This window comes from Cryptomeria japonica, chromosome 6 (genome assembly GCF_030272615.1).
Source record: "Cryptomeria japonica chromosome 6, Sugi_1.0, whole genome shotgun sequence".
Lineage (NCBI taxonomy): Eukaryota > Viridiplantae > Streptophyta > Pinopsida > Cupressales > Cupressaceae > Cryptomeria > Cryptomeria japonica.
In genome coordinates, this window is record NC_081410.1 from 46,826,739 (window position 1) to 46,898,827 (window position 72,089).

General features: G+C 36.1%; 1 protein-coding gene across 3 annotated transcripts; it reads left to right on the forward strand.

Annotated features, from left to right (window-relative positions):
* Window positions 1-9,587: 9,587 nt before the first annotated feature.
* Window positions 9,588-26,171, forward strand: LOC131079394 (SUPPRESSOR OF ABI3-5). Of its 3 annotated transcripts, XM_058017311.2 has the most exons (16): window positions 9,588-9,805; window positions 15,535-15,660; window positions 15,877-15,917; window positions 16,465-17,239; window positions 17,352-17,423; window positions 17,641-17,733; window positions 17,815-17,894; window positions 18,371-18,533; window positions 19,222-19,309; window positions 19,412-19,503; window positions 19,609-19,677; window positions 19,790-19,972; window positions 23,395-23,617; window positions 23,729-24,682; window positions 24,921-25,108; window positions 25,700-26,171. In XM_058017311.2, the coding sequence occupies exons 2-16, from the start codon at window positions 15,613-15,615 to the stop codon at window positions 25,880-25,882; spliced, it is 3,252 nt and encodes a 1,083-aa protein (XP_057873294.1). In that variant the 5' UTR covers window positions 9,588-9,805; window positions 15,535-15,612; the 3' UTR covers window positions 25,883-26,171. The 3 variants fall into 3 exon arrangements, with proteins under 3 accessions (XP_057873294.1, XP_057873297.1, XP_057873295.1); XM_058017312.1 differs by lacking the exon at window positions 9,588-9,805 and having other exon boundaries at window positions 14,803-15,660; XM_058017314.2 differs by lacking the exons at window positions 15,535-15,660; window positions 15,877-15,917.
* The last annotated feature ends 45,918 nt before the right edge of the window (window positions 26,172-72,089 follow it).

Consider the following 72,089-nt stretch of genomic DNA (forward strand, 5'->3'; position numbering starts at 1 on the left):
ATGTGATTGATGGTTGAATCACAGTTATAAGATGCTCTGGTATAGTTGGTTTGGTCATCTGTGGCTTTAGCTTTTCCCTTGTCATGTTTTGGGAATGGTTCCTTAAACATCTCATGTTCTTGATTAGATGAGTGTCCCTCAATCTCAATGTCACCTCTATCAATGAGATCTTGTATGATGTTCTTCAGTCGATGACAATTTCCTGTCTTATGACCTTTGCTCTTATGAAATTCACAATACTCATCATCATTCCACCAATTTGGTTTAACCTTTGGTTCATATGGAGGAAAATCTGGAACTGTGATTACCTTGTTTGCCACTAGCTTTTTGAAAACTGACTCAAGTGGTTCTCCCAAGGGAGTGTACTTCCTTCATGATCTGGAAGTTGTTTGAGTATTCACTTGATTGCTTGTAGAACTTGATCCTGAAAAAATGAATTTGGGTCGCACTGTGTTGGCGTCAACAACACCATCATTGACTATGTTCTTGTTTTTGTTCCAAAATCTCAGCTTGTCTTTTCCCTTAAAGTCATCTTTGTTTTCCTTGAATATCTTAATGACTCCTTGTTCAATTAGGACATTCTTTGTTGCTAAGCCTTTTTCAATGACGTCCTTGAAGGTGGACAAACAAGCTTTCCTTAAGTCATAACCAATCTCTTTGTTAACATTTTGGGTGAACATTTCTACCATTTGTTTTTGTGGAATTTCACAAGAGCATCTGCTGGCTAGATTCCTCCATCTTTGTAAAAATGATGCAAAAGACTCTCCCTCTTTTTGCTTGGTGTTGCACAAAGTATTGACTGATATGTCTGTCTCTATGTTGTAGGAGAAATGTTGAATAAATGTCTCTTCTAGATCACCCCATGACTTAATACCAGGTGGGAGTTGGGAGAACCATTCCATAGCTTGATCACCTAGGCTCTGTGGGAATAATCTCATCAAATATGTCTCTTCTGAAGCTACCTCAATGCAAGCTGTGAAAAATTGTCTTATGTGTGCCTTAGGATCCCCTTTTCCTCTATACTTATCAAATTTAGGCGTCACAAAGTGTGTAAGGAAAGGAGGCTTTGGAATGCTCTTGTCAAATGGATGAGGACATATGTCTCTCATTGTGTATGTTGGCTTTGGTGTATTTATGTCCTCCATTTTCTTTTGTAAGTCCCTGATTTGTTGCTCCAAATTGCTCTTAGGTGACGATCGACTTCTTGGACCATACCCCATGCTTGACGCACCAATTGGAGGCGGAGCATGTTGCATATTTGGATGATATTGATCATACACATGTTCATATGGAGGAGGTCTATATTGATGTTGCATATATGGACCACTTGGTATAGATTCATGTTGAGGAACAAAATATCTATTTTGTCCATGTATACCATACTCTACAGGCATGTCATGTTCTAATGTGTTGCCCCCAAATTTGACACGGGGTTTCCTTGTGTCCAAATTTTGAGCATGCCTTTAAATATCCAATTGCTTTGGTGGTTGATCCTTAACATCGATATGTGATTGAGCATATTTCTCTGCATAAGACTTCCATAATGGTCTGCGAAGGTGAGTATCATATGCTTGACCATGTGTATGTGGGACCTCTGGTTTTTGAAACAAAGATGATGGTGATTCAGGCACCATATGTGGTCCTCTATTGCCTCCACTATTAGGTCTCCTTTGATCCATGTTGGAGTGAGGTTGTTGCAAAGGTCGATTTTCCATTATTTGAGACATGTCAAAATCATGAGGTATCTTGGCTCCACTGTGTGCCATCATTTGTAAGAAGTATTGTCTATCCCTCCTCATTATTTCCTCAACCAATCGATTGAAATGGGGATTCATAATGGATTCTTCCACATCTGCTGAATGTATGGAAAAGTTGTCCATATTGTCATTATGTGTAGCATTGTTGTTTGTAGTGTCCATGTTCTCAACATTTGGAATGTTTCTATAGGCATCCATGCAAGGTAATGTAGTATGATCAGAATTGAAAAAGATATCATTGTCATACTCATAAGAACTCATGTTTGCGGACTCTTGAGCCTCTTTAGTTTGTCTCCTAGATTTTTGAAGGCGGGTTTCAACCATGAACTAGGTATTGACCGAGATGTGTGAGACTAGATGAAAATGGAAAAAGTATGGAAGACCAAGAGTTGGATGGAATGTAAATGAATATGAGGTGTACTTGCAATGTCCAAAGTGTAAGACCAAGTATGTATGTAGTAGAGTAGGTGTGACTTCCAAAGAGATAATAGTTTCTCTTGATGAGGTAAGTTGACCTTGACTCTAAGTAAGACCAAATGAGACCCAAAGGTAAGAAACCTTGATGAGGGACCATTTAGCAAAATGTTGTTGTATGTAGTGTGTTGACAAAGTATGATGAGGACAAGCAAGTGACCTTTTGACTCAAGTTTAGACAAATATAAATTTAAAGCGAGATGTGAAGCAATGATGGACTTTGTGAGACCCAAAGACAGGTTGAATGCTAAATGAAACTTGGAGAAATGACCTAGGAAGCTCAAGAATTCCGAAACTGACTGTGTTTGTTTGCTGGACTGTAACAATTTTTCAATTCTGAACATAGACGCTCCTGTATACTTCACAAACGCGGTTTCCTAACACATACGTGGCTCTATTCAACACATATGCGCTTCTGAGATTTTTTGCAAAGTGTAATGTTGATTCTGTAAACACAGACGCGTTTCTGCCCTTCACAGACGCGATTATACAATACATACGTTATTATGTCAGACACAGACGCGTTTCTGCAAAATTTGTGCAATCTTTTCCAATCTGTGAAGTCATTTTGTTGTAACCAAATCTAACTGTTTGACTGTTTTTCGTGACAAGAGGACACAATGTTATTGAAGACCTAATGTTTGCAAGTGTCTAGACTCCAAAATGTCTCCAATTAAAAGTGTGTTGTTTGATGTAAAAATGTTTTGCATACACTTGAAGACACAAAAGACACAATGTTTTGCTGTTTGGTTTTGAATGTTTTTGATGTTTACAATAAGTCAAGCACAATTCTTATGGCTGGCCAAGACAATAGTTGTTGATCCCACATGGGGTTTTACCCCCAAGGCTACGCTATTCAGAGTGGATACTTAGATGCTTGACCTCACTGGCTCCACCCTCGGCACTCACTTCTCGGGTTAGCTAAGCATCAGTCCCCACGAAAACTCCCTGTGGCAAACTTTGTATCTCTACTAAGAACCGTATGTGTGTGGGCCGCTACCAGAGGTCCGACCTCCTGCCCCAACAACTAGAAGGATTTTGGGCTTCTAAAACAAAAAGGTGCTAGTAAGGGCATCCGCTTGTGTGGCCATACATGTGGCACTTTCAGCTCTGTAAATACAGAAGGCTCCCAGCTGGTAGGGGTTACGCCCTACAACTGATCAAATAAATTTGATCAAACGGGTTTATGGGGAGACATAGTGTCGGTATGAACTAATCAGCACACGTTATCCATAGTTTTCACCATGAATACAGTTGTTTATAGTGGTTCGGAAGAGGTGGGTTTTCCTTGCTACCGCTTGGGTCGTTCTCTTCTCACTAGTAGTCCTAATGACCACATGGGAAGACAGGCCCTCTAAAGATTAAACAAAAAGAACCTATTGCTCAAGACACAAAAGACAATGATTCAATTTTAGTGCACCAATTGAAGTGTTTGCTAGTCTATGAAAATAAGGCACACAATAAAAATCCAAAAACCCTTGCCAATGACCTGTAACAAAGATTTATTAGTAGTTTGGATTGTTTCAAATGATCACCCCTTCCTGCAAGCACACAAGTTAGGTAAATTTTAGATCCAAAAGACTTTGTGAAATAGGGGCCTTCAACCAAACGATTTTGCTTTCAAGACAAGCTGCACCAATTTCGTTAGCTAGATCTGAAAATGTTAGTGCAAAATAAACCAGATCTGAAACCCTAAATGCAAAAACCCAAAACTAAATCAATAACTCAAAATTTGAAATCAGTGAACACAGACGCGATTACCCTTGACACAGACGCGACTTCGTGATGCAGATGTGGTTCTATGAGACACAGACGCGATTACCCTTGACACAGACGTGACTTCGTGATGCAGATGTGGTTCTATGAGACACAGACGCGACTCCAGAATGCAAACGCGACCTTTGGACACAGACGCGGCTAAAAACACCGTAGACGTGACTTAATAACACAAACACGATTCCCGGAACTTGCAAAATAAAATACTGCCAATAACACAAACGCGATTCCAGATGTCGCAGACGCACTAGAAAATCAAAAACGCGATCCGAAAGTGCACAGACGCGGGAGTATCAAAATGCTGTCGAAAACGTCAGATCTGCAACTTCAAAACACAAGATCTGCAACAAAAATGTTAAATACAAAAGGGACAAGAGTCCCACCGGGCGTGCCAAAATGTATATGGTGAAAATGGATAACAATAATAACGACATTGAAAGGCTAAATGAATTCAACCACAAAACCCTAGCCTAACAACAACAAAGATCCACCATAACATATGAAGATTACCTAAGACAATGCAAATCAAACGAAATCACAAAGATTATACCATCACATGTCCAATAGGGTTTTGATCTCCATTCTTCCTATCTCCATTGATCTTGCTTGATATATTTGCTTTCAGATTTTATGTGCACAAGAGCTCAACAAAGAACGGAATGTGGTTGCAAGTAGGATCGTAGTGTAGTCAAGTCATTAAGATGATTGATTAGGGTTTGATAATGAAGGAGGCATCTCCTTATATAGAAGACACAATAAGAAATAGAGGGATAAGATTGAGAGGTGTAAAAGGAGGTCGACTGTGATTAGAGGGTAGGTAAAAGAAATAATAAAATAATGAAAGGGGTAGGTAGTGTAGGAATTAAGAGATGAATGACATGTGTCATAGGTGAAAAGGTTAATGAATTAATTAAATAAATAAAGATTTATTTAATTAATAGAGGAAGCGGGATAAATTAAATAAATAAAATATTTATTTAATTTAGGAAAAAGGATAATTTAAATAAATAAATGTATTTATTTAAATGAGAAATAAGGCTAGAAGAGGATAAATGAATTAATTAAATAAATAAGAATTTATTTAATTAATAGAAGAATTAAGCTTAGATAATTAAATTTATTTAATTAGACTGGACAATTTTGGGTGTCTACAGTATCAACAACAATAAAAGTGCTTACAATACAATCACTTCCATTCTCTTCTTTGCCTCCACCATAGCAACACTTATGTACACATGGGCAACCTCCTTATGCCTCTCATTCATCCTTCATTCCGATATAGAAAACTACATTCAACTATTTCACATTCTATTACATATAAAATCTACACCCAGAGGTTGAATTTATAAAACGGTAAGAGCTCCAAAACCACCAATAAAGGTTCCCAAAGAGGAGTCTTCATTACTCATGACCAAAAAACTTGGAATGCCTCCATGAAACTTGAAAAGAAATTGGTTTAGCTTCCAATACCTTCCCTCCAACATGGACACCTATACTTGCAATATAAACATTTTATTAAATGTAATAAATGATTGATAAACAAGAGACACATGTTGCCTCTTCCATACTCCCACTTGGATAAGCCCATAGGTCACTCTTTTTATACTTTCATAAATCATTAGATATCTTATTCTAGACACCCATAAGTGGAAAAAACAATATAAGATATTCGAGTTCACAACCCACTTTTATTGTTGCTAGTGTGACCCATCGCCCGTTATGAATGTATTACAAACAATGGAGAGAATTAAATATTACAAATTATTTTCCCAATACATCCTAGGTGCATTAGGAAACTTTCCAAAGATGTTAGAACCATGTAATAGGATTTACAAGTTAGATGTCACTTCAATTATAACACCTTATATATTCTAGAAATGAAGAGGAACACTATTGACATCTTTAGACAGTTCTTCAATGTTTGAGAGAACATGAGCTATATGAGAAGTTGTCTAAATGTACCTTATTCCAAAAGAAGGTTCTGTATTTGGGTCATATTAATTCTTCTAGAAGAATACCAGTAGATCCAGCCAAGATCAAGGCAATTCTTAAATGACCAACACCTAGAAATGTACATGAGGTATGTAGCTTTATGGGTTTAGCAGGATACTACAAAGAGTTCATGATGATATTTTCAAAGATAGAAAATCCCTTTACCTCTCTCCAAAGAAAAGGGAAAATATTTGAATGGACAAAAAAGTGTCAGGAAGCATTAAATGACCTTAAGGAGAGGTTGACATCAACTCCTATATTGAAAGTTCCAAACCTAGAGGGTCAATTTATAATGGTCATTAATGACTCGAGAGAAGGATGAGGTGGAGCACTCATGCAGGAAGGGCATGTGATTGCATATGCATCCAGAAAGTTGAAGTCATATGAGAAAAACTATGCTCCTCATGACCTTGAGCTAGCAACAATTGTGCATTCTCCGTAGATGTGGTCATACTATTTGTTAGGTAAACTCTTTGAGCTCAAATTAGACCATTGAGGTATGAAGTATATCTTCTCTTAGCCTAACCTAAGTGCTAGACAAAGAAGATGGTTAGAATTAATTTCTCGCTATGATTTTGAAATAAGCTACATAAAGGGTAAGGAAAACCATGTAGTAGATGCCTCGAGGCAAATGAGACATATATCTCATCTATAGTCTTCATTCACTTTGATTTAAGGGCTAAGGTCTTGCATCAGTTAGGAGGAGATGAGTATTACTAGTATGTAAAGGAAGCTCTCCAAGGAAATCCTCAATATCTGAGGTATGATGGGTTCTACTTCAAGCCAGATGGTCTTCTAAGGTATAAAGGCCAAATGTATGTGTCAAATTCGACAAAACTAATAAAGTTGGTAAGGAAGGAAGCACATTTCACACCATACTCAAGACACTCAAGAGTAACAAAACTCCTAGCTGACATTAAACCCTTATATTTCTGGAAGGGAATGAAATGTGATGTTGCAAGATTTGTGGCAAGTTGTTTTGAGTGTTAGAGAGTTAAGGTAGAACATCAACACCCAAAAGGACTCTTATAACCATATGACATTCTAGATTGGAAATGACAGGTAATTAGCATGGACTTTGTGCAAGGTATACCTATGTCTTAGAATAGGCATAATATTATTTGGGTAGTGGTAGATTAACTTACCAAGGTAGCAACTTTATACATGAGAAAATAGATGGAGCATCAATCATAGCCCAAAAATTTGTGCAAGAAATTTTAGGTTGCACAAAGTTCTAGAGAAAATAATTTTAGATAGAGATGCACATATGACATCAAGGTTTTGGCAAACCTTGTTCGCAACCCTAGGAATTCAGCTGAATAAAGTTTAGCATATCACCATGAGACAAATGATACATTGAAAGAGTGAATTAGGTTTTAGAGGATCTACTACGAATTTATTGCATGGACCAACAATACAAATGATAGGACTACTCACCCCTTTTGAAATTTGTCTATAATAATTCTTATTATTCAGCCATCAAGATGGCACCATTTGAAGCATTATATGGAAGAAAGTGTTGAACTCCTATAAGCTGGGATAAGCTAGAAGATATGATTAGCCTTGGTCTCAAAATGCTCTTAGAAATGGAAGAACAAGTAAAGTTGATCACATAGAGACTGCCATAAGCTAATGATAGGTAGAAGAATTATGTAGATGCTAAACAAACCTCAAGATAGTTCATAGTAGGGGAGAAAGTACTCCTGTGAGTCAAATCAAATAAAAGCTCAATCAAGTTTGGAAAGTCATCCAAACTAGCTCCCAAATACATGGGTCCTTTTGAATTGATTGAAATCATCAACCCGGTTGCCTATATGACTACTCTACCTCTGGCTCTTGTCAAACTGTATAATGTCTTTCATGTATCTTATTTAAAGAAGTATGCATTTGGATTTGATCACATACTTGATTAGAATTCACTACTGGTGTAGATCCATGAGTGGTCATAATCGAGCTTCATTGAGTGCTTGAGGTGTGCAAAATTTGCTTGTGTAATTACGAGATTACATAATGCAAGCTCTAGTGGGACTAATATGTAGAAGACAGTGCCACCTGGGAAGATTATGGTGAATTCCATTAGAGGTTTCCTCATTTATTCAATGTCTTCAATAGTTGAAAAGACTTTTTATTTTTATTTTTTCAAGTTGATACTTTAATCAACGAGGATGATGATTCTTACTGGAGAGGATAGGTTACATCCCTCTCTATAACACTAGCAATGCTTTTTACTTACATGGTATTTTGCGGTGAATTTACATATGGATTGATTTACATTAGATGGATGATTTGCATGTAATGCTTATCCTTGATGTTCAATAATGATATATGATTACTGTTGTGATTCGATGTATATGATGATGATTATATGTTATGGGTGAACTAGAATTGAATATCCAAGACGAGCATCACTGGAGAGAGGGATATAGACATGAGAACAAGCAAGCAATGCCATTCGAGTCTTTGCACACATGTGCAGGTTCAAGTTGTCTAGTGTTATCCTTGTTTCATCTTGCATCTCTCCAGTTAAGAGTTAGTTTGACCTATGTTGACCCTAGTGGTTAGACCTAGACCTTAGCATTGAATGGATTATCCCATGGCTAGATTGTTGCCTTTTTGATCAATTAAATATATATATAAGTATAATGATTGTCGATATTCTATTAAATTTTGTTACTTCATCAATACTTATATAATTAGATGTATAACCACACACAATGTATATACATGTGCGTATATGTATATATAAATATACATATATGTATATGTATATATAAATATACATATATGTATATGTATATATAAATATACATACATGTATATGTACACGTGTGTTTATACACATAATTGTATACCTATCAATGAATATTGAAGACTAAGATTTGTTAATATAAACTTATTACAATGTGGATGATGGGATTAAAACCCATGTGATTACATCACCGAACTTAAGAGTATTGAAGTTATGATTTCATAGTAATACTAAGCAGATTATAAACAACTTCACCTTTGCTTTGAAATACATATATTTGTACATGTTATGTACTGATCAAAAGGCCAATAACGACAAGTTATGTGCCAACAACTACACATGCATTAATTGAAACATCTTCTCAAAAGACATATTAGTTCTGAGAACATAAATGCTTCCAAATCCACAATGCCTAAAACACAATCAAAGATATTTTATCCTAAGCCATATTAGATGGGGGACATTGAGCAATCTTTTCTCGCTAGAGCAAGACAAGATTTCACTAGTATATCATCATTAAAAGATAAGAAGTGGGAAATGAGAGGTGAGAGGTGAGAGGTTGGTGAGCTAGCTTGACTGTAAAGATAAAATCATACACAATACCATATACAAATATATATTTTTTGGTAGCCGTAAAAAGCTTTTAGAATGTGAAACAAGTATTCTCAGCTTTTGTGGACTCACAAATCCACTTAAAAAACTTATCAACTAATTACATTTAATTATAATATTTAATTATAAATAATCCACAACTCTTAATTTTATGCTACCTAAATTATATATTTATGGAGATTTTATTTTTCTTTCAATGTCGTTATATATCACATTGGATAGAGGACACTTTAATCGAAATGGGCCAAAATATAGGGTAGAAGGGCACGGACAACCAGCGATACCCTACAATACGCTACAATAAGAAACCCACAAGTTTCGATTTTCTCATCTCTCTCAAAGACTGGTTTTGATTTGTCTCTTTTTTAAAACTACCTGCTATAAATTTTTCTGCAAACTCGGCTCAAACTTTCTCCCCGGCATCATTTTTGCGCGAGATCTTGAGGTAAAGTCACTTACCATGGTTTCGAGTGAGTTTTATTGTTTTGAATCTGTATGCAGACCGGATGATTTTTTTGTTATGTTTTATTTGATTCTAATCTTTGTTATCTGCTCCCACGGGGAAAAATCAGGCAGCTAAAACATTCCTCGTCCCATGGCGGTTTAAATTTGTAGACTTCAATTTTAGGGTTTGAGTGTTTTATCTTTTTGGGTTAATTTTTTTTAATTGCCTTCTTTGGCTTTGACTTCTACATTTCTTTGGCTTCGTAAATCCAATGCTTGGAGTATTCTTCCGACTGAAATTGGTAGTGGGATTATAACTTTATTTGAAAACTCTATAAGATGGTTTGTTGTCATGTGTTTTTGGTATCTGGGGTTTTATGATCATGCCTCAATCATTACCATGTTTCGGCGTGTTTCAGCGTGCAGTCCATGCAAGTCTTTCAATCTCCGTGTTATCACGATACTCTGATCTCTCACAACACGTGGTTTTCCCTGGTGGAGAATACTATTAATTTTTCACTGGTGAGGCTCAGCGGATACAATACACGATTCACAATGTTTATTAAAATATTGATCTGTGTGCATCATGGAGCTTATCTTCAAATTTTGATGACTGTTTGATCAACACGAGACAATTACCTAGAAGCATATAACTGCTTTGAATTATAAACACATCAAAAGCCCTTTCGCAGGCTTCATCCTATAAGACCAACTATACTGACATCAAGTCTAGTAGTAAACAACAACTGAAAACAATCCCGATCTCTAATTGATGAAGTCATTTTAAAAGAAGCAGCGTATATCCTCCGTGAATTTAATATTTTGGGCTCTGTCTAAGGAAATGATAATCAATGGTTGTCTTCATGGAAAGTTTATAGTTTGTAGATATGTTGCATAGATTCCTGAATGATTTCTTTTTGTGAGTGATTAGCTAGAATGCCATCCTGATACACCAAAAGTCCTGATACACCAAAAGTTCTATAGTTGGTGCCCCAGGAGTAGTAGCATCCTTTGTCTGTCCAATGAGATCTCTATATTGCCTTACGTCATTAACAACTTGGCTACATAGTGATTATTCGAACCTTCTAATAAAATTTGGTACTCAGGGAATACCAAATTTGAATATTGCCATTTATTGCTATTTTGCATACCCTGCATATGAAACATCTTAAACCTTTCAGTTCCTTAGCATATTACAAAGTACTATTTCTTGGGCACTGATATGCTAACCATCTTTCTTAATATAGATTAGTTCTAAAAAGTGTAGAAAAATACATTGGGCTTCTAATGTGTATCGATCAATCCGTTAATAAGAATACTTGTAGAACTAATATATATATACATCATGATCAAAAACCATTACTACCTTCTTTGTTACAGTTAACAAATACTCGTGTTTCTTTTAATTTCATTTCTATAGTGGATCCTTTGTAATAGATCTTCAATGAAATTTTACCTTCAATTTTCTATTGCCATATCCCTTGAACCTCCTGTAGGTGCAAGCAAGTGCTAGTTATTATATCTATTTACGCTTTTTATCTAGATTCCCAATCGATTCCTGCCTTGTTAAAATTTTACAGCAGGTTTTTCTGTGAAGAACAACATTGAAGCAAAACAAACATTCCGAACAAAGTAAGTGTTATGTCTATAAATGACTATTATTAGTTGAAAATTTCCAATGAAATACAGTTATCTGCTTTACATTGATTGTTTTGGGTAGGGTTTTTCTCCCGTTCTTCACAATATTAGGCAGTTTTTGCTTGGAGGATTAGAATCTGCCCACTATCACTTTTTTGTCTAATGGTACCTTGTATTCACAGCAAACACATAAGAAATAATCAGAGGCAGAAGGCCTTGGTGTACATCTGTTGCAGAGGAATCAAGTGCAAGTGTTTTCCTCTCAAATACCATTTTCTTGATTCAATGCTGTTTTTTTGACCTGTTTCGTATTGGAAAAAAGTTTAGGTTGTTAAATTTTTTCCTTAATGATTTTCCATATAGGAATGAAAACTGATATGGAGAACTTTTAAAAATTATTCTTAGGGCTTGCAAATTAGGTTTTGGCTTCGAGATTTGTAGCGAGACAATGAAATCCACTTTTTAACATTGGCAATTAGCCTGCTTTTATCATGGTGGGGCAACGACGTTACAACTGAAGGGCAGTTTTTTCTATCAAAATCACATACTCTTGCACATGGAGGTCAAATATTGGATACAATATGATTCATAATTGTCATGATTTTTGAAGGGGTTGAGGGTTTGGACCATGGAGTTTGCTATCAGGTTTTCTTTTTATTGTGAATGATCTCCTTATGATGATTGGGAAGCTAAAATGTCATGTCTTAAGTTTAAGATTATTTTTTCCTTGAAAATTATCCAAGACTCGCACTTGGCCTTGACAGTTGAGATATGGCATTGTCATGTCATTTTTTGGTGGCAGTGCATGTTGCAGGAGGATAGGGTTGAGGGTTTGAGCTACAAAGTTTGCGATTAAGGTATCCATAGTAATAGTAAATGACCTCCTTTTGACCAGGGGAGGCAAAAATGTCACATCTGAAGTGTAGGAGTATTTTTTGTAAAACCTGCACCTTGCCTTACAGTTGAGATATTGGCCATATCCAAATTGGAAGGGGTATGTTATGTATATGAGCATCATATTACTATTTACTTGATCTAAAGATGACTGGAAGTGTTGAAATATGGGCTGGCACAATTTTTTAAAAACAAATAGGTAAATGATGTCTTTCTAATGATGGTGGGCTAAGATTCTACAATGGATGGGTTTAGTTGTCTTTTCTACAAATCAACAAATTGCACCTGCCCTGACAGTTGAGATGTGCCCACATAGAATGGGATGCAATCTGTTAATTGCTCATGTGCCTGACTGTTGACATATGCTACACAAATAATTAGATGTTATCTGTTGCTAATCTGCACACCATGTTATTTAATTGATATATGCTCTGGTGGGTCTGATCTATGGATTTCGCCATTTTAATTGACCTCCTTTTAACCATCACATAACTAGAAAGCCATGACTCAAGGACATGGGCAACAATTTTGTTGAAATCTTCCGGAACTTATATCCAGTGTCAACTGTAGAAGTAGGTTACACTTTAATTAGTTATGGTATCTTACTCATCATAGATGTCTTCTTGGTCTTATGAACTACATAATTTGTTATAAGAGATACTCCTTTTAGTCTTTTATGGGATACTGTATTCTATTTAAGAGGACACTGCTATTTTTTTTGGATTTGTAAATCTTGGGGAATGTTATAGATTATTTTTTACATCGTGTAGGGTAAGCTTTGACTAAATTAGTAAGATGTGTAACTGCGTAACTGCAGATTGCTTTTGCATGTACCCTGTAATTGTTAAGAATTCAAGTGTTAAACAACAAACTCTCCACATTTCCTTTGGGCTTATTGTCTGTCTTACTGTATTGTGGGGCAGGAACCTGGGTTGTGCTTGCATGTATCTCCAACATTACTATCTAAGTCACAGGGTTCGCCGAATTTCAGCCATGGAGTTCGAACTTCAGTGAACTTCAAAATGACACTAAAAATTTGTTAAAATATTCCCTATATTCGTACAGGTAAATGGGCATATATTTTTTTTAATTTAAAAAAACGTTTTTCAAAGCCTTTTTAGGTTGAGTGACGTGAATGTGTTCATCCGCGAGTGTCTTTTCAACCGCTCCAATGATAATCAGCGTGAATGAGTATATTCACGACTGAGCAGGATGAAGTTTTAAAAATGTTTTTCAATCTCGATATGGGCAATCATGGGGAGCGAAACCTACTCCAGGTGGCCGAAACCTTCGGAAACAAAATTAGCAATATGGAGACAAGGTCGCAGATCAAAAGAACAGCACTCACTTTTATGCTTTTAGTATATAAAATTTAATATATTTATTATTTTATATGAATAGTATTTAACCTCTGTTTTAAAATATTATAATATGAATACTTTTTAAAATTTATTATAATGTATTCAAATTTAACATAATATTATTTTATTTTATGGATTTATTATTTATATTAAAAAAATCAAATTTAGATAAGACAAATTTAATGGTGAATTTTTTTTCGAATTTTTTACCCTAGCCAAACTTCATCTGAATTTTATTGCTGTTGAACACGAACACGAACACAAACACGAACTCGAACTTGAACTCGAACCTTGTGACATAGATTACTATAATACTTAATAGTATAATACACCCTCTTTGGTACATGAGCAATATACTTGCAATGAAATTGCCAATGATTTATCATTCGAGTACAACTTGATAGGCATTGGAATCACTATGTCAGAATATTTGAGATCTGTTTTAACTTTTCTAGATTTTATGTGTCATGTTTGAGGATTTGAGTGATGTACTTTCAATGAGATCTCTAATCATTTACTACTTGAGAACAATTCAATGTGTAGGCAATGAAAATACTCTGTCCAAATCGTTTTCTAAGTTTAATGTGTCATGGTTTCCTGCATTCACTGTTGGCATGCCATAGCTTTGGGAGCAGTTTTATTAAGATTTTCCTACAGCATTATACGTGTGCATTCTCATTTATTCCATGTTTGTGTTGTGGAAATAAATTTCGAGGTCATGAAGGTTGAGGCTATAAATGGATTATCAAAGGGATGATGGAATGGTGCCAAGGGTTGGTCATCTTTTCATGGTCTTTGCCCCATTCTTTATAAGTTAGATCTCATCAGTTTAAAATAAGCGACTGAATGCGTTTTTCACTATAATTTGGAAATTATCACTGTTGAGGATTGCTGGTCCAATTCTCAGGTTCTCACGGTGCTTTTCAAATTGGATACATTGATTATGAGTTTCTCTTTATTTCTCACTCGCAGTGTGCTCTATTCATCCCTTTTACCATTGGTGTGACATTAAGAACACATATTCAGGATTCCAGTTTAAATTATTTAAATGTTGTAATTACTTAGAGTTTTCTACACCGAGCAACTAAGCTGTATGTTTTTGCAGTCGTCTGCAGAAAATTCAGAATTAACTGAAAGGATAAAAGAAAGAGTGGAAGGAATGCGATTCAAATATAAGATGATTGTATTGGATTTAATTGTAGATTTTTCTGAGATTCAACTTTGGATGCATATTATAAATGTAGTTTTCCAATGTCTTGTAATTAATACCCCACCATGAAAAATACTAAGTGGTTTTCTCTTTTCCTCTTGTGGATGTTTTTATTCCATTTTTAGTGTTCACACTCTCTTCCCTCCTTGTGAAATGACAGTTCCGAAGTTAGTTTTTCAGTAATGTAACTAATAACAATTCTGGAAGTCCATTTGGTATTATATTTTTTATACAACCGTGACATGACTTAAAGAGCACATATTCTAAGTGCAGTTTATATTTATTATTTGCATATATTCTTTAGGTGTATTGCAATATTTGGATTCATTTTTCTGTTAATGGATACATTCGTAATTCCCTGCATAACTTTTCTACCATCAACAAGGGTTGAACCTAGCAAAGGTTTGTGTTGTGTAGTGATAAACATCTGTGCTAGTTTAAGGAATCAATGATCAAGATGTAATCCCTAAAATCTTAAGTTGTATTTGAGTGTAAATAGTATCATAGAAGAAGGATGAAGTTCAGGGAAGAAATCTGTCTTTGAGGATCCAGTAAGGGATGACCCAGTCAGACTCTGTATTCTTATTTACTTTGGTGTAACAGTATCTGTTTGTGCATCCGTTACAGGATAGGATTGAGACATCCTGCACCTGAAGTTGAAGATAAAGAACCTTAACAGGGGTTACGGAGAAGATATTTCCAGTAATGGATCCTGGGCGCTATCCTCTTCAGCAAGGATGGGATACTAACAGCGTATGGCCCGTACAATCAATTATGATTTTCTCCTTAGTCTTCTATGGGAGTGTTTCGAACATATTTGGGTCATGTGATTCTCCTCCATATTTACCTCCATCATAATCAAGAAGCAAGCATATCCCACGCCCAGTGAAGATATGGATATGGATTTCTCAACTGAGGGTCCAAACATGTCAATATAATTGCTGACTTCTTATTCTGTTGGATTCACAGGCATTGGAGGGATACAGTGGAGTTCGGGAGCCAGAGTTCAGGTGAGTGCCTTGGCATTAAATTTGACTTGCTTTAATAAATACTACAAATTATTTCCTGGAGCCACTGAAATGAGAAGGTTGACAATACATAAAGTTCAATTGATGATTAATGCCATAGCTTGAATACTTGGGTTTCTGATAATTCTGTAAGGGGCAATAAACTCAGATTATATTCTTGTTTCTAGCATCTGTCAATAGTTTTTTCGACTTGTTTTATCTTGATGCCAGCCCTTGTGCAACACAGTTTTTTTATGGAAATATTTTCTGTCAGAGAAATGGGGAACGTTTTTGTCAGTATGGCAGTTCTTGTGCAAAAGAGTTCCTTTTTAAGAAATGTTTTCTTTCAGATGAATGAGAAGACCTGTTTTGCAGCCAAGCAATGTATGCTGTGCTGTGAATCTTGACTGAAGTAATGGGAACTTCAATAATTTGGTTTTCTCTGAGTGCTAACAAATATCTTAGCATAAAATTTATCAGAAAAGAATAAATTAGTAGCTATTCTCATATATGGTGTAGTCAGTATCATTTTGAAGTCATGTTATGGCAGGGTCGGTGGGTCATACGGAGGAAGAAGATATCTGGATGAAGGCTTCTCACGAGAACCTATATATCCAAGAGGGGCTTTTCGTAGGGAGCTGTTAGAGAGAGACTATCCATTGGCTCCTCCACCTGTTCTTGGGACCTGGCCTCAGCCAAGGAGGAGGAGTTTAGAAGATGAGATTGCCCTCATAAGAGAAGTGCGCAGGCATGAAAAGGTTTCATACCTTGACAATTTTCGTGACATCGACAACTATCGGGATGTTGATAAGTATCATGATGTGGACAGTTTCCATGACATTGATAAATTTCGAGGAGTTGACAACTATCATGATCTTGATAATTTCCGAGACTATGGATTTGAGAGGGCTGCAAGATATGGTGGGCGTGACCGTGAAGCATTTGATGCAGATGAGTATGATTATAGACATCGCATGCTACAACCACTTAGAGAGGAGAGTCGTGAAAGAGAATATGAATTCCCCAGACATGTTGATTATGATTCTGATCATGATAGAGGGAGGAGGGAGAGTAGCTGGCGTAAGAGGGACAGAGAAAGAGATAGGAAAGCCCCAAGTAGGGACAGGGTCCAAACACCTGAGAAAAAACAGCGTGATCGTTCTCGATCATATAGCCATGATGATCGTCCAAGATCACGCTCACCAAGGAGCCGCAGCCATGCTAGAAGCCACAAGGAGGGGAGTCAAGAGGACACTCGCAATGAAACAAAAAATGAAAAGCGGAGGGACCGTGATGAGAAGCGTCACCAAGAGCGCACACCAGTGGTGGGTTGCATACTTGAGATATTTTCATCTTGTTTTTTCATTTATCCATATCATGTTTCTGTTTAATGGCCTGAATGCTCTTCCGCTATTTTTTGCATATCATTCTGTGCAGGCACCCTCAGCCACACTTGTTGTGAAGGGTTTATCACAAAAGACTACTGAAGATGATCTGTATAAGGCTCTGGTAAGTCTTTGGATTAGATTGATGCATTTAGTACCATTCTATTTGTTATTTGAATTTCGTTTGGTTTACTCATGTTATTTTTCTCTAGAAGTGTATACACTTCCTTCTACTTGACCACAAGCTGTTCCTTCAACTGATTTATTTAGTATAGTCATATCTTTATTTGATTTGTTCTTGTAAGTTGAAAACTGCGCTACCTTCAATTTGTCTTTTGTAGGCAGAGTGGGGTCCTCTACGGCACGTTCGTGTCATAAAGGAGAGGAACTCAGGCATATCACGGGGTTTTGCGTTCATTGATTTTCCTTCAATAGTAAGATTTTTCTTGACATTGGCATTTTGTTTTGAAATGATTTTATTCTTCTTTCTATTTTAATTTTTATGGCACTTCTAGGAAGCAGCTCGCACCATGCTAGAAGGGGTTGGAGATGATGGCTTGGTTGTTGATGGCCGTCGCCTTTTCTTCGAGTATAGGTTCGTGGCTTTTTTCAGTAACATTTATAATCTGCAAATGCTTTATTCATTTATTTCGATTTCCAGTGGCTAATCACTCTATGATGCATATCAACATTGTGGGCTATTAGTTAAGTCCAAATAAAGAGGTTTTGTCATTGATTTTCCCTTAAAATTGAGTGTCCTTTTTTTCCTTGGAATATGATATTTCTTGTTTGAGACAATCCATTGTACCATTTATTTGCCATTATGTGTTTTGTGTCTGGTTATGATGTCTTGTTCATGTTCTTCTTCTTTGATGTCGACTTTAGCTCGTTTCTTTTCTTTATTTTTGGTCTTATTCAGCAATTGTTTTGAAATCCTTTATTTTCAGGAATCCTTTCGAATTTTACATGTTTCACTTTTTGAACGCTAGACTTTAAATCATTATAAACAGCAAGATTTCCATCCTGTGTTAGCTATAGATATTCATAGTGCGTACCCTTTGCATATAGCAGCAGCAAGCCAACTGGAGGCTTAGGAGCACCTCAAACAGGGAATGAAAATGCAGCAAAAGGGTCGACAACTCAAGGAAGTACCAAAGGTGCTGGTGCTGCAGCTGACTGGATGTGTACTGTTTGTGGCTGTGTCAACTTTGCTCGCCGCATGTCATGTTTTCAGGTTTGCTTTTCCTCAATTTTATTAATCTTTCAGATGATAAGACACTGAGGTGTTTTTGGTTTGCATGTTGCATAGTGACTTGTATGCAATATCTATAGTACAATAATCCCCAAGTTAATGAGAATTGTTTTGCAGATTAGCATTAGGGTCTGAAGTATTTTATGGAGTTCAAATAATTTCTATATATTAAATTTGTTTAAGGATTCACAAATAAATGGACTGTGTGGCTTTTAGCTATTAGTCTTTTAAGTGTAAAGAGTTGCAGAGATACCGCATACAGGTCAATTTTTAATTTTCAAATTTGTTTGAATATAGATTTGATTATGAAATCAAGCTTCTAGTGCTGTAAAGATAAGGAGTTGCAGAAGGTACCACACATAGGTTAATTCTTAATTTAAAGATAAAGAGTTGCAGAAGGTACCACACATAGGTTATTTCTTAATTTAGAATTTGATAGATTCGCATACAAATTCAGTTATGCAACTAAACTATTAGTGCTTTAAATGTAAAATGTTGCAGAAAGTACCACATGCAAATCAATTTTAATTTTAGATTTTGTTAGAGATTTGAATACAAATAAACTTGTGCAACTAAACTACTAGAGCTTAAAATGAAAACAAGGAGTGACCCCTAAAACTTTGGTAATTACCAAAACAAAGTGGCATAGTCTCATTTATATGAATGACAGTGCAATGAAGGACGTACTGAAGATGCTCCTGCAGCCGATGTTACTGCTTCTAATCCAGCACCAAGTGGGAAGAAAGCATCAGAGTCTGGTATGATATATTATTTTCTTTTCAGAGAAGCCAGCAAGATGTATTCACAAACAATTTGTGTTGGATGTGACCATTGTTGTCTTTTTTCTCATCTTGCTACAGGGCCAACACATGTATTAGTTGTTCGTGGACTAGATGAGAATGCTAATGAAGAAATGTTGCATTATGAGTTTTCAAAACATGCTGCTATTAAGGTAAGTACGACCAATATGATTAAGTGCTATCTAATTACCTGATATGGATATATGCCTCTGGTATTGATATAAAATACTTACACATTAATAAACCATTGTGCACAGGACCTTCGTCTTGTTCGTGATAAGTTTACCCATGTTTCAAGAGGCTTTGCATTTGTACACTTTCATTCGGTAATTATATCCTCCTTTCATTTTTGTTTTAAATGTTTTCAAGCCTGTTTTTTTCCTCTGCTTTTTTATAGCTTTTTTGCTGCTTGTTCTGATATAGAGATTAATGGTTCAGGTGGAAGATGCAACAAAAGCTTTGGAGGCAACTAATGGAACAAATCTAGAAAAGAATGGCCAAGTCTTAAGAGTTGCTTATGCAAAGAGTATTCATGGTCCAGGTTCCTCAGCAGGTGCTGCTACTTCTCAGGCCAGCAGCCTTGCAGCTGCTGCAATTGAAGCAGCAACATTTGCACAACAGGTTTGTTATTGCATTTTTTTTTGCTTTTTTAAAAAACTTTTTCCATGTCTGCGGTTAAATGTCTCATATATCTGTCCAAGACTAGGAGAGTTTGTATCGGCATATCTAATGACATCTACAACTGGTGAGATGAATGAACAAACATATCTTAAAAATGCAAATAAAAAGTTCAAAAGAAATAATTGACAAATTAGAAACATTGAAAGTTAAAACATTGAACAATAAAATTAAAATATTAAAATCAGAAATTAAATATGAAAATCAGGAATTTAATATTTAATAAAATCAGCAATATTTTACCTCACAATGGATTACCAATCATCATCAAGGAGTTTGAATTAGGCTATCTACTCCATTCTGAGTTCACCATCATCAATTGTAGAGGCTCATGCACCTCATGCATTCTCTCTAAGAAAATGAAGTAACTGACTTATCTTGTCTCAGTAGGTTTGAGGAACTCCTCCTTTGAAAACATCTTGAAGGGAGTGAGGTGTGGTGGTTGCAAATGAGCATTTGAATACCTCTAGCTTTTGCCACCATTTGCTTCATCCAATCTATTTTACTTATGTGTTTCAATGCATGAATACAACATGTGCTTGAAAGCACTCTTCACCATCATATCAGCCAATTTGCATTCATTTGATTCCTCAACTTCCACTATGGTCTGTCTCAAAATGTTAGATTGGAAGTCTACATCCTTATGCTCACTTGAACAATCCACTTTCTAAGAAAATAAGAGCTAGTTGGGCATGTGATTATGATATCAATGGGTGGCCGATGTCTAATATTGGTCCACCCATCCATCACAATATGAATAGAACAATCCTTCTTGATCCAAGTTTGCCTCATCCTTTATTAGCAAATTAATCTTAGAATATTATTTGTTTGATATAAGAGGAACAGGCCACATGAAATGGGATGGCATGGGCATAAAAGAATTTGGCAATGGAAGACTAAGTTGCATCCCATGCCTGCACATTGAACATACTTGCAACCTAAGTCGCCAGGTTCGAATTCGAATTCGAAGTTCGACAGCTTTGAAATTCGAATGAAGTTCGATGAGGAAAAAATTCGAAATGTATAAAATTCGAATTAAATTCGCCATATGTAATTTTTTTAAATTTTTAATAAATATATGCAATATATCTATAATATTATATTAAATTCTTCCTAATTGAAATTAAAATTGAAAAATCAATTAATTGAGCAATTAATTTTCAATATTATTTTCCAGAAATAAAAATTATTTATAACACGTCATCTTTATACATTACTAAATTAAATTAAAATTATTAGAAATAAAAATATATTATGAATTTATAACACATCATCTTTATACATTACTAAATTAAAAATACATCTATCATAATTTTAATACATTATCTTCGGGGTGGGGGGCTCACCACAACTAAAGTATATCGAGCCTTTAATCATTATCTTTATATATTAATAAATATGTTTAACGAATATGGAGCAATATTTCATCAAATCGATGGTTTTCACCCATTCCTCCCGCCACTGAAGAGTAATCTCCTTTCCACGATTCGTTGATCCAGCGGACGTGGCGGACTGCAACTCTCGGCAACTCCCGTGGGCGCCAAGCGAACTGCAACTCCCGTGGGCGCCAAGCGGACTGGGCGACTCCCACGGGCAATGGCAACTCCTGTGAGCGTGGCGGACTGGTAGCAGTTGCTAGCGTGGGCAATGGCGACTCCCGTGGGTGTGACTGCAACTACCGTGGCGCCCTATTTATTAAAACCGCGACGAAACCCTAAAACGCAAGCGAAAAAAACTTTTTTCGGCAACCCTAAACTTTAATTCGAATTTAATCGAATTTTTTAGGGTTTTTGCAGAATGTTTCAAGTTCGGCGAATTTCGAACTTCAAGGTTGAAATTCGGCCGAACCTGGTGACTTAGCTTGCAACTGTTCTTGGCATCTCTCCACCACCATTGGTCAACAGAAGACTAAGTTGCATCACATGCCTATTCAATAAACATACTTTCAAGTGCCCTTGGCATCTCACCACCATTAATATTCCTCTTTCCTCTTGTGGCACTATCACTGTTATCACTACCAACCGTGGATGGTGTAGGCATAGAAGATTGTCCACTTGTAGAAGAATCTGCTAGCATTGTGACACTTTTAGACCACATTTCTGCTTCCATGTTTAATATATGAGCCTCTACCTTCTCATCCTCCATTATGTGTGGACAAACTTTAACTCCATGGTATATAACACCCAAGAATGAGACTGCACCCCCGAGTAGCTCCCTCTAAAATCTCTCTTGCAATTGTGACACAACCACACCCTATTCCCCCTTGAATTTTACTTTTGATATCTAGGGCTGTCACAAGTTGGAGAAGAGTATTTTTTTGTTGTTGAAAGGTCCCCCTACATAAGGGCACTCAAATGGATTTGTTGGCTGTTTACCTCCACCCTCAACACATCCACACTCTGATGAGGTTGAAACTCTTGAATTTATTTGAGTTTTTTCCACTTCATTGTCACTAGACTCACTACTATCATTCTCATTGCACATCATGTTGGTTCTGTGAGATTTAATGAAAATTTAAACTGAAAAATGAAAAAAAGGGCTTTTCTACTTTAAGCTTTTAAAAAAATTGGAAAAATAAAACAAAAGGATAAAATGATTTACTTCCTTCAAGAATTTGTTGTTCCACTACCAAATATGCCTCTGATTCAATCTCTCTTACAACTCCTTTAAATCCTGCTAAAAATCTTGCAACCTTTTTTTTTGACAAACATAAAATGACATCAAATGCATTCAAATGAGGCTGTTTTTTCCATTTAGGGTGTGACTTGGGGTGGGGATGCCCACCAAAAATGAATAAATTAATTTTTTTATTGCAATTTTTTATATGCATTGAAAACAGTGGGGATGACTGGCTGCCCCCTTTACATTTGATCCCCATCCCCACATTTTTGAGACATTTCCAGGGGTTTGTGGTTTTTCCAGGCCACCCCACGCATCACCCTGTCCCTGGAATGTTCTGGAAATGGGAATGTGTCAAAAAAGGCCCAGGGTGCATAAGGCTACCTTGTGATGAATCTTTTTGATTCAATAAATCTTTAGAATCTCAGATCATGTCATTCCATGAAATTGGCTATCTGATATGCACATGAGTCCTTTATTTTCTTATTTAAAAGTATTTTGGAGTTGGAACCACATTTTGTAGGATTACATATTATTGAGTGTAGTCTTACTCTTTCTTCTGGTGACTATTTAAGCTTTTTGGCATTCTGAATATTGATCATATAATTTATCATCATGATCCTGAAGGTACCATGGTTGTCTCGATATGGTGACAGATGAAATATTGTTTATCATCAAGTTGTAGTAGCTTTACCCATCCTTTGTGTGATTGCTACTGATTGTGATATTTTGATTTCTCTATGCAGTATGATGCTGTTGGATGGGCGCCTAAGGAGTACAACCCTGATGCCAAACAACAGAATGGAGGAAATGGGACTGAAACAAGGGTTGAAGGAAGTTCTGATGCTGGGAATTCAGCTCCTGGATCTTCTGGGGCAGGTGCAGCTCCCCAGTCTGGTTTTGTCTGGGATGAAGCATCTGGCTACTATTATGATGCAGCTTCTGGTTTTTATTATGATGGTCATAGTGGTGTGTATTTGTTTTCTTTCCTTATTAGTTTTCTGCACTAAAATAATTGGGTGCCTCTAACTAGTTTTATTTATCATGGGCATCATTTAAATTTTTATGGATAACATGCAGGGCTTTATTATGATGGTAATAATGGTACCTGGTATTCCTATGACCAAGATACACACCAGTATATCCCCTATGTAGATCAGAGTGCTGATGCTAATAAGCCAAAGGCTGCAGAAGGAGCAACTCGGAAGGCAGTCATTTCAGCTCCTGCTGCAACCATTACTGCCAATATTGAAGTGCCAGATAAAAAACCGTCTTTGCCAGATGCTGTTCAGGCTGCTGCAGCTGCTGCACAGGCTGCAACAAAAAAAGAGAAGGAAAAATTGAAGGAAATTAGGTTAGCATCAAAAGGCAGCATACTTGCTAGTAAGAAGAAGATCAGCAATGTATTGTCTATGTGGAAACAACGTAATCATGAAGGTCAGGCTGCTCGTATTGTTCTAGATGACAGTCCTTCAGCAACATCATCTGTTTCTAACGATGAGAAACATAATAATGGAAATATATCTGGTAAGAGTGTAAGCACTACAAAGTTCAGGGCTGATGTGGCAAATGGCAAGGAAAGTCTAAATCCAGTATCAACTTCTTCTGGTCTTTCGGGTCTGGGTGTAGGAAATCCATTTGGTAGTAGTAATCTTGCTCAATCTGATAGTACTGTAAAGCCAAAGCCTGTGCCTGTTAGTAATAGTGCTGGAGGAACAATAAGGGGTGTGATTAGGGAATCAGGAAGAGCCGTGATGAAAGCACCCGACTCAAGCTTTTCAGCATCTATTGGTACAGCACTTTCGGGGACTTCACTTGCTGGGCTTACTGGAGTTGCTGAGACAAGTGCAGTTTTAACTCCATTTAAGACAGATGCGTCAGCGTTAGGTTCATATGGCCCAGCATCTGGAACAAAGCGCAGATTTTCAGAAACACCTCAATCTGGTTATAGAGACAGAGCAGCTGAAAGACGCAGTCTCTATGGGTCATCAGCAGCTACGGACAGTCTATTAGATCTCGAGTTTGCAGAAAAAAGTAAGCTTGAAATTTGTTATTTAATATTTCAATATTTAACACCCTTTGTCCATGCATCGCTAGCAGCTACAAGTACTATTAGAATTTAGAACTAAGTGCAGACAATGTAAATTTTATTGTTTGTTGTCCTTTACATTGATATAATACTGACATTTTTTTAGTGGGGTGGTTCCGTTGTCAATATTATAAAGCCACTATGATAATGTTTTTATTTCTAAGAAATGCTTTCTTCCTCCAGGTCTGGGAAGCAGAGGAAGAGGTTCTGATATGCCATTTCCACCAGGTGTTGGTGGGATAAAGTCTATTGGCATAGGCTTGCCAGGAGGTGAAACTCAAAGTTATGAGATTATTACTACTGATAAAGCTATTGATGGTAGCAACGTTGGGAATCGCATGCTGCGAAACATGGGCTGGCAAGAAGGCTCGGTACTATTATTAATGCTTACCGATTACTCTAATTTGAAAATTCTAATTTCTTTTTTCTAATTTTCTTTGAATCAATTTGTATTCATCTTTCCATCTCCTTTGAAAAGTAGTTTTTAATAGCAAACAACATTTTTTAAGAGTGACGTGCATCCCGAAATGCGTAACTTTATTTTTACAAATTATAAAAACTCAAATCCTTTCGAATTTAGGTTTGTAACATCAATACCTAGGGCATGTATTTGGTTGATGAACCAAAATATTATTAATATAAATGTGATGTATGATGATGAAATTCATATCATGTGTGACAATACAAGCACAATTAATATTTCAAAGACTCGAAGAATGCATATAAGGACTAAACACATTTCTATCTGGTATCATTTCTTAAGAGAAAATGTTACAGAGAAGGAAGCTAGGTTAGAATGTGTGCCTACAAAGGATCAGCTTATAGACATATTTACCAAGGAAATGGTGAATTACTTATTAATGCTTTTTATTTTCATATAGAAATGTATGTAGTGCTTTAAAAATTACAATCAGATTGTTTCATTTCTCAATGCCATTTATGATATTACATCAATGAATCAGGGACTTGGGAAGGATGGAACTGGCATTGTGGAGCCTGTACAAGCACAAGCTACAGAAGATAGGGCTGGTCTTGGCAGTCAGATACAACGAAAGGTTGATCCTCGATTTGAGACTCATGCTGGAGACAGTTACAGAGTTGCTATACAGAAGAAAGCTCTTGCCAGATTCCATGAAATGGATTAGTTTCAAATATTTGAAGGTTTTCCCCTTTTGAGCATCAGGTTTGTTGCTATCATGGATTGCGTGTAATTCTGTGGCCAAGTAGATTTGTCTCTGCATTATTGAAGATAATTGCACTGGTCTCTTCTATTGGCCATTCTGCCAATAATTTGTACAAGCTAAATAGATGATATTTTTAACATTCAGGTTCTTATTCATCAGTTCTTGACTGTTGATGATAAAAGCTGAGCATGGACACTGACATGTAACTATGATTTATAAAATCAAGAATTTAAGATTCATTCAATTCTAATATCCTGTAATTATCCACATGCTCTGGTAGGAGATGCTTGATTGGGCTCAAAGTTCTTGATATTGATAAATTACACATTTTGTATTCCTTAACTAACTGTTGGATGGCCCAGATTGCTCTAGAATTTTTTGAATTTTGCTCATTAATACAATTGCAGATATCAAGTAACCAATCTGTTCTGCAAGGGGCATTGCACGGGCAATCTGAATCTCAGAATTTGTAATCGCAACATGAATCCATGGCCTAGAAAGAGAATGCATATATTTCCTTCCATGGTAAAGTTTCCTCTGAAACGGCAATTGAATTTTGTTTGTCAATGCAGTGGAGATTGTAATTTTCCACTCTGGTGGTACAGTTTATTCCACAGGGCAATGCGTATGTAATTTGAATTCTAAAATTTGTATACCATAATACGAATGTATGTTCTAGAAAGAGCTATATATATTTTTAATTCTGTTGGATTGGAATTATAAAACACAATGGATTTGTTCAGAATTTTGTCATATATCTAGTAGTGTAGCTATTAAATTTTTTTCATGTGTTATTTTTTGGAGTGTTGAAATAGGATTTTGAAGTGCAACACATCCATCGATTACTTTACAAAAGAATATGTAACACAAATCATCTCAATGTAGTGTACCTAATAAAAATTTCAGTGTTTTAAGTTTTGGCTGTTTGAAATAGGATTTTGAAGTGCATTGAGCACAATTTCTAAATAATAGGCAACAAACATTTCAATGTCCTGGGAAACACATCCATCAATTACTTCACAAAAAGAACATGCAACAGAAATCATTTCAATAGTAGTGGTCTGAAAAAGCATCAGTGTTCCTTACTGTTTATCGATTTCCACCTCTCCGAAGGTATGGAATTGATACTGTTTTACAACTGCGGCATGCTGTTTTGAGCATTGTGGGTGGGTTATAAGGTAGAGAAAGTGGGGAAGCCGATTGGATTTGCTTACTGTTATATGTTAAAAACACTGGTTGTTAAAGAATAGAGTTATTTCACTATATGTCAATGATATGTGACATCAAATTTGAGTAAGTTAAGCTGGATGTAGTTTCAACTGGAGGTGGAAGTTACTTCACATTATCATCCAAGTATATTCAGCTGGGGAAGTGGATGGGCTTTCATATCATCATCCAAGAACGCTGTCCAATGTCTTTTCAAGCAAACACAGCATAGGAAGAGTTGAATTATGTATCGAGGGGTTCTAGCCTCATGATTCATTATTTAATCAAGTGGTCCCAAATGTAAATGTTAAAAATGACATTTTAACTTGGGTTTTTTAAACTGTAAATGTTTTGGCTTCTTTCTGACACTCATAGTTTATGTTCAACGGGTGAATTGCTTCTTTGGTTCTCACTTGTCATATCATTGATCACTCTTTTCATTGTCTGTTAGCATTTCTAGTCATAGCCTCTGCTGGAATATGCCCACCTTGCATTCTTCTCTGGAACAAGGTGATAAAGTCAATTGAGAGGGATATTTATCAATTGTATGCTTTGGGATCTGAACTGGATCATGATGAATATTGAACTGAATTGATGTTAGTGAGACCAAATCTCATATTTTTGTGAGTAACTATTCATCCAAGAAATGTTTTTGATATTTAAAGCAGCAAAAACAAGGGTGCTGTCCCTTAATACCACAGCCCTTAGGCAGTGAGAAAAGCTAACCATGGGAGCAACCCCCCAACCAACTAGGTCAGACAGGCAAATAGGAAGGCCTGTTAGACCAAAAAACAAACCCGGCCCAACTCAAGGAGGGGTAAAGACACCCAAGCCTTGACAGGGAGGGGTTTGAGCATGGGGGGAGGGCTTTCCCTTCCGTTTGCGGTGAACCACAGTCCAGGCGATAATCATTAGGACCATCAAGAGAGATCAATTGGGAGTGACTCCACAGGGTTGTAATCAATGGCAGTAACAGAGTGTTGTTAAAGAATTGTAACTGGTTGCTGTGAAACAGCGACAAGCTATTGCAGAGGAACAACATCAGAAGCAAAAACGATAGAAGTAGCGGAATCAGGGGCAGGTTCGGTAGGAGTCGAATAAAGCTGCAAATCAGGAGCAATAAGAGTTGAATCCTCATGGATAGTAACAGTAACATCAACAACAGCATTATCAATGGGGTTGTTAGTCGATTTAGTAGTATAGACAGTCAGGTGATCCAAAGTGGCATCCTTCCTCGACGCAGGAAGTAGCAATTTGATGCTAAGTGACTTGTGGCAAAGCATTTTTGGCAGCGAAAGGGGAGCCCCCAAGTCTAGTGGTTGAGTCGAAGGCCTCTCCTCGACCATCGACCATAAGGACCACATATCTAGGGAGGGGCAAGGAGATGTCAATATCCACCAAGATGCGAGCAAAGGTGGAGTGACCCATGGAAGACGTGACATCGTCAACCATCAAGAATCGGCCAATAGAGTTGCTGATGGCCTCGTAGCAAGAGTGTTCCCAAAAATGAAGAGGAAGATTCAGAAGGCGAGCCCAAACCAGACGCACATTGAGTGGTTCAATACGGAGATTGAAAGAAGTTGTCCAAGGTTTAATAGAGAGGGAGTGAACTCCCCAAGTCCACATCTTGCCCAAAATTAGGTCACGATTAGATGAAGAAGTAAAGGAAGCAATGAAAAAGCCTTTGGCACAAGGAAAGAGCTCAATATTATGAGCAACTAGAGGTTTCCATGAGTCACTCACCCAACAATGAAGGTCTGGTAAAGAAGGCCAAAACCCAGAGAATCTGCACACCAGAGCATAGTGTTGGTAGAACCCAATGTTGTCCATAACGTCCTATGCACAGGGAAGAGGACAAAACCCTTGGAAGGCTAAAAGTAGATTTGGCCACACAATCAAAGCTATGCTTCCCAGCAAAGGAAGGTATGGGTAGAGCATTAGTACCCACAACAGGGTCACCATTAGTATCACCAAGTTGAGGAGAAGACCCATTAACCTGAGCATCCCCAACAACGACAACCCAAGGAAGGGCATCAATCGGAGCAAAGACACCCAAGAAGCCACATGGGAACCAGTTGAGGAATGATCCTCACCCAGCGCAGAGGGCGTGGGAGCAGAAGGATCAACCATCGACTGAGTAGGACCAGCCGATGCAGAGGGACCCGAACCATCCAATGCCAAAGGCAAGGCCCTAACAACAACAACCACCAAAGTAGTGGGGCTCAAGCGAGCAGAGTCATCGCTGGCCTCGATGCCAACAGGAGCCGTTGAAGCAAAACCAACACAACCATCGTTTGCAGAGAGCCATCGTTTGAAATGCAACGGGCAGGAGCCATTTTCAAGATTACACCCATCCAAGAAATGTAATATTCAATACATAAAAGCAGATTTCGACAACAGAAGCAGAACATAGGTGAAACAGAAGTGCATAAAGGTAATGTACACAGTTTTCAGAACATTAGGACGAAAAGAAGAGAGTACAAAAGTGCACAAAGGTTCAGGGACGATTTCAATGTTTTCTGGGGTACATAAGACATAATTGAAGCCTTCCAAATGGAAGGCAAAGCTCCTCAAATCTTTTAGGTGATTCTTGTATTTCATTTTTTGTCCACTCAATGCTTTTTTATAAATATGTCCAAATTGGTCACGTATTGCAGAAGCTGAGCTGTAGGATGTGTATACAATCAAGTATAGAAGTGAAACAAGCTGCCTAACTAAGGATAGCCAATAGAAACATGTGGTAGCGTTTGGAAGTCCCTCAATTTTTGTGACATTTTCATCGATGCAATTGATTGTAGATCGTGCAAGATGATTCTGGAGATGGAGACAAACTGTTTTCTATGGAGTTAAATTCGGATAGATGCTTAACCTCTTTAAATTTGTATCATAATATTCTTTCATTTGAAGCCCATGTACTGTCCAACTACCTAATTACACAACTGTCCGAGTCTCGCTTAATTTAACTAGTCAGCCTTAAGGCAAACAACTTAACAAATACATTACATACATTTATGAACTTTATACATTTGAACTAACACTATCAAAGAATATTAATTTATTTCCTATTTTATTCCTAAGTAAAAGAACCATGATCCATGGTCTTTCTACACCATGAGAATTTATTTGTAGGCATTAGCTTGGCAAGGGAATCTCTTAAACATAAAACATAGTAGACTTATCCTCGAGCATCATCCAACTTGGACACATCTAAATAAATTTTGCAAACAAGAAATGAAATTTTTCAATATCACGCATATCGAATTGCTACAAAAATAACATGCTACTTAAATATTTATGTAGATTCAATCCTTGTTGATCTGTATCAAATGTGCCTCCAAATTTTTCATATCAAATATGCAAGAAAGTTGAGTTTTGAGCTTTTTGACCACAACCTCCTTGTTACCAATGAACATCATATCATTCACATACACCACAATAATTAGAATCTATTCATAATTTTAACTTAATACAATTCTTGTTGTTCCTAACAAAATCTAAACTAAATGTGAAGCATCAAACTTCTGTCACATCTTGGGTGATTGTTTTAGGCCATACAATTATTGTCTTAACTTGCAAATTGTTTGTTGCAAGTTAAGACAATAATTGTATCATCTTGGGTTCCTTCCTTTTTACAACACCATCAATTTGTTGTATATAAATCTCCTTATGATCCCCATGCAAGAAAATATTTAATATATATTGGCTCAATTTCAAAATCACATGCTGTAGGAATCTATAACATGTAGCTAATAGAAGTTGATGTTAAGAAACAATTTATTTATTGAAATTGAATTTCTCGTTTGGAGTAGCCCTTGGCCACTAGTTCGGCCTTGTACAACTCTAACCAACTGTTCACATCAATATTTTTTATACATTCACTTGCAATCAATGGGATTTCTTCTCTTACACAAACCAATAAGATCCCATGTGCCACAATTGTTCAAGGCCATCATCTCCTTTTGCATGGCCTACACCCAAGATTCCCTATCCTCCTAAAAGAATGCCTTCTTAAAAGATCTAGTACTTAGAATTTTGATGGCCTATATTTGTTTATTGGATTTCATTGTTTCGTTGAGCTCCTTAAGGAAGTTTGGGGTTCTACTTCTTTTGTAAGCTCATCTTGCACACCATCATTAGAATTATCATTTGAACCCTCTTCTTCTTTTCCATCCTTTGATCCATCCATCTATTTTTCCACATATGCATCTTCTTACTTCTCAACCTTACTCTCAAAGTGAGTTGTTTTTCTCCCAATTTATTCATGTGTTCCATCTATCTATTTTTCCACACATGCATCTTCCTACTTCTCAACCTTACTCTCAAAGTGAATTGTTTATCCCCAATTTCTTTCTTTGGTAGTTTTGGATCTTAAAACTTTGAAATCCCTGGAAACCATCTCTCTCTCTCTCTCTCTCTCTCTCTCTCTCTATCTATCTATATATATATAAGTTGGGAGGATTTAAATCTTATAAGTTTTTAATTCTCATTGTATTATACAAAGATGCGTTTCTAAGCTTTTTGATCCAATGTAGATAATCTTTTCTAAAACACATGAACATTAGCCTCACAACTAAAGACCCTTAAATGTGAAACAAAAGATTTTTTATATGTCCACACATTATAAGTAGTTTACCTCTCAACGCACTTTTGACTCTTTTTATCAAAGTTCGGTTCATTTTTTTTGTAACTCCACTTTGTTGGGGTGTGTATGGTGTAATATTTTGTCAAATAATACTTGCATGATTACATAATTTATCAAATTTCTAGAGCAATATTTACCATTTGTGTCAGATCTCAACACCTTTACTTCATAATGTATTTGTTCTAAAATTAAGACCTCAAATTCCCTTATTGTATTGAAAACATTAGATTTAGAAATGTATAATATAAATCTAAGTGTATTTAGAAGTGTCATCAATGAATGATACATAATAACAACTTTTTTCATGGAATCCACCTCCATTGGATCAAACACATCCAAATTAATGGTTTCCAATATTTTTTTTGGCTTATAGTTTCAAATAGAAAATGAAGATCTGTTTTCAATTACAAAGCAACGTTGACTAGGGCGTTGACCCTTTAACATAGTAAGAGACTATCAACATCCCAAAAACATAGACCCAGTTAGGCAGACAAACAAAGGGGTCTGCAAAACCACAAACAAAACTGGCCCAAATCAAGGAGTAGTAGAAACATCCACACCTTGATTGGGGAGGGTTTGGGGAAGGGGGAAGGACCTCCCCTTCGACCTACGACGAACAATTGTCCATGCAATGTTGGCCTTAGGATCAACAAGGGGGGAATCATTTAGAGGGGGATCCCTATGAAAAGGATCAATAAGATCAACACCAGGAAGCATGAGAGTCATAGAAGAATGAACGAGAGCCTCACCGGGTGTAGCACAAGTAGTTTCCAGAGGTTGCAGATAAACTGTAGCAGGTCGCTTAGGGGCCATTGAACAAGGTTGCGTGGTCTCAATATCTGAAGGAATGTCAGAAGGGTCAATAGGTGACTCTTCATACAAACCATCCGGAAGCTCCTTCGAAGCATAAATAGTTAAATGATCAAGTGTAGCATCCTTCCACCAGGTTGCAACCCCCTTGCAACGTGAAGCAAAGTAGTCTGAAGCCAAATGTCCTATAGAGAAGCACTTTCGACAGTGGAAGGGTAGTCACTCAAAGTCTGGCGGTCACGTCCAGGGCCTATCGCAAACCATGAGCACTACATCTGCAGAGAGAGGAGAAGCAATATCACCGTCGACCAAAATGCGAGCGAAGGTGGAGTGGTCCATCGAAGAAGTGTCATCATCCATCATCAGGAAGCGACCTATGGAGTTGCCAATGGCCTCATAACAGGATTGTTCCCAGACGTGCAGGGGAAGATTCGAGAGACAGATCCACATAGGACACATGTTAACTGGTTCAGTGAGAGGGTTGAAGGCAGTGGTCCAGAGTTTGATGGAGAGAGGGTGGGTGCCCCAAGCCCATAGCTTTCCCAGAATTAAATCCCAATCAACCGAAGAAGTAAAGGAGGCAATGAAAAAGCCTTTAGCACACGATAACAACTCAATATTGTAAGCAACCAAGGGTTTCCATGAGTCACCCAATGATGTAGGTTTGGAATGGAGGGCTAGAGCCTAGAGAATCTGCACACCAGGGCACAACGTTTATAGAACCATATGTTGTCCACAACATCCTGCCCACAGACAACCACAAGGGATGACTTGGCATAGGGGAGAGGACGAACACCCTTGGAGGAAGTTGTTGATCTTTCCACATGAGCAAAGCTATGCTTACCAATAGGCGAGGGCATCGATGGGGGGCAACATTCAAAGTATCCTTGCTAGAGGAAGTTGTTGCACCAAGGCCAAAGTGAAACCCATGGGAGGATGGTGTTGAGCGAGAGTTGTGGCTGCAACAGGGGAGGAAACAAACTCACCAGCTAGGAGAGCAGAGTGCATCGCTCCCATAGCAGCTGAGGCGGCCGAAGCAGGGTCCAGTAGGTTAGGAGCTGAAACACCTAAGCGAGTAGAGGCAAGAGGAGGCAAGGTAGACGATGAGGGAGAATTCAAACCGTAGGGAGCGGGAGAGCCGTTGCGCGTCATTCTGCTAAAACAATTATGAAGATCTGTTATGTTTACCAAAAACACAATATTTATAGAAATTATTTTACCAATAGAAGCTATAGATAAATTAAAGCTATAAGATTTTCACAATCCATTTTTACAACTCCTTGAACTCTCTCTTGCACCCTGATGATGAATCATGGAGTATGATTCGAAACGTTGATGGTTAAAAATTTCTCAACAATCAAATCCATAAATCACTATCAAATAGATAAATTGTCAACCATTTTTCTTAATTATTAATGGTTATAAGATTTTTTTTTTATGACCTAAACATTAGAGACACAACATATATTAAAAATATAGAGGCATTCAACCTAAACAAAGTCTCAATCTAGGATCCTCTAGCTACCACAAGTTCTTCCTCACTAGTCATAAACTTGTCAATTGCCATACAATTATAATCATTCAAATTGGATGTAGAAAGTAAGTTTCTTGTAAGTCATAGAATATGTAAAATATTATCCAAGTGTTTTAACTCTTTAATCATGAAAACACTATGCTTTTCTCTAATTAACAATCCACCCAATACTATTGTTTCTAAGGAAAACATCTCCTCCATTATGTTGTATAAGTAAAAAACCACTCCTTGTGAGGATTCATGGTAGGAGCAACATGAACCAATGACCAACATAGAAAAATATTTAATTGAGTAATTTTTGTTTGGGTTGCATTGGATTTATGATTTTTTTGTGGGGCTTGTGCATTTATTATTCTTAGCTACCCATTATATTCACATCATTATTTCCATCCTTTATGTAATATACGTTTTTTGAATATAGTACTATATATTATAAAATATATTTATATTTTGTGGGTTTATGTTTTATTGTAGTAGAGCTTTAGTCACACATCATCAAAATAATCATTTAATGGTTCATTTTGTTATGTTTGTAATTTAACATCTCTAGACTTAGTTATTTATGTGATTTTATATGGTCCCAACATCACATCTTTAATTTTCATTGTCTTTTGAATTTTGTAAGGAAATGCAAGAGCAAGGAAAGAAAAACAAAATCCAAGTAAGTTTTATTGATGAAGTAAATGTTACCTAGAGAAATGCAAAAACCTTGGAGCAATTACCCAAATGTGAAGGAGGCACAAAAACTTTTGAAAAGGGAAAAACAAAGAAAAACCCCTTGTGTTATTATGAATGAGGCAATGCCTAAAATGAGAGAGAGAGAGAGAGAGAGAGAGAGAGAGAGAGGCTCTTTACAATAATGTCATTAAGAAGAAATGAGAGAGGAGACATCTCTTAAATAGAGATGAGGAGAAGAGTTACAAAGTAACTCCCAAATCTATGAATGCCACCATTCATGAAATGTGTGTGCCATGTATCCACATCCTCTTAAGGAGGAAATCTAATATTCCTTAATAAAGAAAAATAAAAGAAATGACTTGTCCTCACACATGTACTAGAGGACAAATTACATGTAGGGATTCCAAAGGAATATCCTAAACTAAATACAAATAAACCTAAGCCAAGTAAAGATCAAATATTTTAATACCCCCCCTTAAGCTTTACTTGGGGAGTTTACATCAAACCCTTCAATGGGTTGCAAACCAAGATTTTTACAATGAAATTGGAACTTCTCTTTACAAAGTGGCTTGGTCAAAATATCTGCAACTTGGTCTTCCCCCTTGCAATAAAGGAGTGAAACTTGCTTGTCTTCAATTTGTTCTCTAATAAAGTGGTGTTGGAGAGCAACATGTTTTGTCCTTGCATGGAAAACTGGATTTTTAGCCAAGGCAATGACACTTTGATTGCCACAATACAATGGAGTTGGTTCGTGTTGAGGTAGACCCAAATCTTCAAGTAGTCTTCTAAGCCACAAAAATTCTTTGGAATCATCAGTGCACCCTTTGTACTCAACTTCAGTGGATCCAAGAGAGGTAGATTGTTGCTTTTTACTATTCCAAGAAATTGCTCCCGAACCAACAAAAAAACAATAACCACAAGTTTTCCCATCATTCGGATCTCCACTTAGATCGGAATTAGTAAAACCTTTTAAAGTAAAATTAGAATTTGCATCATAAAACCAACCTACATTAATAGTTCCTTTAATATATCTTAAAATTCTTTTAGCAAATTTAAAGTGTGTTTGTTGAGGTTTAGACATGAATCTTTAAACCAAAGCAACACTATAAGCAATATTTGGTCTAGTAAGAGTTAAATAATTCAAACTTCCAACTAATTGTCTATACAAAGTGCCTAATTTAATAAGAATTGAAACATGGTTAGCATCATTCATTTTAAACTTATCTATGAGATCTTGAGCATATTTACTTTGAGATAAGAAAATTCCTTTAGAGGTTTGCCAAATTTACATTCCTAAGAAATAATGTAAAAGACCTAAATCAGTCATTTGAAATTTTTGATTGAGTTGAAATTTAATTTCAGAAATCAAATTATTGGAACTTGAAGTTAGAATTAAATCATCTACATATAAAATAATAATCACAATGTCATCTTCACTATGCTTAATATACAAATTTGGATCATTTTTACTTCTAATGAAACCTTGAGAAAGAAAGAATGCATTAATCTTAGAATACCATTCCCTAGGAGATTGCATCAAACCATAAATTGATTTCTTTAACTTGCAAACTAAATGTTCATTACTTTCCTTAACAAAACTAGGAGGTTGAGACATATAAATTTCCTCATGTAAATCACCATTAAGAAAAACACTTTTAACATCCAGTTGGTGAATAGGCCAATTCATTCTAGAAGCTAAAGCAAGCACAAGTTTAATTTATGTCCAGGAGCAAAAGTCTCAGTATAATCTAAGCCTTCAATTTGAGAAAAACCTCTAGCAACTAATCTAGCTTTAAATTTACTAACTTGATTATTAGTATTCAATTTAGTTTTATAAAGCCACTTGCAAGAAACACGATTTTTACCATGAGGCAAGGGAGCTAAATCCCAAGTTTGGTTAGAAATTAAAGTATCATATTCTTCCTTCATTGCTTTTTGCCAATGTAGTTGATTTTTAGCTTGATCAAATGTTTTAGGATCATTAGAATTCATAATAGTAGACATTAAAACATAATTACAATAATTAACTCTTCTAGCTTGAAGTCTCTCCATTCTAGCTAAGTATTCATCACTATCTTGAATTAAAGATTTAAACCATTTAGGTCTTCTTTTAGAAGTAATGGATTCATCACTAGAGGAAGAGTCACGAGGAGTAGAGTTATTATTATCATCATCACTATCACTAGAAGAAATAGAAAGAGATGCATTAGGAATAGGGTTAAGAGAAGGAGGTTGGTCCTCCACAAGCATAACTTTGCTTTATGCAAGTTCATCATCCTATCATGAATGCCTTTTTTGCAATACAAACATCTCTTGCAACTTTTATCTTGTTAGTAATAAGATTGTAAACTCTATAACCTTTAGTATTTTCATCATAACCAACAAAAATAAAAGGAGAAGATTTAGAATCTAATTTTTTGTCCTTTCTCCTTAGGTTTGTGAACATAAGCCGTGGAACCAAAAATTCTTAAATTCTGCAAATTGGGCTTTCTACTAGACCAAGCTTCTTTAGGAGTTTTATCCTTTAAAACTTTGGTAGGTGTTCTATTAATTAAATAAGTTGCACAAGCCATAGCTTCAGCCCAAAACTTGTAATTGACATTTTTTGCTTGCAATAAACATCTTGCCATTTCCACAATGGTCTTATGCTTCCATTCTGCCACACCATTTTGTTGTGGTGTATAAGGAATGGTAAGCTCATGTTTAATTCCAAAAGATTTCAAATAAGCATTAAATGCATTATTGACATATTCTCTTCCATTGTCAGTATGAAGAATCTTAATTTTAGAACCAGATTGCCTTTCTACAAACATATGAAATTCAGTACACATCAAGCACTTGATCTTTACTATGAAGGAAATATATCCATGTTCTCCTTGAAAAACCATCAACAAAGGTAAGAGCATGCCTTGAACCTTGGATGGAGGGACTCTTCATGGGACCCAAAAGATCAATGTGAACTAGATGCAATTTAATATATGCCCTCTAAGATTGACCATGAGGAAAGGGTTCCCTATGCATCTTACCACTCATGCAACCATTGCAAACAATTTGAGAAGGAACAATAGTAGGCAATCCATCAACCATATTTGCTTTTTGCATCAATGAAATATAATTAGAATTGAGATGGCCAAGTCTTTCATGCCATATAGTAAAACCAACAGTAGTAAGCAAGGAATACTTTGTAGGAGCAAATTCTTAGAACTTGAATAAGTTATCAGTATCCATTTTAGCAGTAGCAATAACATGATTAGTATTTGGATCAATGATATAACACATGCCCCTATAAAAGTTAATCTTATAATCTTGACAAAGTTTAGGAACTGAAATAAAATTTGATTTTAATTCAGGAACATAAAGAACATCATGTAAATTCCCATTAGGGACATTCACATCACCAATAGCTTCAACTTTGCAACTATGATTATTAGCTAATTGAACAGGAATATTGGAAGTATCAGGATGCAAAGATTCAAAATATTCTTTATGAGAAGTAACATGCTAAGATGCACCAGAATCAATAATCCACTCAAGTGGTTGATAAACATTATAAGTACATGTAAATGAATGATGAGATGAATTACCATTATTATTACCTTTCTTATAATGAGATTTATGTTGTTGATTATTTTGATTATTTTGGTTCATGGACTTTTTACCATTTTGCTTCTTAAAACAATTATTAGTAATATGCCCATCTTTCTCACAATATGTGCAATGGGGTCTTGTATGAGAATTATTTCTTTGATTGTTGTACGTATTATTATGATAGGATTTAGAATGAGATTGATAATTAGAGGATTTGTGATTATTATTATGATTATGATTATTATTATTGGATCTAAAATTATTATTATGATTTTGATTTTTAGACATAAAAGCATGTTCACTACTTTTAAGAGTACCAAATTGAATTAATTTAGCTTCCTCTTGACGTAATAAATTACGAAAAATATTGTAAGTTAATTGAGTAGCTAAACTAGGATTAGCAAGTTGAGCATGAATATTCGTAATAAATTGCTGAAATTGACGAGAAAGATATTTTTTTAAAAATAAGATGAATTAAACGTAAATCAGCTAGTGTAACTCCTAAACCAGTTAATTGACTATTAATAGAATCGAACTTTAATAAGAATTCATCCATGGTCTTAAAATCCGTATACTTGAGATCTTCGAGTTGATTTTGAAGCTGAATTTTTCAGGATTCATTTGAGCTATCATAAGTTGTTTTTTAAATTTCCCAAGCTTCATATGCTTTTGTACAATTTCCAATTAGAACATACAAATCAAGAACCATTGAAATACCAATTAATCGAAGTGCTTCCTCATTTTGAACCTTCCACCTGTCTTGGTCGGCTTGAGGAGTAGTTGTCGCGGGTTTGAAACTTTTATTAGTTGCAACATCCAAAAGGTGTTTGAAACGAAATATAAAAGAAATATGTGTTTTTCATGAATGATAATTACTACTATTTAACTTAATTTTCAGGAATTAAAGTAGACATGATAGCAAAACAATGATTAGTAAAAATTATCCCCTTTGATTAAAAAACGAAAAATTAACCTCCTTGATTAAAAATTGAAATTTCAAAAATAACTTTTTAAAAATAACCAATTAAAAAAATAAAATTATTTTAAATGTTTAATAATAAATTTAAATTTAAAAACTTTAATTTTCTTTAAACAAACTTAAAAAAAAAACTAAAAAATTAAAAAACTAAATCTTGATTAATAAAAAAACAAATTTATATTAAAATTAATTAAAAAACTTTATATGTTAAAGCACTTTATTAAAAAGAATTTATAAACTTTGTGAAGTTTTTAATATAAACTTTTGTTAACTTTTTAAGTGTATATAAAACTTCATAACTTTTTAAAGAAGCCTTAAGTATACGAGAGAAATAAAACTTAACTTATAAAGCTTTGAAAGTTTTAAAGAAAAATTTATCGAATAATTTTTGAATTTATCGAATAATTTTTGAATGATTGAAACTCAGTCATGCCAAAGGCAACGATTAATGAAGGGGACATAGGCGAAATGCTTGAGCAGAGGCGTTTCACGCACAGGGAGGGAGGGGTAGATAAAAGCGTTATAGGCAGAGACTTGCGTATTCAGGGGGGCCAAAGTGGCAACAAAAAAAAAATAGAGAGCAAAAGAAAACAAGAAAACAAGCGAGTAGAGTATATCAGTAAGAAATTCGATATTACATAGCATGCAAAAGTAAACAATCGATTATAACTCTTTGTTAGATTCAAACCAAAAGAATAATTGTTAAAATAAGTTTGAGTTTAATAATAAGTTGGAGAAGAATAGCTTAATAAAACAACAATAGCAGAGAATTTAGTGAGATTTTTTTATAAAAACGAACCTGTAAATAAACAAGGAATGTCTTGGTGGAAAGCCTTCCAAAACAAGTTATCTAAAATGACTTTGGCGGCAAGCCTTCCAAAACCAAAACTCAAACCACAAAGAAGACTTTGACGGCAAGCCTTCCAAAGTTTTAAAAAAAATCTTTAAACTAGAATCAAAATGGTTAGCCCTGCATACAAACTTGTTAACAAGTTTGAAAATAAAATAAAATTTGAACTTAAATCATAACCTGCACAACAAAACGTTAAAGAACAACCTTCTCTTCTCTCAAAAAAATGCCTCCAAGAAAGGTGAGCTCCACAAAATGGTAACCTTCATCAATTTCAACTTGAAACAAGGATTAGAACCTGCTTTGATACCATGTAAGAAAATGCAAGAGCAAGGAAAAAACAAACAAAATCCAAGTAAGTTTATTGATGAAATAAATGTTACCAAGAGAAATGCAGAAACCTTGGAGCAATAATCCAAATGTGAAGGAGGCACAATAACTTTTGAAAAGGGAAAAGCAAAGAAAAATCCCTTGTGTTATTATGAATGAAGCAATGCCTAAAATGTGTGTGTGTGTGTGTGTGAGAGAGAGAGAGAGAGAGAGAGAGAGAGAGAGAGCTCTTTGCAATAATGTCATTAAGAAGAAATGAGAGAGGAGACATCTCTCAAATAGAGATGAGGAGAGGAGTTACAAAGTAACTCCCAAATCTATGAATGCCACCATTCATAAAATGTGTGTGCCATTTGTCCACATCCTCTTAAGGAGGAAATCTAATATTCCTTAATAAAAGAAAATAAAAGAAATGACTTGTCCTCACACATGTACTAGAGGACAAATTACATGTAGGGATTCCAAAAGAATATTTTAAACTAAATACAAATAAACCTGAGCCAAGTAAAGATTAAATATTCTAACAAATTTTATATCATATAGAAGAATTGTATCTTGTCTTTACATTTTTTGTGGTAATTTTTTTTCATGCCATGCTTTATGTTACTTATTTTATAAACTCTAATGATAGGTTGCTAGTAGCCTTTTGCAATTAAATTTGTTAATTTCTTTATCTGTTCCTGCAAATACTCATCCTCATTCAACCTTAATTGGTTGGATAATCTTAGATTAGATATAATATATTGAAAATATAATGCCACATCAACTCTGTAAACTTATTCAAATGAGACTTTTTATAGTCTTTTGAGATTATTTTGTAGGCTTATAATTCTACTGATATCTTTAAATTCTAGTTTGTGGTATTGGCGTTGCAATTTTTTAAGTGGTGCCAATATTCTTATTCAATGCTCCACTTGTTCAATTTCTTGAGGATGATAGGTATTGATTATGGTATCTGTGTTATCAAGCAAATTTGGTGATCATAAATTAGAAGTTTGTGCCCTAGGTTTTCTCTATGTGTAGTATCTATACGCTTGATTCAACAGTAGGAGGGATAATAGGATAAGGATAATACAAAATGATAATTGATATTAGTATTAATCATAAATAGACCAACATGGTACAAACCTTGTTGATAAATTGTAATATGTTGATGTTCTTTATATTATATTTTAGTCATTCTATTATATTCTCATACATCATACATACATATGTCTATCCTTATATAGCCTTCTTCCTTATCTATTCTTGTATATTCTATTATTTTCACTATTATTTTTGATATTAAGAGCAACAAAATAGGGGTGTTGTCCCCAAAAAACAAAATCCCGGAAGGCGTAAAGTTAATAAAAAACCCAGTAGTAGCACATTAACAACACATTAATCGCAACTACAAAGATAAAAAACAAAGACTAGCCATAACGACACTTCCACAACAAAAAATGCGAAAAGAAACACCTATCAGGTCAACATTCCAAAACCCAACTCAAGGAGAGGGAGACACACCCAGGCCTTGGCAACGAGGGGTTTGGGGGAGGGGGAAAGACTTCCCCTTTTGCCTGTGACAAATGAAGGCTAGGCAATACTGTCACAAGGATCCACAACAAAAGGATCAGATGGGGAGGTTCTCGTAGTGAATCTATCCACCATGGAGGTAGGTTGCTGTAGAAAAACAACATAAGGTTTCAACGACATAACAACATCAAAAGTAGGTTTAGTAAGAGAAGAATGAGGCTGCAAAACAAGAGAACTAGGGGTGGGGGCCTCAACAGAGGAGGCCAAATTTGTAGGAGCTAGAGGATCAATAGGAACATCTATAGCAGTGAGGGGCATAACCTCCTCCTGGGAGGAGACATCATCCTCATGAGAGAAGCCAACCATAATTGTCAAATTATCTAATATAACATTCTTCCACCAAGTAGTAGCACCCTTATGATGAGGAATAAAACAATTCAAAGCAAGATGACCCGTTGAGAAGCATTTCCGGCAACGAAAGGGGAGGCCCTCATAATCCAACGGTTGCATCCATGGCATATCCCTAACAATAAGAACCACATCTCTTGAGAGGGGAAAAGAGATGTCAATGTCAATTAAAATGTGAGCAAAGGTAGAGTGCTCCATAGAAGATGTGGCCTCATCCAGCTTCAAGAAATATCCAATGGAGTTCCCAATAGCCTCGTAACAGGAAAGCTCCCAAAAATGGACAGGAAGATTAGGAAGGTGAATTGGACGCACATTAAGTGGTTTGTTGGATTGGTTGAAGGGACTTAAATACTGAGAGGGGGGGGTGAATCAGTATTTCCACAGTCTTAAAAACTTTTACCAAATTTTTTTACCAAGCTTAAACCTTTTGCTGATAAGGATCAAATTCATCAAATATGCATTACACATATGAAATAGTAAATGTAGAGTAGTCATGAAATTCACATCCACACAAGGAACAACAAATTTTATATGTGGAAAACCCAAATGGGAAAAACCACGAAGAGGGTTAACTCTTAGGAGAATATAACTAGTTATATAAAGTTTTACAGAGGTGTGGTGAAGTGGTCATCGTCTAGGAGGGACCTCAAAGAAATCAGTCTAGACCAGTCAAAAAAAGTAAACACAATGGAAACATAGGGACATGATGGAGGAAATGCATAACAGATTGAATTACATCATGAAAACTAATTACAACCAACCTGTAGCAACCGGGTTACAAAAACCGACTTATAGGTCTGCTAAAACATGCTCCAAATACAAAACAGGTCACAACCGGGACCTCAAATCTTAAGATCTATCTTTTGTGCTCAATCTAACTTCTTGATTACATTCCAATGCTGTATTAAAATGATTTATACGATCCAAGGGGATCTGATCGACCCAAAAAGGGATCACAACCGAAGAACAAGACCAAACATGCAAAACCAACAAGGTCGGCCTCCGCCAAAGAAATTCCTTCGGAAAATCCAAAGGATGAAGTGTAGATCATGGGAAAAGGTTGACCATATGCTAAGGAACATCAAAATGAATGCTCAGGGCTCCGCAAGCTATGAAAGAGATCCAATAGATCACCAATGCAAATAGGTTCAGACAATTGGTAACAAAAAACTGTCTCCGAAACAGGTAGCGATAACTTGCCGGAAAATGATCCAAATGCTCCACATTTTGGGAATAAGGAAGATGATCAGGTCTTCAAGAAAAATACAACTCCACAGGTTTTGGTGAGCCAAATCTGGGACACAAAGAAAGAAATGCTGAAACTGCAAACAAAAAGCAAAACGTAAAGGAAATATTTTTGTTTGATGCAAAATTGCTACGAACCAGGGATGCTCCTGCATCAAGTGGCTCACTACCTGAATACAAAATGAATCACTACTAGAATCCTCACTACAAAAGTTACAACAATGACTTACAGTCGAAATGCTCACTGCAAAAGAAAAAATTGAACTGAAAGGGATTGCATCTCCAAATGCATGAGATCAGTTCCAAGATCAAGCTCAGATCACAATTTGCAAACTCTACAACAAATTTTGTTAAATATCTCTGTACAACTATCCTGATGTAGGTTTGGTGAAGGACTATTGCAACAATGCAATATTAGCTACAGTCTAAGTTTGTCTTCATTGTCTGCAATTCACTTTTCACTCTGCTTCTTTGCTATCATCATTGCTGTCTCTTTCATATGTACACACCTCATATACTTCCTTGATATCTCCCTCACATTCATTGCGTCATATCACCTAAAACACTGACATATATATATCGAGATAATGTGTTGGCCTAGCTCAACACGTTATCCAATAAAACCTCGACCAAGTCGACCTTCGCAAGATATCAACGCGCTTCCTTTTGCATAATCCATTGACCGATGCATATACCATGATTACTAGAATGGGACAGGGTCTTTCAGACCCATAGATACTAACCCATTATAAGAATACCATCTCCAATCTCCAAAATCTAGATTCCACACATACCAAGAGTGCTTCAACAACTGTCATGACCAAAATAGCTGATATCGGGACATGTAATTGATATCGGGACCAAAGAAAGCATAATACAAAATTCCAAAGATGAGGATCTTCCGAATATCAGTCCATTATAAGAACTCCATCTTGTTACAACCAATAGCTATATCAGAATGCACATCACCAACTCATAACTAAAAAGGATTACACAAGTCTAACAATCTTCCCCTAGAAAATGTCTTATCGATGATGTTAACAAAACGTTCTTCAATTACTTGATAACCTCTAAACACAATCATGCCGAATCAATGACATGATCCACTAAGAGAGGGAGGACAAAGATTTTTCTTTCAAAATAAACTCCCCCTAACCCAAAGCACTTTGCTTAGTTATCAGAGAAAGAGGTGCCTGCACTAGATTCCAGTACATCAGGATTAATTCCTGTATTCACTTCCTTCTTTCTCCAGACCAGATTTTCCTTCTTATTTGATTCATCATTCTTCATCACATTCTTCTTAGAAAATTTCTCCACATTTCCATTCCTACATTGATTAGCATAATGTCCAGACTATTTGCATTTGAAGCAACTGATAACCTTGCAAAGTTTTCCGGATGTGATCTATGTTTGCATTGATTAGCCTTATGTACATAGCCATTGCAAGTGTTACAATATCCATGAAAGTTATAATTCATCTTGTTTGCTTCAACCAGATTATAATTTTGACTCATAATGTGATTTCTACAAAGATTTTCCTTATGACCAAACTTCTTGAAACTATAACATTGAATGCTTCTATATTTAGCAGCCTTATGTGCAAACTTATTGCATTGAAAACAATGAACATTAAAAGATGGGTGCCTTTGTGCATTAGGTTGACGAACTAGTAGCCTTCTTGCATTTGATTCTGAGTTTTTCTTGCATCTTTTGACTTCTTCTCAACTTTAACTTCTTTGTTTTTGTCTTTAACATTTTGATTCGAACATCCACTAGGTTGAAATCCAAGTCCAGTCATGTCCGAATGATCATTCTGTATACTGATTAGATTTTTCTAGGAGCTTGCTATTGTCAAGGACTTTATTTTTTGCCTTTAGCTTCTTCACTTCTTGCTCTAGCTTTCCATATTCCTCAGAATTTAGCTTGATTGATTCTTTCAAGGATTTTTCTATTTTGTCTTTTTCCTCAATCTTCTGCATTTAATAATCTCATTATCTTGCTTCAACTGATTGTTGACCTCTTTATGCCTCAATTTGAATTTCCGGATTTGTTCTCTTAGCTTCTGTACACATTCATTTGCTACCTTCACATTCTCTTGCAGTTCCTCATTCTCTGATTCAACACCTTCCAAATCTTCAAAAGCTACCTGCAAGCCTTCATCCAACCAAATTTCTCCAGTCATGCACATAGGTGCCATGATTCAACCAACAATGATCTCTCTCAAGTAGTTAAGCTTCTAAGCAAGGGACCAAAGCCTTGATACCAAATGTTGGATTGGTTGAAGGGATCAAAATACTGAGAGGGGGGGTGAATTAGTATTCCCACAGACTTAATTTTTTTTACTAATTTCTTTACCAAATTTAAACCTTTTGCTGATAAGGATCAGATTCACCAATTATGCATTACACATATAAAATAGTAAATGCAGAGTAATCATGAAAATCATAACCGCACAAGGAACACTGACTTTTATACATAGAAAATCCAAATGGGATAAACCACAAAGAGGGTTAACTCTCAGGAGAAAATAACTAGTTATATAGAGTTTTACAGAGGGGTGGCTCACTGCCGCGTGACTCAGTCCCTGAATACAAAACAAATCACTGCTAGAATGCTCGCTGCAAAAGTTACAATGATGACTTATAACCAGAATGCTCATTGCAAAAGAAAATATTGAACTGAAAGGGATTGCATCTCCAAATGAATGAGATCGGTTCCAAGATTAAGCTCAGATCCCAATTTGAAAACTCTACAACACATCCGGTTAAAGATCTCTATACAACTGTCTTGCAGCAGGTTTGGTGGAGGACTACTGCAACATTGCAACACTAGCTACACTCTGACCCTATCTTCATTTTTTGGAACTCACATTTCACACGCTGCTTCTCTGCTATCTTCCCTGCTATGTCTCTTCCGCATACACACCTCATATACTTCCTTGATCTCTCTCACATTCATTGCCTCATATCACATCACACGCTGACATTTTTGAACTTGGCCAAATTAAAAATTTTAAGTCCTAGTTCGTAGTCGACCTCTTTCAATTTTTTCACTAACGAAGTCAATATTATCTATGAAACCTAAATTGTGTTAAAGGCTCACAAGTCTTGTGTCCTTTTACTTTTCGGGTCTTTGTGTGTTCCTGCATCGTGAACCTCATTGTTCACTTTGATAATCTAAGTCCTAAGTTGCGACTTTTATGCATTTTCAAACCTAGCCGCTGGTCCCTCGCATTTCTTAACAATGTTGCAGAGATAAGTTTCTAAAAGCTCCTGATTGCTCGACTTGTATCCTTAGTCTCTTTGTCTTGGTCGCTTGGGTTTAAGTTATTGAAAGTCCCAAAGTCCCGATCGTTGGTTTTGAAGTTCTAATTTTTCACGATCAAGCGATCTATGAGTGCTGCCTAGATTTACGGGTGCCCCCACCTTGCAAAGTGATATGTAAGGTCTAACCTTGATTTCTTACTAGTAAATCCTTGATATACCCGAACCTTGTGTTGGGATCGTCATGTTCTGATTTTATCCCAATGCTCGACATCCCCTTGCAACCTGATGTCGGAGTATTAGAGGCTTCAAACCTTTGTTTGCTGCTGTTCGAGCTTAGCTTGTTGCCATGCGACGCTCAAATTCCAAGAAACAAATCAAGGGAAGATTTGCTGGTACCATTATTAATGACAGATTAAATAGTTGGAAGCACACAAAGGTGGTGGGGAAGGCCGTAAATTTGATATTATCATCTTTTCACACTAAATTTAATGCACCACCCTCAAGAGCTGACCAGAGTAATGCATGTCATTATGAGTTTCCTTTCCCCAGATGGTTCTCCCTCATCATGGTTAGCTGCCATTTGATAATCTAGACCTAAATTGGCCAACAACTAAGTAATGGAGTATTATCCTAGGATTGCAATCTCTTGCATGGAAACAACAAACTGAATTTGCCAAATATAGAAAGACTATTGCTCTATTGGAAAAGATTGCAAAGCAAGCCAAAAATCATGAACAACGTTTGGAGGAAGAAATTGTTGCGAGAAGTGGGACCTGGTAATTAGTTTTCAGACATGGTTCTTAAAGGAAAAGAGCCTATGATACAACCAGATGTTGAACACATGCACGATGATATCCTCTTCAAACTTAGTGACCTAGCTCGAGAACTCATACTAGACGAAGATGAATTTTCAGCAGTTCTTTGGGTGCTTATCAAGGAGGAGACAAAGGCTGAGATGATTGATAATCAGATTGTAGGTCGGAACCTGGCTCTTGATGAAGAAGTGTGAAGTTGGTAGCTATTTATAATACAAGGATTAGTGCTAATAATAGGTTTTTCTGATAATTTTGTTTTCTTTAAATATGTTTAAAAACAATCATTTTTAAAGATTGTTGCTATGGAAAGAACCGTTTCTTGGAAACCAAAAAAAGGGGTTTTTAGGTATAAATAGATGATAGAATAGATTAAAGAGGGAAAAAAGGGGGGAAGGATGGTATAGTTTTCTTTTCTGCATAGTTTTATAGTACAAGGATGTGGAGTTTGTGAACTCACATTTTGACATGGAAGAATTAAAGAGGATATTTCCGAGTCTTTGAATTTATTAATATTTTCTTTAAATTGCAGTGAATTATGCTTCTTTGTAATTACTTTCAATGTCATTATGTTATATTAGACTATGTATGTATTTAATTACGAAGCTTTGAGATTAGATTATATCATCTGTTGAAAAGGGTTTGCTGTTCTTTATTTCCCTGGATATCATTTGTGAGTGTGGGATAAGTAAACTTTGTGTTGTCTGTCTATATTCACTTCATTTTAAATCAATCTTTTGCATCTACTTTCATGGTTATGGGTAGGTGTTAGTTTGCCTTTTTTGGTTTTAGGTGAAAAGCATACCCTATTTTTTCATTCATTGCATATCATTCGAAGGTAGCTGCACCTTGTAAAATAAGCAGAGAGCATTTGCAAATACCATTGCAAGTGACTCAACCGTTGGTTAGATTGTCATTGAAATGGGCATAAGAGTATGAAACAAAAGTGAAAAATATGTTAACCAACAACCAGAACACACATCACTAGCTCATAACTAAAAAGGATTACACATACAACTTGCATACAAGGAACTGCACATACCAACTACGTATAGTATCCAGACCAATCCAGATAACACAGAACTTCACATACTATTCGGTCTAAACCATATAGCTAGTTTGACATCAATGACAACAATATTCACACAAGTGTAACACAATGAGGGGGTTAAAGGAAGTTATCCAGGGCTTCATAGAAAGAGAGTGATCTCCCCAAGCCCACAACTTACCCAACACCAAATCTCTTTCCAAAGAAGAAATAAAGTTAGCAATAAAAAACCCTTAGCACAAGGATAGAGCTCAATGTTATGTGCAACTAGAATCTTCCAAGAATCACTCACCCAACGATGGAGGTCTATAAGAGAAGGCCATAATCTAGCAAATATGCATACCAAGCATGGTGTTGATAGAAATCAATATTATCCACAACATCCTGTCCATAGAACACCACATGGGAGGATTTGGCATAGGGAAGAGGGTGAATCCCCTTAGGAGGATGAACAATAGTTTTGGCCACACTAGCAAAGCTTCATCCACCGGTGAAAGGAGGTCTGGGAGGGATCATGACATCAGTAGCACTAGTAGTGCCCACATCCTCAATGCCAATACCAGTTGCAGTAGAATGACCCCCTAGACCCGCAACACCCATGAGAGGGGGTTGGGGAGGTCCCAAATCAACCACGTCTATAGAAATCGCAAGGGGGGTGGGGGGCACGACCCAGCTACAGTGGTGACATCACCCACACCTGACACTCTAGGGCTAGTGGTAGCAGATCCCTTTGTACAAGATCAACAAATGTAGGCAAGCAATCAAAATTTGAATGTTCAGCAGAGGCGGGAGAGCCATTGGAGTTGTTGGACTCCATGGAGTTGTTATTGACTTTTGATAGCATCATGTTGGAGAATTTTTTTTTCACTATTGTTACCTTATCTATCTGACACATATATTATCCTATTCAAACATGTCCCTTATAAACTATGTCCCTTCCTTGAGGTGTCTTGTTGACATGGAGCCCCCTGACCCTTATGTGGTGGTTTGCAATATGTTTTTGTACTTTGCGCCTTTTCTCTATTGCTTTTCCTACCAACAAGATCCTTACACAAACCTAGCCTCAAGTATGAAAAACCATTTGGAGGCATATAAATAAGAGGTTTTTTGGGGTTGAACAATGAGAGTTTCATAGAACATATTTTCATTTTAAGAGCAGATCATAAATATTTAAGAGTAAATGTATGAATAAAATTATTCATGTATTTGTGATCAAATTTATGATTAAAAATTAGACACATATTTAGAAGATATAGATAATTTTTTTGTGAAGATATATTTCATATTTGAGAGAAATCATTGAAGATCATATAGCAAATCTGAGTGGACATGCATTGTAGATATGAGAGCAAATTTTAAGACAAATTTTGTTGTTGTTAGTAGTTGTTGAAGGTGATATAGGGAAGATATAAAAATATTATTATTATATTACATTTCAAAGGTTGCCGCCTTCTACTTTGTGAGATCAAGAGGTTGGTGCCTCTCATTCAAAGATATTGGCGTCTCTTGCTGAGTTGGTGCTTAGTAGAGGTGATTGGTGTATCCTGTGGGTTAGTGCCTATGAAGTTGTGAGAAGATTCAAATATAAGATATATTTTGTCATGGTTTTCTCCCACAAGGGTTTGCATGTAAATCATGTGTGCATATTATGTTCTCTATTATTAGATATTACTTTTGATTATTTCTCTATGATTGCTGAAGTTTTAATAAGTGAAAATATGTCTTATATTGATCCACCCCCCGACCCCTCACATAAGTGTGTGTGTTTCTTCAATTGGTATCAGAGTAGGTTCCTTTGAAAAAAGATTAATCACTTAAAGGAAAGATCATAAGAAAACACATGACGAGTCAATAAGGGTTCTACTCAAACTAAGCTCCATTGTTGAACGGGAATAAATATGCATTTTGGAGTGTAAGGATGCACACTTATTTGACAACTCATGGATTTGATATATGGAAAATAGTTGTGAATTAATATGTGGTGCCATCTATTTCACCAACATATCAAGCTAGAAAGAGGGCAAGTGAGAACAATGCTAAAGCAATGAATGCAATTCTAAGTGGTTGAACTGAATCAAAATTTGTCAAATTTATGCATTGCACAGCGACAAAAGAAATGGGGGATAAGATTTAAAGAATGTATGAAGGAGAAGACAAAGTGAATACTATTCATAGTCTTGGAGAAAATATTGAGGATAAAATGTGAAAAAGGTATTAATATCTCTCCCCATGAGATTTGATGCAAAATCTTCTGTCATTAAAGAAATGAGGGATCTATACACCTTGAAGATGGATGAGTTGCATGACATCTTTACTTATTACATAATGAGGACCATGAAAGAAACATTATTAAAATGAGAAGCCATCTTCAAAGCATAAAGAATGATGAAGAGCAAAGAAATCATATCAAGTGAAAGTTCATGTGATGAAGAATAGGCTAACTTTGTAAATAATTCCAAGAAAGGATCTATCAAGCACAAAGGTAGTATACTCTTAAAATTTTTAATTTTGGTAATATAGGTGATTTTGCAGCCAAATGTCCATAGGTTGGAATTGATAGTAGTGAAGATAAATTAGATTACAGTAAGGGAAAATGAAAGAAGCATCAATATAACAAGAAAATGCACACTCGAGGGAAGCATGAAAAAAAGAAGAAATCTTGAAGATATAAGAAGATAATTTATGTTCAAGAAAATAATAGTTAGTCCAAGGAAAGTGGTAAAAGATTATTTGAAAGTGCTAGAGAAGAAATTATGTTTATGGCCATAGAGATAAAAGAACAACTAAATCAAAGTATAAAGTTTAATAAAAGTACCAAAATGTTGGATTATCTTATTAATGCACAAAGATCACAATTAATCAAAGATGGTCTTAGATATGATGAAAATCAAAAGAGGACAAATGATAATACAAGTTCTAATGCCACAAATCTACCAAAATGGATGGATGAAGCAAAGACAAAAAACTATATCGGGACTCTAAAAAATGAAGAGAACAAGAAAGAGGAGTGCAAACTCTCATAGAAAAATAATCCACCTCCAAAGGCAAACATGGACAACTACAATTGGTCATTCTCTCAAACACAACCACCATGCACAACTGGGTTTCAATATTATTTCCATGGTTATTGCTTTTCATGAAATAATTTTGGGCATAAGGTAGTAAGTTGTAGAGTTTGTACAAGGAAAAATATTGAATTTTTGAAGAGGGACTATAATCCATTCGCTCCTTATGGATTAAAACATCATATGCTATAACTGTAACAATTGGGCACATAGAATTTTTTTACAAAGGTAATTTTGTTGAGCCTCTGAGATAGAATAATGAGGATGGATTGTATGAAAAATCCATGCTTGTACGTGTTGCACTACATCCTTAGGATGAGAAGACCAATGGTATGTTGATATTGGTTTCTCAATCCACATGAGTAGTACAAAAGAAAATAATTCGAAGTGCCCCTTAAATACTTGAACACTCTCTTAATTTCATCCCAATGCACTCATCTAGGATTAGCATATATCGACTCAGGACTCTCATTGCTTGAGCAATGTTTGGTGTAGTACAAACCATATTAATATACCTAAGATTGCCAACCATACTCACACATGGTACACTAGCCATGTCCTCCACCTTAGTAGGAGATTTTGGATAATCCTCCATAGAAAAATTTGCTCTTAGTGCAACAGGAACTATCATGGATCTACAATATGTCATGTTGAATCTCTTTAACATATAATTCACATACTTTGTCTTAACCAAAGATTTTTTTAGATCTATGTCTTTTGATCCGCATTCCCATAATGTACTTAGGTGCACCTAAATCTTTCATTTTGAATTGTGCTAACAATTGAGACTTCAAGTTAGAAATCAAATATCCATTCCCAAATAGTAACATATCCACATATAATGCAAGAATGAGAATGCAACCATTATCGATTTTAAAGTAAACACAATGAGTGGATTTAGACCCTTAAAATCCCAAAATCAACACATAAGCATCAAAATTTTGGTACCACGTCCTAGGAGATTGTTTTAGACCATACAAAGACATTCTCAACTTGAAAACTAGGTTTTCTTTACCTTTCACCACAAAATGATCTGGTTGCGACATATAGATTTCTTTCTCCAAATCACCATTAAGGAATGTTGTCTTCACACCCATTTGCTTGATTTTCTAGTCATGATTTGTAGCAAGTGATAAAATGAACCGAATGGATGTTAGCTTTGCAATGGGAGAGAAAATCTCATCATAATTTATTCTATCCTAGGAATGCCCCTTCACAACCAATCATGCCTTATTCTTCTCAACAATGCCATTAGGACCATACTTTTTATTGAATACCCATATGCACTCCATAGGCTTATGTCCTTCAGAAAAAGGTACCAGATCCCATGTATTAATCTTCTTCAAAGAAGCCATGTCTTCTTCCATGTCTTTCATCTAGGAATCTACATCAATCATATCCATAGCCTCTCTAATAGTCCTAGGCTCATCAATGTTTGTAATAATAACAAAAATACCAATGCAATCTAACATAAATAACTAACCTATTTGGTTGCCTCCCAACTCTTGTATACCTCCTCAAAGGATGGAGTTGAGATTCTTCATCTTATTTTGAACTTTCAGAGCTTCTAGAGATATCATCATCATTGGGTCTATTAGGAGCTCATAGTTCTTGTTTCTCAAGGGTAGAAGTAATTAGAACTACCTCCTTATTCTGGTTCTCTTCTTTCTCTAGCTACAACTCAACAATGGAAGGTTTCATCTCTCCAAAAATGATACTTTTTTTGTAGACAACCTTCTATGCAACTAGATCTTAAATATTGTGCCCTTTCACACTGACACCACGTCCAATGAAGATATACTTAACAATCTCATTTTCCAACAGATTTTTTCTCACTTGAAACATGAGCATAAGCTTCACAACTGAATAATTTGAGATGTATCATTAAAGACTTCTTTCCTGATCGTTCCTCTATCGGTGTGTTATAAAAAAGTATTGATGTAGGAGATCTATTTATGAGATAGTAGCTAATGGCTACAACTTTGGCCCAAATTTTTTGTTTGTGGCTAACACCACTAAGCATACTACTTAACCTTTCCACCAATGCATTGTTCATCCTTTCTATAACTCCATTCTGCTAAGGGGTCTATGGATTTTTCTTATGCCTCTCAATCCCATTATCCTTACAAAAATTGTTAAAATATTACAAACAAAAATCTCCATTGTTTTTAGTCTTTAAACACTTAATCTTTCTACAAGTCCAATTTCAACAAGAACCTGAAACTCCTTGAACTGATGAAAGACTTCAGATATTGTTTTGAGAAAGTAAACACATGTCCTACTATAGTCATCAATTAATGATATAAATTATGCAAATCTAGATATCGAAGGAACATTTATTGGACCAAAAACATCAAAATGTACTAGATCTAACAACCTATAAGACTTGTGAGAACTCAAATAAAACTAAACACAATCTCATTTAACAAATATATAATCTTTACAAAAATCAAACTCAAGATTACAATCATCAAGCCCCTCGACGAATTATTTATTTTTTAGGGTTTTGAAACCCTTCTCACTTATTTGACCAAGTCTTTGGATCCATAACATTGTCTTCTTCTCTGGAAGTTTTATCTCCAAAGAATTGGAACCCTTAGGTACTTAAAAAACATGACCATTAGATGTAGAAGCAATGAAATTCTTCACTACTTTATCTGATGGTGAGGATGAATAATCTAGAGCCCTTTTCTTTGACTTTGTAAAAATACTATTGCACTGTATTTTATATGCATCCAGCTTATATAAGGTGCCAATTTGAACATCATTAGCAAGCACGATAGAACCTATAATTATGTTGCATCCACATTGCAATAAAACAACCTACAAACCCACATCACTCAATTTAGTTACAAAAAGTAGGTTCCATGTGAACCCAATAATATGTAGATAACTATCGATCCCCTTTAGTCTAACATGCGACAATTTAATCTTGACTCTTTCACGACCAACAATATTCAAATGAGAGTCATTGTCAAGACACACTCCCACCATCTTGTTCTTCATACTTTATGAACCAACCCTTGTTGGAATCAATGAACTCTGAGAGTGGGGGGGGGAAGGGGTTGAATCAGTGTTCTATATGTTGGCATTTTTGATGTTTATGTTGTGATTGTCATTGATGGACACACACTTGTATTGAGATCCCTTTTATATGTATGAGCTCATGCTCAACCAGTATTTGTTCCAATCGGTATGTTGTATTCTAGTCTTTAGACTATTGGTGATTTTGCAGAATGTGTTTCCCGGTCTGAAGCGACATGTCGACCCCAAGCGGTTCGCAGATCACAAGCGGTACGAGGAAGCAAAGCGGCACAACACATTCTTACCAGTCTTCATTTTTGTCAAACCGGCAACCGACATTTTGTATGAACCGGTAATACTTTGTGATGAGTTACCAACTGGCATTTTGTGATGAGTTACCAATCCACCGATTGTTTGACAGTACCAACACATTGACGGTGATTCTTGTGTCGTGTTACTGAGTATGTCTAGATTCACTGAACCTAGGAAATTGTAATGTAATCCTATTGGACTGACATGAAATCAGATTCCTTTAAAAGGACATCATGTCTAGGGTTTTTGAGTTGTTGAAGAAGTTGTGAACAGGGTTTATGTTGAGCTAGGGTTTAAGGTGGAAGTGCAGAGCGATCTTATGAGAGAAGATCGAGTTATAACTAAGAGAGAGATAGAGGAGACTGAAGTAATGCTGGAATGCATTGGCTATGAACAATACTAGATCTAACCAAGCAATTTGTGCTAGTAGATAGATCAAACACTTGTTGATTACTCACATCTTTGACAAGTCTATAGCCCTTAACCGGGTAGGCCTCAAAGCCTTTGTAAAATCCTCTAACAAGGTGGTTCACACATGTGAATCTAAAATCCTCTAACAAGGTAGTCTTTAATCGGACTTATCTCCTAACAGAGATTGAGATTCCTAACAGGATCTGTTCTGGTGAAGAACATTGTAAAACCTTAACCGGTCTAACCTTAACCGGTCTGGTTTCTATTCTGCAGATAGTGACTTGTGAGTTCCATCTCACTGTGGTTTTTCCCAGTTGGGTTTCCACGTCAAATATCTTGTGTTATGGTTGTATTGCTTTTGTGGGTGAATGTTTTATTCACATTTTGGTTTGTATGTGTGATAACCGGTTTGATTGTTAGACTGCTTTACCGGTTTATCTTTAGACTGTGTAAGTGTTTTAGTGCAAAGATTTTTGGCCTACTAATTCACCCCCCCCTCTTAGTATTCATCACTATAATTCACAAGTTTATTAAACTAATTCTTAAACCACCAGATACGTAAGAATGAAAGTAAAGTGCATAAACATAAACCAATCAACCATAAAACCATAAGACCAAAATTTTTATGTGGAAACCCGGAAAGGGAAAAACCACTATGGGATTTGAACCCACAATGTTATTACACTTTGATCAAGAGTGTGATAATATTACAAAAGGGGAATGCACTTGCATTCAGGCATACTGCCTAGAGCTCACTGCTCAAATAAAAAATAGGGCTACAACCCAGAGGACTCACTGTTCTACAAATGATTACAATAGTGTCTGAATTGAATAATAACATCTACTAATTCCATGTATCAGTTCCGATTAAGCAAAATTTGACTGTCTTCCTCTGTTTTGCTTATCTGTCCAGTTCTACTACACAGTCATACACCAGAGCACCAAATTTGCATGCTGATGCTCATTTTCTCATCATACATCAACATTTACATATCTACTACACATCTACAATATAAAAATGATCATACAAGTCAATCTTATATATCCGCATCAACAAAACAAATCAATTCCCATGTCAGCTTTCAAAAACCACATAACACGCAACATGAAATGTGTAACCAACAAGTTGGCTTAATTCAACCACAAATCAATATGCAGACCTAAAAAATATGATAACAAGCTTCATATTTGTTGGCCCAATCTCCTTGAACTTGAAACCAATCACCAAAATCATCCCAAGGATTCTGGATCACACGTTACATTAAAATAGCTATGTTCTACCTGAATTATCGGATACCAGATCTTCAATCTCGCTCTTGAATCAACACCGGATATCAGGATTATAGAATAAGGTTCCTCAAACCTCAAATCATCTGCCTCTATTACCGCAACTAAATTAATGCAACCAAAATGAAGATTTACACACTGTACTCACACTTTGCCAGTTATTGTATTCCACCTTCTAGGCTTATGCCAAATGAATAATGCAACTTTCGGTAAATCAAATCTACATGTATCGGATATGATTTATGAATTGAGTTTCCATCAATGACAACTCCTAAGCATTTCTCATGCACCAATCTTAACCAAAACAATGTCTTTTGCCAACAATCTCCCCCTTTGGCATTGATGACAACACTGTGAAAAATGACATTGTACACTCAAAGCTACAAAACTTCAAGACTCCAAAAATCTCCAAGACTCTACAAGCTCAACAAGATCCCCCTAAGGATTTGCACCAATTTTCACTTTGATCTCTCCCCTTTTGACAACAATGCCAAAGATAGGAATCTACCAAAATTTATATATAGGGATATATATAGTGACTTACAAAAACTTGAAAATATCAGCAAAAGTTGTCTTTAGGGACACCAAGTGATCATCCCAACCCTTCTTGAAATTCTCCAAAATATTGATCAGACCACTGAGAAGATAGGTGTGCATCTTAGCTCCTCTTCAATCTACCAGAACACTCTTGTTCAGAGCAGTCATTGCATCTTACTGTTGATCAATGTATCTATCCGAGGAGTGATAAGGCTTCTTACTTCTCCCACTCTGCCTAAAATTTTGTCCTTTTCCTGATTTAAGCTCTTTATCTTATCGTGTAGCCATAACTTGAGCTTCAAAATTGCTAGCCGAGACTAATTGAGGTGCATAATATTGAGATATGCTAGCTAGCTGGCCTTCACAATCTTTTATTTTCTTATCAATGCCAATGGTAAACTTAGGCAAAACTAGACATGACTTGTATATTTGACCACCTTCATCTAATGCATCTTGTATATTCTTCATAACAGTTATTAACCTCACCCTATCTCCCTCAATCATGTTCAAAATTATTCTCAATCTCATAGCATTAAACTGAGTCAAAACTCTAGCATCTACCATTTTCTCTAAAGACACAAAATGAGATTCTACTACATTCAACATACTTTTGAGCTTACTAGAGGGAAAATCAGTTGTATCCGGTTTGAATGATGGCAAAATTTTCTCTAACACATCTGTGGTCAATGTTATCAATTCTTTGTCTACGGTGTGAGACTTGAGTAATTTCTCAATTGCTTTTACTTTTGTAAGAGTTGCAAGCTTCAATGCTTGAATAAGAGATAGTGAACTTAGATCTATAGGCCCTTAAGAGAAATCATCTGAGTCAGTGACAACCTATTTTCCTTTGTCTGCTATAGTGTCTCTTGCCACTATCACCAAAGCTTGATCATCCTTCTCTTCTCCTTTATCCTTTTCGGCCACCTTTGCATCTGCAACTTTTACAACATCTTCACCCTTCTTAGCAACAACATCTCCCTTCTCTTCATTAACTCTTCCAATATCCTCATCTTCCTTCTCGGAGTCAACCTCTATCACTAGAGGATTTTGTTTAGCTTCACTAGAGTTATCAACCTTAGCAGTATAAGTATCATTTAAAATAGTGGTTTGTTCATTTGTCTGTCCTGCTGGAATGACTTTCTCAGTTGGCTGTTCATTTTGCACATCAAGAACCACTGTTTGCACTTCTGGAATAGATGTATCATGTGACTACTCTTTTGTTTGAGTGTTATCTTCTGCCAGATTAAATCATATTTGTTCTCTTTAAAAAATTATCTCAAAATTTCTTCAGCCTCTTTGATCACTTCATCTATTTTCCCGGGCATGATTTTATGAACTCTCTTCTTGCTTCTGATTCTATCCTTTGCAAGTTTTAGAAATCTATCAACTTCAACTTTAGAAATTATAGAAGACAAATTGACTTATACATATTCTTTTATTCTTTCATCTTCTAAGCTGGCTGTATGCCTCTTGGCATCCAAAATATCATACAATCCCTTTGGAATCATAGATGACAACTCTATCAAGGCTTTGCTATAAACATTCATATATTATACAACTGCCTCCTCTATAGCTCTCTGATCATTATCATCATAGTTTTCATAATATACAGGTACATTCCTCAAATTACCTTCCTTTAGCACTTCATCAATTATTTCATTTAATGTCATTGGGGGCAGAACATCATATGTACCTTCTACCTTGCCGGACTTTAGAGCTTCATCTAATTCAGACTTTTGTTTCTTGCTTGATTTGGCTCTATCGAATGGATCAACTTCTGTCCTAGGCTTCTTGGTCGGCTATGCTCTACCAGATTGAGGCTTCTTCACTACCCTATCATAGGTAGCTGTCTTCTTCACCTCTTTCACCACTTCATCAGATTCTGTTTCTACATCCTCAACAGTGGCTACAACATATTCCCTTTGTGGCTTCTCCTTCTTCCTTTTCTTTGTTCCATCGATTGACTTGGCTTGTGGCTTGGGTGGAGGGATAGGCTTTTGAGCACAAAAGGTAGGTGCTGACTTGGTTTGTCTTGGCTTGGGTGGAGGGATAGGCTTTTGAGCACAAAAGGTAGGTGCTGAATTGGTTTGTCTTGGCTTGGTTGGCTTCGGAGGAGTGGAGACCGTTTTTGTCTTCTTAGGCTTTACCATGTCCTCCTCCTTTAGTATATTCTTCTCCCTAGACCTTTGAATGACTTCTTTTGTTATTCCCATTTGTTTTGCAAGCTCTTCAACCTCTTTTCTGACCTTTCTCTTCTTTGTAGGCTTAGTGAATTTCTTGTGAAGGTCTAGATCCTTCTCCTTGTAAGTACTAAACCTCTCTTCCTTCTCATCTATTGGTTTACTCAATAGGTGTTGAGCATATGCATCAAGAGTGCTTCCATCTAATTCATACCCCATGGGCATGATCCAAATGGTTCTTGGTTTTGCTACCTCTAAATGACATTGATCTTTGTCTACCATAAAGCATATGGTATCTTCATATTTTTCAATAGTGTCTTTTGGGATTCTCTCTTTGCTTTGTATCATAGCTTGAAATTATTTGAAGTAACCCCATAAAGTAGATTTTTACGCTACCACATCACCAAATCCTTGGAAACCTTCTTTAATTTGTACTGCCACTAGTTTATCATAAGCCTACTGTACTTTTCCTATTTTGGGGACTTCATTCAAAAAGTAAAGTGCCAACCAAACAATCAAAGAACCAAACTTGAAAATGTGTTTCTTATCTTGCTTAATATTCTTTAAATTGCTCATTAACTCACTAAAAAGCACTCCACACAAATCATATCTCTTATCCTCCTTGAGTATTTGATAGGATGAATATATTGTAGTATTAGATACTTAATTCTGTTTGCTATACTGGTACACCTTATATCCTGTCACCATTGAAGAAAATATCACATCATGTTCAATGATAACACTTTTTGTCATTGACCGACTGTCATGCTAAGATCCGGTAACCACTGTCATAGTTGTGTTATTGACATTTCTCGGACCGAGGATCTTACCGGTTGTATTTAAACAGGTTATCACTTGAATGGATTGCTTTGTGATCTTGTGAGGTCTATCCAGCCATATAGACTCATCATGGATTCGGCTCAAGACATACCTAACCCATTCGAGTTCATTGAACATTAGAATGTGAACAAATTGGATAAAACCCTTGTCTTGCAATGATTTGAATTCGGGCTTCAGATTCCCCATCCCATCCATCATATGCTTGGTGTATAATGATAGCATGTCTGTATTGCCAAGCTCTTCAATATTACAATGAATGTATGCCCTAATATCTTCATTATGCAACACGCCATACAACATAGAGGAAAATTCTCCTTTCGGATCATCTTTGATGGATTTGAACAGATATTTCTTGAACATTGGCCTTGCCATTTCAGTTATTTATACTACCAACAAAGTTGCTACACTAGATCGTGATGCCATTTCTAAAATAGGGTTATAAACAGATAGCTCGAACATGGATAAATACCTTTTCAATTTCAACCAGATGCTGGGAATCACTATTAGATCGTTTCAAGCTCTGTTTTCACTTCTCAATCTCGTTCGCCTTTCTTTCTTTCTCTTTCTCTTCATTCATAATGTGAAGAATGAATGATATAATGCCTTTTTATCCTCAGAAAATCTAACTTTAAGTTGTAATAAATGCACAACCCTAAAGGCTTCCCGAATACCCTAATTCTTTAAGAATTCATCACTAGATTCTCATATAGGCATGTAATCTTCCAGATATCAACTACATAACTAATCTTAATCATCTGCAACCTTCTTTAGCTGGTTATAGATCTCCAAAAGGGGGTTTTAAGGATTTGCATGAAAAGTCCCCCCTAAGGCCCAAATGCCTTAGTTACCGGATGAGGTTCCAACACTGGAATCAGGTGTGGAGCCATTCAGAGCATTTGAATCTTTCTTCTTAACCCACATCTTCTTATGCTTCTCTCCGAATTCTTCAACCTTCACTTTTCCCTTTTCATTTGATCCATTCTTGTCTACAGGAGCATTCTTGCTCACATTCTTGCTTTTGCAATATTTTGCAATGTGATTGGATTTGTTGCATGCATAGAAAATAACATTTCCTTGCATAGGCCTGAAGTTCATCTGATTTTGTCTCATCCTGCATTGGTTAGAAATGTGTCCAAACATTCCACAAGAATAGCATCTCTTATTTTAGAAATTATTCATCACTGCTCTGCACATGTTTGACTTATGACCAAAGTTGTTGCATTTGAAACATTGACTGGTAAAGGTAGGACCATTATTCATCATCCTTTTTCTGCATTGACTTTCCATATGACCAAATTTATTACTGACAAAACATTTACCATTAAATTTATAAGCATTAGGCTATCTTACTGGAAGTCTCTTGTTCTTCTAATGATTGCTTTGTCCAGAATCAGAGGATTCTCCTTTCTCATATCCAAGTCCTCGCATGTCTTTGCCACTTCTCTGACTTTCTAGCATCTCATTTAGCCCGGTTGAGCTAGCTTTGAATTTTTCTTTGTACTCATTAGCAGTGGAAAGTTCATCTCTCAGTAGTATGATCTGGCTTTCAAGTTCTTGCCCATCATTCTTGGATTGCACTAATTCCAGTCTCAACTTTGAGTGTTGCCTTAAAAATTGCTTGTTATAAGCGGCTGGAATGTAAAAGGGCAATTGTAATGGTGTTTTACTGATTTAATGGATAATAAGAAAAAAATGGATGACTGTGTTTTGTGGATGTAGCCCATCTTGGGTGAACCATGTTAAATCTCCGTGTTATGTATTTTTCTTCATCTTTTGTGTTTGTGTCTGCATATAATTGTTAATTTGTATTTGCTCCAGATTTGCCTAATCCCTAACAAACTGATCATTCTCATAGTTCAATCTGCAACATTCTTCAGATCTATCCTTCAATGACTGAGTCCGATATTCCTCATTCTTCTTCCTATCTTCAATCTCCTTTGTTAGATTCATCACAATGGATTGCATCTCATTCTTTAGGACTGTATTCTCTCTAGAAAGTTTCTCACATTCATCTGTCTTGTCTTGTAGGGATTGATTGTCAATTCTTTGTTCTTCTTTCTCCTTTAGTTTATCAATAAGTTCTTTTCTCTTCTCTTTGGAAGTGTTCACTTGTTCTTTCAGAGATTCAATGAAATTTTCAGTTGCTTCCAGACTTCTCCTCATGCTACTTTTTTCTTTCATTGCTGCATCAAGATCTTCAAGTGGCACATTAAGTTGCTTCTGCAAACCAGAGTCCATTGATTCAATCTTTTGGATCTTACTCAAGCTATTAGGATCCTTTAGAGGAACTAGGCTCTGATACCAATTGTTGGAATCAATGGACACTGAGAGGGGGGGGGGGGTGAATCAGTTTTCTGTAATTCACAAGTTTATTAAACTGATGCTTATACCATTGGATGTATAAGAATGAAAGTAAAGTGCATAAACATAAACCAACAAACAACAAACCAATACCACCAGAATTTTTATGTGGAAACCTGAAAAGTGAAAAACCATTATTATTATAAATTGATCAGGAGTATGATAATATTACAAAAGGGGACTGCACTTGCATTCAGACACTACCTAGAGCTCACTGCTCAAATACAAAAGAGGGCTGCAACTCGGAGAACTCACTATCCTAAAAATGATTACAAATGATTACAATAGTGTTTGAAAGGAAGAATAATATCTACTAATGCCAAATAGCAGTTCCGGTTAAGCACAATGTGACCGTCTTCCTCTGTTCTAGTTATTTGCCCCATTCTGCTATGTAGTCATATAACAGAGCACCAAATCTGCATGTTGATGCTTATTCACTCATCATACATCAACATTCACACATCTACTACACATCTATAATATCAAAATGATCATACAAGTTGATCTTATATATATGCATCAACAAAACAAATCAATTCCCATGCTGGCTTTGAAAAATCGCATAACACGCAACATGAAATGTGTAGCCAAAAAGTCAGCTTAATTCAACCACAAATTAATATGCAGACCTAAACAAGATGATAATTGTTAGAATCAAAGATCATTGAGAGGGGGGGTGAATCAGTGATCTACTGGAAATCAAATCCACAAACTTATTCTTTATCCACTAGTTAGAATGCATAACAGAAAAGACCACAAACATGCAACAAATAAACCACAGATCCATAGCACCAAAATTTTTACGTGGAAACCCAAAAAGGGAAAAAACACGGTGGGGTTGGGATCCATAATATTAATATACTATGGCCAGGAATACATAAATATTACATAGATGGGGAATGCACTTGCATTCAGGCTCACTGCCTAGACCTCACTACTCAATTACAATGACCCAAATGGCTACAACCTTCAAGGAAGTCTCACCGACTTACACTTTGATTACAATGAGAAAATACAATGAAATGATCTCTGAAATAGCATCTGATAATGCATGAATGAGTTCCAGTTAAGTACAAGATCTTTGACTGTCCTCGCTTTGCAAATACTCTGTTTCTATCTCAGTCAGATACCAGATTATTTGTAAACCAAATGCACACGTGAAATTGCACTCAATCGCACCAAAATAGATCACCACAGTAGTATTACATTGAAAACAAATCGTCAATTTTCTCTTATATATCCAGTCTTAATAAAAAATAATCTCCTTCAAGTCGGCTTCAAGAAGTGTAACGTGTAGCTCCAATTCGGCTTCAATATTTAATAAAAATATAGCGCTGGACCAAAAGAGTGCAATCACACGCCTCCTAAAGATCTTCCTATACATCGATATCACAAAATCAATCATAAAAATACTGCAATCATCAAAAATATTTCTGGACCAAAACATCACCGAGATAGCCCTGTTTAACCAGTTAACTGCCTAATGGTTAATTCTTGCTTCTGGATAGGAGGAATCATGACCGCCAAATCGAATCTCCAATAAGAGTTCCATCAATGACAACCCTAGACCAATAAGCAATTACCAAAAATCACCAGATGAGTGTCAATTGCCAACAATCCCCCCCTTTGGCATTGATGGCAACACTCGTGAAAAATGATTGTGTAGAAACCTGTACACCAGATGAGCTCCCCCTTAGATCAACAATCCAAAAATCTGCATCACCGAATTATACACTCCATACACAATCAGCCTGTACATTTTTCACCTTATCTCTCCCCCTTTGACAACAATGCCAAAAATGGGGTGTGCATCAAAATTTCCTGTACCTACACACACACACACACACACACACTCTATGATCAAATCTATACATGCTTAAGGACATCTGCATATGCTATCTTAAGGAGCCCAAAATATGTGTTCCACCTTGCTCGCAATTTCTTCAAAATTTAAACAAAACCATTCAAAACATAAGCATGAAATTCTATAGTTGCAATCTCAGTTGGAGTCTCCTGAGACATATTTTGAATGCAGTCCATTTTATGATACACTAAGGTGTCTAACTGGGGACCAATTAGGTTTCGTAGTTCACCTGACCGCCTAACCATTTTCTCCTTCTCCTTCTCAAAATTATTAATCTGCTCCATAATAGTCAAAATTTGGCATTCAATACTATCGGTTAAGTTAGTCATAGGATCATAAGCCTAAGAAATTTGAGCTAACTATCCTTTGCAGTTATCTATTTTATTGTCTATTTCAGTAGTAAAATTTGTCAAAACTAGACAAGACTTATAAATTTTATCGCCTTCTGTTATGGCCTCATCAATTAGCTTCAGTTCCTTATCAAGATGGGCCTTATCATTTCTAATCATTTGCAAAAATGTTTTTACTTTGGCATCTTTGAATTTCTCCATAGCCTACCGGGTTGATGCCTTGGACAAAGAATCGAATTGAGAGGACATGTGATCTATTAGGTTATGAAGCTTACCAGATGGACATTGAGTTGTAGTTTCGATACCACCTTATATATAATTTTAACTAATTTCTCAATGAGTCTCTTCTCTTCAGATTCTGACTATGCTAACTCCTGAATAGATTGTGCTTGGAGAGGAGCAACAAAAATCATTATTTCAGCAGGAGACATTTGATTGAAAGGTTTGTCAAAATTGATATTAAATTGTGGAAATCTCCCTTGGCTTTGCATTTTTTATGTGTCAATTGCCATAAGGATCGGAGTTTTTGTTACCTTGCCCTTCCCTTTATTCGGTTCCTCCTATTTTTCTTCTTCCTTTTTCTTAGCTTCAACCTGTCCGGTTTTGTCTCCTTTGGGTGTCTCCTGTGCATTGGTGTCACCACTTGGTGCACCAACCTCTGCCTCAGTTAATTTATCATTCTATTTAATAGGCTCAACCTCTAAAGAATCCAAAATTTGTTTCTCTTCCTTATTTACATAATTTACCGGAGGATTCTCTGATTGAGTGGCTTCATCTTGTGAAACAATTTCTAGTAGCTAGTTCTCAATGAGAAACTTCTTCCAGATTACACTAGTTTCTCTCCTTATTTCCTCTACTCTTCCAACCATCAGACTGTTGAATCTATGTTTTCTTCTGAATTCCTTTTTATTTGCTAGCAAAATTAATCTATCAATTTCTTCAATAGTGATACTAGTGCATTGATTGACCAGTTCACTTTCCTTTATTTCTCTGTCCATCTGACTTGCAAACATTCTCCTAGCATCAATCATACTATATAGATCATTTGGAAGATATTTTTTTAATTCAATCAATGCTTTACTAAATACATCCATGTACAAAACTATAGCTTCCTCAATTTGCCTTTTATCCTTATCATCCATATTTTCATAATATACAAAATTTTTCTTCAAATTTCCATCTTTAATAATTTCATCTATTAATTCTTGTGTAGACAAAGGAGGAATAATATGATACTTGGTTTGAGAGGTCTCCATCTTATTGGATTCAATCCTCATACAATTCATATTTTATCTTCTTTCCTCACTTAGGCTTGCTTGCCGGTACAAGATCAAACTTTCCCTTTTTCTCCTTTAGCCCTTTCTTCTTAGCACCAGATTGAGGTTTCCGGATTACTCTTGCAAACTCTCCTTTCTTTGGGGCCTTGGGAATATTTACATCTGACTCAGTTTCAGATGCTACCAAAGAAACTTCTACATACTCCCTTTGGGGTTTCTTCTTCTTCCTCATAACACCTTTACCCTTAGTAGATGAAATAGAGGGTTTGGATTCAACAAGAGGTGTCTTCACCGGAGTGGGAGAAGACCTTGTCACCTTCACTTTGATTGGACCAGGTGTGGTCTTTTGTTTCTTCACCTTTTCAACTGCATCCTGCAACTCTTGCAACCTTGACTTTTTCTCGAGGGTGACCTTCCTCAACAATGATTTCCTCCACTATCTTAGCAACTTTTATTTTCCTAGCCGGTTCGGTGAACTTGGTGTGCAGTTCCATTGATTTTTCCTTGCAAGTTTCAAACCTTTCTTCTTGGGAGTCTATTGGAGCATTTAGCAGGTGTTGTACATAGGAATCCAAAGATGTTGCATCAACCTCATAGCACATAGGCATGATCGATACCATCTGGGGCTCAAACGCCTCCATGAGATTCATATTTATTTACCATGAAACACATTGTCCCCTCATATTTCTTGACAATTTCCTTGGGGATTCTGACCCTCTGCTTCATCTTGTCCTGAAAAGTCTCGAAGAATGGCCATAATGCAACATTTTCATTATCTTTGTTGCCAAGTCTGTCAAGAACCCGCTTTATCTGTTGGGCCATCGGTTTGTCAAAATCCCACTGTACTCTACCAGTTCCAGGGATCTGATTCAAAAAGTAAAGTACCAGACAGATAACCAAGGAACCAAATTTGAATACATGCTTTTTATCTTGTTTTATTTTCTTCAAATTTATCATCAATTCTTCCAACAGAACATTGAACGGATCATAATGAGTATCTTCCTTAACCATCTGGTAGGTTACATGGATGGTAGTTCTAGATACAAAATTTAGTTGGTTAGATTGATACACCTTATAACCTATAACCATTGCAACAAACTTAACTTTATCTTCCTCGATTGTGCTGATCTTCATTAAACGGCCATCAAACTTTGCACCGGTTAACTTATTGAAGGTAGGGTTTGTGACTTTGCATAGCCCTGACTTGTCATCGGTTTGATTCAAATAAGTTACCACCCTAATTGCTTCTGAAGTAGTCTTGTAGTTTTGGTAGAGCCATATAAAATCATCATGAATTCTTCTCAACACATACCTCACCCATTCATTTTCATCGAATGATGGAAAGTTCACAAACTGAGTGAAACCCTTTCTCTACAATTGCACAAATTTTGGCTTGGGGTTACTGATTTCATCCATGATGTTTTCGGTATATAGGTCCAAGATATCCCCAGTGCTGGTTTCTTCGATCTCACAATGAATATAGGGCCGTACATCATCTACTTGCAGAACTCTGTGTGGAATGGAAGAGAAGGCTCTGACCGGGTCAATCTCCATGGATTTGTAGGGGTGCTTCTTCAACATAGGAGGAGTTCTATCCTAGACCTCAAAAACCAATGGAGAAGCAATGGAAGAAGAAGATGCATATGAAATTTTTTAGAAAACCAAACTTAGAAATACTTTTTGAAAAATACCTCAACTGACCGCTGAATGCCCTAGATCACTCACCAGATTGCTTTTATCTCTCTGATCACCTGGAAGCCTTGATCACCTTGTTTTGTAGCTTGAAAATACTATTCACAAAGTGAAGAATAACTCTTGTATTTGGCCTTATATCTTTGTAAACTCGGATTTAAGTTTGGAATAAGTACGCCTTAGATATCCAACCAGATGCCGAAATTAGCAATCTGGATTCTGGATATCAACTGAAATTTAATTCCTACCATCTGTAATCCACTGAATATAGATCTCATCAAGGGGTATTGCAAGATTTGCATGAGTTTGTCTTCCCCTAAGGCCAAAAGCCCTAGTTACTAGATGAAAGTTCTGCACCGGATTCATGTACAGATATACCTTTTTCCTTATATTCATCCTTATTTACCCACATCTTCTTATGTTGATCTTTGATCTCATCTAGCTTTGCCTTTGCCTTTCCCTTTTCATTTGATTTGTTCTTGTCTACCAAAGCACTGCTTTCGCTTCTTCAGTGCTTTGCAATGTGACCGATTTTGTTGCATGCTTTGCAAACAACATTATTCTGTATAGGTCTGAAGTTCATCTGATTTGGTCTTGTCATGTACTTAATAGAGATGTTCAAACATTCCACAAGCATAGCATCTTGTGTTCTGAAAGTTATTCATTACTGCTCTACACATATTTCACTTTTGACCAAAATTGTTGCATATAAAACACTGACTGGTAAAGGTAGAAACATTATTCATATTGTTCATCATATTGTTACTGTTCATCATTCCATTATTCATCCTACTTATACATTGACTCGCCATATGACCAAAATTATTGCAAGTAAAACATCTACCATTAAATTTATGAGCATTAGGTTGTCTTATCGGAGGATTCTTGCTCTTCTTCTAATCAGGTTTTGCATTGCCTTGTCCAGATCTAGAGGATTCAAATCCTAGGCCTCGCATATCCTTTCCAGTATCTCATCAAGCCTTGCTGAACTAGATTTGAATTTGTCTTTGTATTCATTGGTAGTAGCAATTTCATCCCTCAAGGTATCAATCTATCTTTCAAGTTCTTGACCATTATTCCTTGATTGTGTTAACTCAAGCTTCAACCGATAATTCTCATAGATAATCCTAAAGCATTCATCAACTCTTTCCTTCAATGATTGTGCTAGATTCTCTTCAATCTTCTTCCAGTCCTCAATTTCCTTGGTCAACCTTATCACAATGGATTGCATCTCATTCTTCGAAGCAACATTTTTTCTCTCAAGCTTGTTAACTTCATCAGGTTTGTCCTGATATTCCATGATCTGATCTTCTTTCTCCTTTGAATTGTCCATCAATTAATTTCTCTTCTCTCTACAGACACTTTCTTGATCCTTCAACTCACTAATGAATTCATCAACAACATTTAGGTTCTTCTTTAGGGTACATATCTCATTTCTAGCTACATCAAGATCGTCAAGTGCCACATTGAGTTGTCTCTGAAAATTGGAATTCATTGAATCAATCTCTCAGATCTTCCTCAAGTGGTTAAGCGTCCTTAGAGGAACTAGACTACGATACCAATTTTTAGAATCACACATCACTGAGAGTGAGGGCGAATCAGTGATCTTGTGGAAATTAAATCCACAAACTTATTCTATATCCATCGGTTAGCGATACATAACATAAAATAACATAAACAAGCAACAAATAAACCACAGATCCATAATACTAGAATTTTTACTAGGAAACTAGAAAAGGGAAAAACCATGGTGGAGATGAGACCCACAATATTCATATATTATAGCTAGGAGTACATAAATATTACATAGATGGGGAATGAGCTTGCATTTAGGCTCACTGCCTAGAGCTCACTGCTCAATTACAATGACCCAAAAGGCTAAAACCTTCAGGGAATTTTCATTGACTTACAATTTGATTACAATGATTAAATACAATCAAATAAACTTTGAAATAACATCTGATAATGCATGAATGAGATCCCATTAAGCATAAGATCTCTGACTGTCCTAGCTCTGCAAAAACTCTATTTTTGTCTTAGTCAGCTACCAGATTATCTATAAACCAAATGCACATGTGAAACTATGCTCAATCAAACCAAAATGGATCACCACAGTAGTATTACACTGGAAACCTATTTCCGATTTGATCTTATATATCCGGTCTTAATAAAAAATAATCCACTTCAAGTCGACTTCAAGAAGTGTAACTTGTAGCTCCAAGTTGGCTTCAATATTTAATCAAAATATTGTGCTTGACCAAAAGAGTGTAATCAAATGCCTCCTAAAGATCTTCCCATGCATCAAGATCATAAAATCAATACCAAAAACACTGCAATCATCGAAAATATTTCCGACCAAAACATCACCGAGATAGCCCTGTTTAACCGGTTAACTGCCTACTAGTTAATTCTTGCTTTTAGATAGGAGGAATCACGACCGCCAGATCAAAATTCCAAGAATATTTTCCATCAATGACAACCCTAGACCAATAAGCAGCTACTAGAAGTCATCAGATGAGTATTAATTGCCAACAATCTCCCCCTTTGGCATTGATGGCAACACTCATGAAAAATGACTAAGTGTAGAAACCTATGAAACATGTACACCAAATGAGTGAATTTTGAGGCTGCCCCTTAGATCAATAATCCAAAAATATGCATCATCGAACTGTACACTCCATACACAATCAACCTGTACATTTTTCACCTTATCTCTCCCCCTTTGACAACAATGCCAATAATGGGGTGTGCATCAAAATTGCCTACACACACACACACACACACACACACACACACACACACACACACACACCAGATGATAAAATCTATACATGCTTAAGGACATCTTCATATGCCATCTTAAGGAGCCCAAACTATGTGTTCCACCCTGCTCGCAATTTCTCCAAAATTTAAACAAAACCATTCAAAACATAAGCATGAAATTCTATAGCTGCAATCTAAGTTGGAGTCTCCTGAGTAATATTTTGAATGCAGTCCATTTTATGGTACACTAAGGTGTCTAACTAGGAACCAATTAGGTTTAGGAGTTCACCCAATCACCTAACCATTTTCTCCTTCTCCTTCTCAAAATTCCTAATCTGCTCCATAATAGTCAAAATTTGGCCTTCAATACTATCGGTTAAGTTAGCCGTAGGATCGTAAGCCTAAGAAATCTGAGCTAACTATCCTTTGCAATTATCTATTTGCTTGTCCATTTCAGTAGTAAAATTTGTCAAAACTAGACAAGGCTTATAAATTTTACTGCCTTCCATTAAGGCCTCATCAATAAGCTTCAATTCCTTTTTAAGATGGGCCTTATCACTGCTAATCATTTGCAAAAATGTTTGTACTTTGGCATCTTTGAATTTATCCATAGCTTATTGGGCAGATGCCTTGGACAAAGAATCAAATTGAGAGGATATGTGATCTATTAGGTTCTGAAGCTTACCAAATGAGCTGGTATCAACATTGAGTTGTAGTTCTGGTATCACTTGTTCCAAAATTTTAATTGATTTCTCAATGAGTCTCTTCTCTTTAGATTCTGGTTATGCTAACTCCTGACTAGCTTGTGCTTGGAGAGCAACAACAACAACCATCCTTTTAGCCAGAGACATTTGATTGAAAGGTTTGTCAAAACTGATATTAAATTGTGGAAAGCTCCCTTGGATTTATATTTTTGATGTGTCAATTGCCATAAAGATTAGAGTTTCTGTTACCTTACCCTTCCCTTTATCCAGTTTCTCCTGTTTTTCTTCTTCCTTTTTCTCAGCCTTAACCTATTTGATTTTGTCTCCTTTGGGTGCCTCCTATGCACCGGTGTCACCACTTTGTGCACCAACCTCTGCCTCAGTTGATTTATCATTCTCCTTAATAGGCTCAACCTCTACAGAATCCAAAATTTGTTTCTCTGCAACATCCTAAGTGTCCTACTCCTTATTTACATCTTTTACTGGGGGATTCTTTGACTGAGTGGCTTCATCTTGTGAAATTGTTTCTACTAGCCAGTTCTCAGTGAAAAACTTCTTCCAGATTACATTGGTTTCTCTCCTTACTTCCT

Bases quoted from the DNA above. Each gene is read 5' to 3' on its own strand.
- LOC131079394 (XM_058017311.2), top strand. From the start codon at position 15,613: ATGGATCCTGGGCGCTATCCTCTTCAGCAAGGATGGGATACTAACAGC. The intron at 15,661-15,876 runs GTATGGCCCGTA...TTGGATTCACAG, and splicing joins AAGGATGGGATACTAACAGC to GCATTGGAGGGATACAGTGG. The intron at 15,918-16,464 runs GTGAGTGCCTTG...ATGTTATGGCAG, and splicing joins GTTCGGGAGCCAGAGTTCAG to GGTCGGTGGGTCATACGGAG.